Raw genomic sequence first — 59097 nt, 5'->3', positions numbered from 1 at the left:
AAGTTGCATGACCATGCAGAAATGAATAGTCAAAATTTGAATTTTGTATATAAAAACACAAGTACATAATTTTTTCTTAATATTTCAATTTTCTTTTCTGTTTATAATGCTTGTTTAATAAACATATACATTTCATATTGTTAACTTGACCATCGTGGTGGTGTGACCCTCATTTTTTAGTCAACCAGTGTTCAGAAGGTTTGGCAAAATAGAAATCCTGGGTGACATGACTCTCTTAAATGAAGGGTGTGACTATAATCTTAAATGTGGGGCATGACTATCTTAATTGGGGGGCATGACTAACTTAATTGGGGGGTGTGATTGTCTTAACTGGGGGGGCATGACTATCTGGGGGGTATGAGTATTTTAAATGTGGGGTGTAACTATATCTTACTGGGAGCATGGCTATCTTAACTGGGGGGCATGACTATCTTAACTGGAGGGCATGACTATCTTAACTGGGGGGCATGACTATCTTAACTGGGGGGTATGAATATCTTAAATGCACATGGGGTGTGACTATCTTACTGGGAGCATGGCTATCTTACTGGGAGCATGGCTATCTTAACTGGGGGCATGACTATCTTAAACGGGGGGCATGAATATTTAAAATGATTATTTTATTTTATTATCTTAACTGGGGGGGCACGAATATCTTAACAACTGGGGGCATAACTATCTTGGGTATGCCTATCTTAACTGAGGGGGGCTGATTATCTTAACTAGGATAGCATACTATCTTAAAAGCTGGGAGGGTGCAACTACCATGTTTTACAACACATGTATGGCACTTTAAGTACATCTAAAGAAAGCATAATTATATAAACAATGTGAACGGACTGTTTTTACAAAATACAATGCAATAGGAATTTGTAGCTGAAATGCCTCATGTGTTAACTATGCGTTTTAGAAGTGAACATAATTATTGCTTGGACATTACATGCAAAATTTGAGAATAGCTGTTTTTCACTTTAAACGTAAACGATTCATAAACAGACAAAGGAGACGACTTGTCACAAGTTATCACACAAATTCGCACAAGCAAGTTGAGCAAAATTATACTTTTTGCCGACACTTGTGTGATATTACCGTCCGACGTCGCGTTTGACTAAGTACCTTGCCAAAACCTTTAGGGGTGTGGCACCCTTGCCCCACTGCCCCGCTCGCTAGCCCCCATCCTAGCCCCACCGCCCCGCTCGCTAGCCCCCATCCTAGCCCCCACTGCCCCCTCGCTAGCCCCCATCCTAGCCCCCACTGCCCCGCTCGCTAGCCCCAATCCTAGCCCCACCGCCCCGCTCACTAGCTCCCATCCTAGCCCCACCGCCCCGCTCGCTAGCCCCTGAAATTCAGTACTTTGGCTGGAAACCATAATTTCAATCCAAAAGTGTCTCAAGTCCTGCGAGTGAATGTCATTTCATTTTCAATCTCATTTGAAAACTAATTGGCAATTTGCTGGTAAAAAGGCGGGAAGCGAGCTTTTGAGCAAAAATTTGCGATATTGTGCTTTTACCTCAAAATAACCAATCCACGTTTTCTGGATAACTCTAAGACTAACTCGTCTTGCATAATCAACGCAAAAATTTCGGGGACACCAGATTTTTTAGAAATTGTGGTCGAAGTAAACCCATATTGCTCTTAAATTCCCCTTAAAAAAGATTCCTTTGTTTGTGACCGCATTCACTTGACCTTGTTTTTTACTGCAGTTCAATTATTATGGATGTTTATTCCAATCGTTAGTCGCTAATCAATTTTTTGCTGTCATTCCACTCTAAATTTGATCATGATTCATGGCACCATTTATAAATAAATACCATAAATACCTTGTAAAAGATGCTTGAAATATATTTCACCCAAGTGATTATTGTCTGTTGCTTTAGACACACAATTTTTGGAAGGTTTCGAATGGAATTCTAATACAGACCTTGACCACATCGATTATATTATATTTGGTCTAAATATTTCATTATCATGATTCATTTTTCATTGTATAAATATCGTTTTGTTACAACTCATTTCCACATTATGAAATAAAAGATTCCAACCAACATAAACACAACCAATTGCAAGTCAACATTTGAACAAAGAGGTCAATGACCTTTTGGTCACAAGACATGAAAATAGACGCTTTAAACGTACCCTTTCTATGCAAGCGATATTTGTCTGCCTTTTGTAAACAAATCAAAATATTTCAAGCAAATAAACAGACTTACATTGTATATATATACAGTCTATACAGCGAGTACTGTACAGAGCGACAAAAAAATACAGAACTTGCTTTATTATTACGACACAAGAACGACGTGAAATATTGCTTCATATATACAAGGCTACCATGAAGAAAGGTTTGTGGAAAAAATCAATGAAAATTTTCATTGCCAGATTTGCTTCAACGTCTTGAAAGTGCCGGTTATGTGTTCGAGAAACCAGCATTCTTTTTGCCGTTGTTGTATTACGAAACATCTGGAAAACTCTTCAACATGTCCAACGTGTGCTGATCAACTGACCGTGGAGACGTTGATCGAACCACCGCGAATGGTTAAAGATTTTTTGAATGAATCAAAAATTCGTTGCGTTTACATCGACAGAGGCTGCCCCGAAGTTGTACAAGTACAACATCTTGACCGCCATGAAAATACATGTGGATATACACCAGCCGTTTGTACAAACCAAGGCTGTGGTTTAATTGTCAACAAGCGTGATCTTATTCACCATGAAAGTGAAGTCTGTGAATTCCGAAAGTTGAAGTGTCACTCCTGCAGAGAAATGGCGAAAACTTTGGCAGATCTGGAAAGAAAATTAGACAAAAATACCAAAGACATCAAAGGAGATATGAAGAAAAAATTCGAAGCGGTTAACAGCAAAGTTAGGGAATTGAAAAGATCTTTAGTCGAGGCTTTTAATGAAATGAAGGTCGTTCTTATCACGACGAAGGCCAAGGTGGAAGAAAACACAAGGAAAATAACAAATAAACCAAGTGGTGATAAGGAAAATATAATTGTTGCTGGAGGTTATGGAACTTGTCGGAGACTTGCAATTATTAGGATAGAACTACACTAGGAATATATAACCAAACGAATATATAGCATATATATATATTAATATATATATATATATATATATATATATATATATATATATATATATATATATAACAGAAAGTATTTTAGTATAATCATAGAGTTAGTTAAAACCACCGAATACGTGTATGGTATAAACATAAATGCAGCGTAATAATCTAGAGCTTTCAAACCGCCGGCGGATATTCGTCAAACCATTGATTTTTAATCTATTTTTCATCTAAACGTTGAAGTTCTGACGTGAATATACGCCCAGTTTCCTTCGTTTTAATATATCAAGCGTTACTTTCACCGAACTTAGCATATATATTTAATTGTATTGTAGTTGTGAGTTTAGTTCCAGCGCGAATGTGTTTGAGAAACCTGTTCCTCGCTGTTGACTAAGAAAAAAACGATTTAACAGCAGAAAGCTCTTCGCAAAAATCAGCAAAAGCAGAAACTTACGTAAATTAACAACCACAACATTAGGGCGCAGCGATAGCAGAACATGAATTTCATGATGAATTAACATAATTTGCGCGCAGATATTCGTCATGCAACCGCAATGACTTCTCACTAATTTACTATAAATATAGCCAGTGTATGTTAGAGCTGTTAGAACCGTGAACCGAGCATTAGAACCAAGAACCAATGAACCATTAAATGCCATAGCAGAAGAGAGAAGCTAAATCAACTTAAAGTGGAACACGATACGGAGCAACATATCTAATGTCAACGTGACCTGTCAACTTTTTATTAAATCTTTTACAGTCGTGCCAATAGAAGCGTTCCGAAAAATGTTGACCAGTTCATTTCCTAACTTGAAGGAACGCATCTGCACAATTCCTCAACAATTTTAAAAGTTCCTTAAAAAGTTTCTAATTTCCTGTTTCATTGACCAATCAAATTTTATATTTTATTTTTGAGCAATCTGATTGGTCAATGAAACAGGAAGTTAGGAATTAACTTTTTAAGGAACTTTTAAAATTGTTGAGGAATTGTGCAGATGTGTTTCTTCAAGTTAGGAAATGAACTGGTCAACATTTTTCGGAACGCTTCTATTGGCACGACTGTAATTAAACTCAACGTGATTTGTGAGTTGATGGGCGAGATAAAGAGGGAGGCAATTCCCGAACAAACTGACTCTGTAGAGATGTTTAACTGACGTCAATGACGAAAACTTTGGCAGAAATTGAGGAAAGGATTGCAACTATAGAAAAGAATGGGGAAAAGAATGTTGCAGATATTAACAACAAAGTCGATGGATTGAAAACCGCTTTGGTCAAAGCTTTTGATGAAATAAAGGACGTTCTTACCACGATGGACGGCAAGAAAGGAGAAAACACAAGAAAAGTAATAAGTAGACCAAGTGGTGATAAGGAAAATATAATTGTTGCTGATGGCTTTCGAAATAACTCTGTAGAGATGTTTAACTGGCGTCAAGAACATGGTCGCCATTACAATCAATGCCAAAGAATCGTTGGGGAGCGACTTCATTTATTTATTACAATCATATGATATAATTGTTATAAATAAATGAAGTCACTCCCCAATTTATATGACTATGGCTGGAGGTTACTGTACTCGGTCAGGCATTGTTGATGATATGGTTAGAATGAGGATTGACCAAAAGCCTGATCTTTCAACGCACTGGAGTGACTGTCCTTTTAAAGTACCCGACAAGTTGCTATCCTGCAGCAGTGTGCTGTATAACGATCAGTTTATAACTTCAGGAAGTAGTAATAGCGGTGTAACCTCGGATTCCAGCAAAGCAGTCCAGCTTGTTTCTTCTTATACTGTGAAGACCTTATCAAGAATGCCAGAACCAAGACAAGGTCACAGCATGGAAATATTTGATGATAATTTGTTGATAGTTGGTGAAGAACAACTGGTAATTGTAAAGACAACCTCAGCAGTGTTGTACTGTACGATATAAAAGAGAATGAGCTGAAACAGTTGTCACCACTGCCGTATGAAGCGAGTCACATGGCAACTGTGAGATGGGGAGACAACATTGTTGTTATTGGTGGTGTTGACAAACATGGCAAGCCATTAGATACAGTTATCATTTACAACGTCAAGACAGAACAAAGCCACATGCTGCCATCAATGAGATGTAAGAGGAGGGGATGTACTGCAGTTGTTATTGAAAACGACATTGTAGTCCTGGGAGGATCTGATGAGAAAGGAAACCTGGAGTCTGTTGAATGTTTCAATTTTGAAAGGTGTTCTTGGGAAGAACTTCCAGAAATGTCTGACGCAAGATGCTGGCACACTGCTGTTGTTGTGTGAACGATGTAAGAATGTTGAATTCATTTGCTGATCAATTAATTTTTAATTGTGTCATAAACTGTGAAATTCTCGTACATTACTACTACAAATACTGTACGATTGCAAGAATATTAGTAAATACAACTCTTGTCGTTTGCAAACATTGAATTTTTTTTCATCCATTTTTTATCAAAACGTTGAAGTTCTGAATATACGCCCAGTTTCATATATTCAATACATCAAATTTTGTCCTAACCAGATAATGAAAATAGCTTCTGAGCCATGTGTGGCGGTTGTTGACAGTGTAGACTTCCATACAAATTTAATTCTGCCCGTGGGGTACATATTTTCATATTTTTTTTAATCAATGTAATTATCGTTTGCGAACATTTAATTATTTTATTCATTGATTATGTAATTATCGTTTGCAAACATTTAATTATTTCATTCATTGATTTTTAATCTATTCTTCATCTAAACGTTGAAGTTCTGACGTGAATATACGCCCAGTTGCCTTCGTTTTAATATATCAAGCGTTACTTTCACAGAACTAAGCATATATTTAATTGTATTGTAGTTGGGAGTCTAGTTCCAGCGTGAATGTGTTTGAAAAACCTGCTCCTCGCTGTTAACTAATAAATAAAACGATTTAACAGCGGAAAGCTCTTCACAAAAATCAATAAAAAAGGTCCACAGCAAGGTCATCGCAAGGTCTGTGCCAAACTCAATTTACTACCTTAATTGACGTTTAAGAATTCCTGTTTAGAATTTCAGAAGGTTTCAAGAAAATAGCTACAGAGTTTAATCGGGGTGTTTTGTATATTCACTCATTTTAATGGACTTTTGAACAACACCCGCAAAATGGCCACCAGTCGTGGCGACCATAGCAACGCTAGTTCCTCTTTGCAAACGACGCTTTAAACACTTTATGTGGAAGAAACATCCGTCTGCTGTTATTAACCAATTATTTCTCAAAGATTTTAAATAAATATTCGCAAATATTGAAAAGAACGAACAGTGTATCTATAATCAGTCTATGCAGCGAGGTTTATACCACAGAGCGACAAACAACACAGAACTTACTTTATTATTACGACACAAGAACGACGTAAAATATGGCTTCATATATACAAGGCTACGATGAAGAACGCTTCGAGACCAAAGTCAGTCCAAATTTCTTTTGTCAGATTTGCTTCAATGTCTTGAAAGAGCCTGTCCTGTGTCCGAAGAACCAACATTGTTTTTGCCGTTGTTGCATTACGAAACATCTGGAAAATTCTCAAACATGCCCAACGTGTGCTGATGAACTGACCGTAGAGACTTTGGCTGAACCACAAAGAATGGTGAAAAGTTTTTTAAATGAATCAAAAATTCGTTGCGTTTACATCGACAGAGGTTGTCAAGAAGTTGTAGAATTACAGCATCTTGACCGCCATGAAGATGCATGTGGATATACACCAGCCGTTTGTACAAACCAAGGCTGTGGTTTAACTGTCAACAAGCGTGATCTTATTCACCATGAATGTGAAGTCTGTGAATTCCGAAAGTTGAAGTGTCACTCGTGCGGAGAAATGTCGAAAACTTTGGCAGAAATGGAGGAAAAGATTGCAACTATAGAAAAGAATGGGGAAAAGAACGTTGCAGATATGAAAGCAAAACTAGAAGTGGTGAACAACAAAGTCGATGGATTGAAAACGGCTTTGGTCAGAGCTTTTGATGAAATGAAGGACGTTCTTATTACAATGGAGGGCAAGAAAGGAGAAAACACGAGAAAAGTAAGAAATAGACCAAGTGGTGATAAGGAAAATATAATTGTTGCTGGTGGCTTTCGAAATAACTCTGTAGAGATGTTTAACTGGCGTCAAAGAACATGGTCACCATTATCATCAATTCCAGATAATCGTTGGGGAGCGACTTCCTTTGTTTATAACAATCATATGACTATAGCTGGGGGTTGGTGTTCCGGCCCAGGCAATGTTGATGATATCATTAGAATGAATATTGACCCAAACCCTGATCTCTCAACACACTGGAGTGACTGTCCTGTTAAACTCCCTGATAAGTTGTCATACCACAGCAGTGTGCTGTATAATGATCACTTGATAGTCTCTGGAGGTGGTAATATTAATGTCCCATTTGCCTTCATCAGAGCAGTCGAGCTTGTTCCTCCCTATACTGTGAAGACCTTATCAAGAATGCCAGAAGCAAGACAAGGTCACAGCATGGAAATATTTGATGATGATTTGTTGATAGTTGGTGGAAGAACAGTTAAACATTGCAAAGACAACATCAGCAGTGTCGTACTGTACGATATAAAGAAGAATGAGCTGAAACAGTTGTCACCACTGCCGTATGAAGTGAGTCAGATGGCAACTGTGAGATGGGGAGACAACATTGTTGTTCTTGGTGGCAAAGACAAACATGGCAAGTCATTAGATACGGTTATCATTTACAATGTCAAGACAGAACAAAGTCATATGCTGCCATCAATGAGATGTAAGAGGAAGGGATGTACTGCAGTTGTTGTTGAAAACAACATTGTAGTCGTGGGAGGGTGGAATGAGGAGGGACCTCTGAAGTCAGTTGAATGTTTCAACTTTGAAAGGTATTCTTGGGAAGAACTTCCAGAAATGTGTGAAGCAAGATACTTGCACACTGCTGTTGTTGTGTGAACAATGTAAGAATATTGAATTAATTTGCTTGGTTTTATAATTGACAATATTCATATGAACTGTCCATACCTTGTCCTTGTTCAATATACTAATAATAAAGTATAAATTCAAGTTTTGATGTACTATTTTCCCATTCATTCCGAAGGTGGTTCAGTTAATATATTCTGCAGAAATTTATATATTTACATTGTCTCCGAATTAAACATCGTTTGCTAATTGCCCCGTACAAAAAAACTCTTTAATCTATATAAGTATGAAAGAGAAATATGAGTATAAAGGTTTCTCTCGGAATAAATTTCCGAAATGTCTGAAGCGAAATCCTGGCACACTGCTGGAATTGTGTAAACAATGTAGGAATAAACACTTGTTTATTTGTTATAATAATTAACAATGATCATATTATGAAACAGCATGTTTTTCAGCATTAACAATGATCATATCTAATCTGTAATAATAGATAGTGTATATCTCAGCTTGTGGTATCTTTTGTCCTTAACTATATTCCAAATAATTTAAGAATTTGCATTGATAGTGTTTTCGATGGCATACTGTAAGATGATTTTAATTAAGACATATTTTATGTAGTTTATTTGTTGATATTTTTTACGAAGGATTTTGAACGTCTGGCAACTTAGCAAAACAACAACACAATGAGACGTTTTTGTGCGCTCGAAAAAAGGTCTAGAGGCTCTAATGAAGTTTTTCCCAGAGGAACAGGAGGACCTCTAATTTGCAGAGGATGTGAGCCAGCTCTGTGCATGTTGTTCAGTGAGTTGAGACCTGATGATCTAGAGACTGTCTAGTTTTTCTAGGGGAACAGGTGTAACCCTACAGGGTGTCCCAAAAAAACCGAAAACTATTGAAATTACCCATAACAATGCAATTTTTAGAGTTAGACCCACAGGTGTATAAATGTTTACCATACTCATTTTTATGCATGCATATGATGCAGTAAAATTTGCTTGTTCGCAAAAATGATATTTATTAACAATATTTACAATTTACAAATATGAATAACAATATTTAAATGTGCATCTCAAGGACCATGTCCTTCGACATGTCCCCTTTCTCTAGCAACACAAAGCATTTAGCATTTTATAAGTCGCTTTAAATCCCCACGGGCTAAAATTCGTGAACACGGCATTCAAATTTTAACAATGAGTGATTTCAGTAGTTTTCGTTTTTTGGGACACCCTGTATATTATGACCTGTACAAATGCACTTCACGTGGTGAGGTGTTGCCCAGAAGGTTTATTTTGGTAGTTTTTTGGTTATTATAATTATTTTTAAAAGGCAGATATGTATTGTTGCCTTTCGATAAATGACTTTTAAATATTTGACCGGCATTGTGGACGCATTAGTTGAGGTCTTGCAAATGACCAATGCATGCATGGGGAGCAGGCAAAATCCTTGCAGAAAAAGGGGACCATTGTTCTTGTCCACGTGAAGGGAAAGACTATCAGGGGAGATTCGATTGGCCGTAACACAAGTTTGCATACGTTGTTCACATGCTAAGATGCCAGAGTTTGATCAGATTTTAGACTTAACATGGCTGGTAAAGACTGCCTTGTTTTATTGAGGCATTGACCTTGTCCGAGCTAAAATTATAGTGCATGTATGCAACGACTGAACACCAACTCTTTCACACTTTTTTGTGAAAAAAACCTCTTTGTTATGATAATTTTTTTAACTACAGTGTCCCAAAAAACCCAATAAACTATTGAAATCACCCATCACATAACAATGTGATAGGTACCCACAAGTTTATAAATTTTCGACATAATTTTTAACATGCAGGATGACAGTAGAGTTTGTTTGTACCCATGCACACAAATTATTTTTTTACAAATAATTACAATTTGCAGATATGGATAGCAATATTTAAATTTACAACTCAAGGACCATTCAGCCACCGAGCCATTTACAATTCAAGGACCACTCTGTCTGCATGCTATTTCAGGGCTCTGAACGTGGAAACCACCCTTATGAATCTTGTCGTTTGTAAACAAAGCGAAGAGCACGTCTTAAGGCTAATTTTCACTCCGGAAAACGAGCAGCGGATCAGATCGGATCGGAACGAAAGATAATCCGCGCGTGCGCCGTCTGTTGAAATTTTTGGCTTATATTGATCCGAAAGCGTTCTAGATCGGATAAAAAAAGTTCCGAAATCACTTCATGGATCGGACCAGCTCGGAAAAAAATCCGATTCGATCCGCTGCTCGTTTTCCGGAGTGGAAATTAGCCTTAAGGGCTGATTACATAGAGTGTTTTCAGCCCAGGGTTGTTATGAAATCCTTACAAAATCACACACGGGATTACATGACAAGAATTTCAGCCCGCGGGCTGAAACTTATTGTTGTTGTCATGTAATCGTAAATAGACTTCAACCCGGACAAAAAATTCGCCTTGACAATGCTTTTTCGTTTGTTTATTTCACTTTTATGTTCAGTCATAATAGTCTCTTAAAGGTCAAGTTATTGACATTCGGGATTTTAAAGAATCGAAGAATCGAAATAGGTCTACTACCAGCCTTTACAAACTCAGCCCGGGCTGAAATTTCAGCCTGGTCTTAAAATAATTCTGACGTGTCATAACACAGCCTGGGCTGAAACTTGCCATGTAATTGAAAAATATTTTGCCCCCGGTTTGCCGGGCTGAAAAGACACTATGTAATCAGCCCCTAAAACTGTCATAAGAACCTTATTAATCTATTTTTATTGTTTTTTAACATAAAAATCATCTCCTATACATACAGGGTGCATTAAAAAAAAAGGTAATCCAACTTTGGCGCGCTATTGTACGTTAACTACTCATTCTATTAACGAATTTTTTTCACATTCGGAAATTTTAGGCTTTTAACTATCGAATGATATGTTTTAATACCAAATGGTGAAAAAATGGGAGGAATAAGAGGCTGATAAAAAGTGTTAGTCAAAATCACATATTTTCATCTCTGAGAGTTGGGACTAAAACCATTGAAAATTAATTCCCTTTGGGACTTAATTGAAGAATTTTGCTTTTGAATAAACTACCCGCATATGCATATTAAGTACGAATAAATCACATCCGGAGAACATTCTAAGCAATGCGGCATGAAACCAGTGGCAGTGCAAGCTGTGACATGTTCGTGATTAATTGTGTTTTTTAGGCTCAAAGGTGAAAATATCCGATTGCGACTAACATTTTTTATCAGCCTCGTATGTGCTCACTTTTTCACCATTTAGTATTAAAAACATGTCATCCGATAGTTAAAAGCCCGATCTTTCCAAACGTGAAAAAAATTCGTTCATAGACTGAGTAGTTCACGTACAATAACGTGTTGAAGTTGGATTACCTTTTTTTTGATACATCCTGTAGTCTACAGAACACAACTTTCGCTCTGATAAGAGCTTAATTTATCATTAAGTGTCATTGTTTTTCAATATTGAAGGCTGAACCCGGTCCATTTATCTCATAAACAATAGCAATCAAACTTTAAATACAAAACCCTTTTGTTCAATATGCAAATTGTCGTCTCCTGTAGCATGGCTCGTGAAGCGGTCACTGAACTCTTCCATAAACCTCAAAATCCGAGCGGCTCCATGACCATTTTCAAGTATTTTCAAAATAAATAATAATGAATTGGCGACGAATGGACGGAAGGCTTTCAATTTGCAATGCAGCGAGGGGACTATATAAAGAAGAGACTATGATTCGCGATAATATAAACAAGGTATGTAAATAACAGAATATATTTTTGCTTCCGTCTTTGGGATTTGCCTTTGCCTAGCGAATATCTTTGCTAAGGTTGGTTCTGTCCCTCGCTATATATTTCAGTATTTCGTTTCAATTCAATTCAAGCAAGGGTTGAAATGCCTGCAATTTGCGAAGAGACTCTTTCAAGGCTCGCAAACGTTTGCTATATGAGTTCTCACTTTTGAAATCAGCAGACAGATGCTTCCTAGACTTCAATATTTTGAAATGACCTAAATGTAAAGCTGATAGCTGATGTTTCAAATTTTTCGGAAACAAACACAGTATAAAAAGGTGAAGTGAAATCACCCGTTTCCTGCTGCATTACGTTGCACATACGTTGCGTGAAGTTATATATAGACTCTCACAGTTTAAGTGAGAGTTAATACTTTACTACAGCTAAACCTTCAAAACATCAAAACAGCACAAATAATATAAATAACCAAGCAGTAAACGTCGAATGTTTTTATTCGATTACTGAATTTCGACTCTATAGGTCTTCCTAGCCTAGGATGTAATGATTGTTGAGCTATTTCACGCTAACAAGTTTTTTTACGAGTGATTTAAACAGCTAAGTCGAAGCATTGCTCAATCGCTTGTGTTTATTGAGAAAAGAAATTACACAGTATATTATAAGGTGAATTTTTTTCCTCGTCAACAAGTCATTTTCAAAGATGTGAAATAGTCCGGACATACATTTGTCTTTATTTCCGCCCCATTTACACCGGTCATTGTTGACTGCACACCCGTAGCAATATTCAATCACATCAACCACATTGACATATTCTGTTAAGCTCTGGGGGGGTGCAGGGCAATCACGCTCCTAGTAGTCGCTGATCTCTATATTCTAAATGAACTATGACATAGATACGACAATAACTTAGAGCCAGTTTTCCAATAACGATAATCATCGCGCGAAGCGACATTTTACTTTTATTTCGGGGCTGCCAAGTACAACCATTTGAAACAAATTGCTCAAATATAAAAGTATAAATTCGCTTCCAGCGAGAAATATCGCTAGTGGAAACCTGCTTCAATGGACGACTTGCGCTTTAGACTAATTTCTTACCTTGGCAATAAAAATGACATTATCTGAAAGAGCTTACTAAAATTAGTTATACTGCCAAGTTTGACAGCCAAATTTTGTAAAATACGGGAAATATAGCCATGCGAAGTTGTCGATTTTTGTATACTTTTGTATTACGACCGGAAGTTTGTAACTAATTTAGTTACACATTTCCGGCCGTAATACAAAAGTATACAAAATTTGCTAACTTCGCATGGCTATATTTTCCGTATTTTAAAAGATTTCGCAGCCAAACTTGGCAGTTTTACTAATTTAAGTAAGATCTTTCTAGCTGGGGTGATTTATTTTCCTCTAGTTACTTCCATCAAAAGTTAGTCTAAAGCGCAAGTCGTCCATTCATAGGGAACGCGTTCGAATTCTGAAATCCATCTCGTTAATCAATTTCACATTATTATGTCGAAATACTACCTGACTCAGACTGGGTTATATTGTTCCGTAAATTACCTTCATTTTTGTGTTTGCACTTTTGCCGACTTTACCAGTCGGTAAAAAATTCCAAACTATAGCTTTCCGGGGGGGGGAACCGTAAAATTAAACACGCAAACTTCTCAGTAGAAAGTCCTTTATCCTAGCCCACAACGCTTTATCCTCCTAGCCCACAACGCGTTCGAATTCTGAAATCCATCTCGTTAATCAATTTCACATTATTATGTCGAAATACTACATGACTCAGACTGGGTTATATTGTTATAATTACCTTCACTTTTGTGTTTGCACTTTTGCCGACTTCATCAGTCGGTAAAAGATCCCAAAGTATAGCTTTCTGGGGGGGGGGAACTCGTATGATTAAACACGCAATTAAACTGCTCAGTAGAAAGTCCTTTATTCTAGCCCACACCCACCGGACGGGATTTGTGAACGAGACCCAAACTGATTAAAGTAAACTAAATAAATTCTGGAAGGAATTTTTGAGAGCTAGAGCCATTGGCCCCAAACATGTCAAGATATGGTACCCTTGAGTAATTATCAAGAATATAACGACATCATCAAACTTTGTTTTGCTTTTGAAAAATAAAAAATCCTAAAAATCGCGTCGCGTTGTGTGTTCGCTTTCATGATAACGTTTACCTGACGAGTGAATTGGAACCTGAATACAATCAACTTTCTTTGATATCGCAATTGTAAACAATCTGTTTCCGACTTATCTAAGATTCGAATATTACCATGGCAGCCTTTGAATGTATAAATTACGATATCTATGAGGGGTTTTGGACAATATCTTATCGATCGACTTAACATTTCTAGAACTTTTTAATAAACAGTTATATTGAATGAAATACTCAGAATTATGCAATCAGATTACATCCAGCTAGAAAATTCGACGTACAATGTAAATAATGAAAATTATAAACATTATAACGAACTCGAAGACGTAACTCACATGCACAGACGGACTAGCAGACGAACTATCTTTCGCTTCCCAAGTTCGTCCGGACAGATGCTCCGTCTTTAAGTGTAAATCGAGCCAATCTATCCAGGCTTTGCTAAGAGTGAATGTCACCCTGACAGCCTCGAGATAATATAAGTCACGATATTAACTGTTGTTAGACATAGACTTTTATAAATAAACAGTTAGATATTGAATGAAATACTTACTTAAAGAGTCTGGCTAAGAGTTAAGATATAATTCACGATATTAACTGTTGTTCGACATAGACTTTTATAAATAAACAGTTAGATATTGAATGAAATACTTAAAGAGTCTGGCTAAGAGTTAAGATATAAGTCACGATATTAACTGTTGTTGACATAGACTTTTATAAATAAACAGTTAGATATTGAATGAAATACTTAAAGAGTCTGGCTAAGAGTTAAGATAGCTGAGATATTTGTAGAATGTGTAATAACAATGATTGGCGTAATTATATCCTTGAAATGATAGCTAATAAGATAACAACCTAGAAAGTTCGACGTTCGATCTATACCATAATAATAAAGTATATATAGAACATACTGCATGCTTTCGAAACTGCAAATACCGTACTGATTTGTATCGGCTGTACAACTAATCACGCTTTTGGGGGTTGAAAATACATTTCCACATGCGGTATACTATCAAAATAACCACACCAAGTGAATTTATGTTTGCTCGTATACGTTTAAAACAAGAATTCCTCTTTGTTCTGTTTTTAACTGAGCCATTCGTAATGGAACTCATAAGTTTAATCCATTTTCGTGTGCTTTTCTTCACAACTCTGGGAAACGTATGTGCATTGCTGTATCGCTATCAAAGAAAAAACTATTGAACAAGTTTAAAAACTTCGGTTTTTCTTCCAAATACGCACTCTGCAATCTTTTGACAGCTCATCATACACATCTGACAGCTGTGAAATGGCCGTTTTGAGGCTTGAAGTACACACAAGGTTATTAATTCAGACGATTCGTTTTTTGCCGTGTGCAAGCTTCAAATCTTTTGTGCAAGACATATTTTGTGTAGTATCTATGAATCTTTTTTCACCAAGTTTGAAGCCTTAGTATCGAGAATTCGGCGATGTCAGTTGCACAGCAATGGAAATTTTGATGTCTCATAACGTGCAGTCAAAAATTATAGTATTTGCAGTTTTTTATACACCTTGTGTACTATATAGGTCGTATATACAAACGACTACACTTAATACTCATACATATGTTCGCTTCTATTCAATAACAAAAGCTTGTAGGCCCCTGGGAATTATTATAAATTTGTTCTTTTTTTAATATACCTTGTATATAGGTTGTATAAAAAAACGGCTACTCTTAATAATACTCATACATATGTTCGCTTCTATTCAATAACAAAAGCTTGTAGGCCCCTGGGAATTATTATAAAGTTTTTCTTTTTTTAATACACCTTGTATATATAGGTTGTATAAAAAAACGGCTACACTTAATAATACTCATACATATGTTCGCTTCTACTCAATAACAAAAGCTTGTAGGCCCCTGGGAATTATTATAAAGTTTTTCTTTTTTTGATGCACCCTGTGCAAATGTAAGTGTAAAAATGATAGTTATTTCATTGAAACTATATATTTAGAAGCGAGTTCATCGCATTTCAAAAGAAAAGGTAAACACAATATCAACAAATCACCTCTTTAACCTGCCGTAATGCATTCAATATTGAGGCTAAGAATACCTTTTTATGTCATCACAACTGGGGAAACTTTCCGTCGAAAACGACATTCTTTCACCGTTTGAAATTGACAATCTTATTTGCGCTTACACGCATCAAAGGTCAAATATATTCAAATTAGCTTTCTTTGGGCAAATTTGAATCGCTAATTTTCATTTGAAAAATATTTGATCATTTCTCGTTGTAATGAACTGAGGAAAGGTATCATTGGAAAGCTAAACAACTGCTCTATCTTGCAGCGTAGAAATTAAATCATAAAATCTAATATATCCTGCTGTAAATTTCGTGTCAAGACAACTTGTGCAACTGTATCCACCGGTTCAAACAAAAAGCTTTATGTACACAATGACTTCGACACAGCAATTGATTTTGAAGGACCAACATAAAGCCATTTTGTCTTAAAAGACGTGAGCCAAGTTCGCATCGAATTTAATGTGAGAAAATTCGATTTACACCGTCAACTTGAGAATTGTTAAGGAATCTTGCTAGAAGACACCACCACTAAATATTTACAATAACTAAATATTTGTTCATTATTTACATTATCATTAATCATTTAAAACGGCTGGCTGGCCACCAGTCGGACAAACTAGACCACCAAAAAAAATTCAATAAGTTAAATTCATGTTGATCAAGGCCGCTGAGTTTAAAAAAATCGCCAGCAAACTATGGTTTGGATAGTGTTGGCTTGTTTCCCAATTTTATTTAATGTTTTTACCTAAGTTTTATTATTTTTTTATCAAGGACAAGTGTTAATTGCCGTCGTCGGAGTATAAAGATTTCTTTTAAATTCTGTTTGGCAATCACGATGTCTCGCTGTGTCACTCTTAAAACATTGAATTCCCGATTGGTGTTAATTGAATGAAAGAATTCAACCCGACTGCAATTATTGCATGTTCGAAATCAGTTCCAATTGTCTTAGCTTTTAAAATATCTTGTGTCGTATATATATATATCCGTGTGTTTTAACGATTTAAACACATTTTTCCCAAGTAAACAAGCTAAGCTTTAGTCAATAGCATTGTAGCAAATAGTTCCCCACTTTTGGGCTATTAAATTGAATACATGCATCTTGCGTAGGCGAATTCTGCGGAAGCAATTATCACGATTTACATCTGTAAATGGCATTAGATTAAACAAGCATTTTATATGATCCTATTAAGGATGTATTGAAAAATCAGTTGGTTTTTATACAGAGGCATTTATCACGATGTCTTTTGGGCAATGTTATAATTAAGGTTCATAAAGTTATATTTTTAGCAAACGCTTCCAAGCCTGAATTGCCCACAAAAGCTTCGAAATCGATCATCGCCATTTTGAATGTTTAAAATTTTTAACATGCATTCATTTGAAGGCGTGATTTTGCTAAAATCTCGTAAGTTCGTTTGTTTTTTCAAAGCAGTCATCACCAGTGAATCAGACTAAATGAATATATTAGAAATAATAAATATTTTCGACTCTCCGACTGAAATATGTGCCCAAATGTATCAATATTGAAGATTGATAACAATGTATCATTTTGTTGTGAATAACTAATTACCTTTCGTGAATTCCACTCGTATCGTATACTACTCCGTAGAAATACACAGCAAGAACACATATATAGACTTGCTTTGACAGATATTGGCAAAACAATTGCATTTCCCACCAGCGCGTTCGCTGCCGGAAATCAAATGGGTTAAAATACTTTTGTGACCTACTTCCTTGTTCAAACTGTGCTCGAATACCATTTCGTTTTATCGTTTCGCTTCTTCTTTTTAATTTACATTTGCATCTGCATTAAGCGTTCGAAAATCCGATGACTTTCAATATTACAGTAAAAAAACTGTGATTTATTGCAATATAGTTGCAACATTTGAGAACAATGTTAAAGGCGGAATATAGCGCTATTCGTGTTTGAAATTCATTGTTAAAATTACGATATTTTTTTAATATTTACAAACACAAACTAGGTTACCACGAACTCAAGCTGCCCTGCTCTTTTGTTCGCTGAGCGTAATGATACGGCTTTCTAAACATTAATTTCTGCAAAAACATTTCGATTTCAAAAGACTGATTGTACTAGCAATTCCTATGGAGTGTCGATATTATCTGTATTTAAATTATTAACACTACTTCAGAATAATTGCGCATTCGCTTATTGAATGTTGGTTGGACTGGGTTTGCCTAATAATCGGAGCACAAGAAAGTTGCCTAATACAAGTACCTCTTTATGAAAAGCTTTTCGTTTTTTTGAAATCAAATCATGGACATGTTGTTAGACTTGTTAACTCTGCTGGTTTTTACATTTTCCGGCTCAGCTTTGGCAGGTGAGACTCAACTGTGGGTTATATACAACTTAAATTTCCATTAACTATTGTGGTAGTAATTATTTCAAATCATTTTGTGTTTTTATTTTGTGACATATTTTATGTTTATTAACCTCGATTCAAATGTAGCTTTTGTATATGCATGAAATGATGCCCTATACACTTACCGTTTGCCAAATATCATAAAATCGGCGGTGATCAATTAATCTGTAGCATACGTATGCATGAGCCTTTATATTCCATTTAGCGCTATAAAGACTCTGAATTTCAAACAGAGTTCAAAACATTATCATCAAATGCTCGTTAATTTCTAAGATTTGGCATATTTATTCAGGTTTCGGATATGAAAGATCTCCTCTGCTTTTATTATTTTAACAATTTGACCTACTCCGAGGACAATCCTGCACCGTGTGAAAGGAATTTTAATGCATGTGTGGGAGTTCCTTGCATATTTGTCTAAATATCTAAAATTTGATCCGAAACATAATCAAATTGGAATTCAAATGTTATGTTTATTTATTTCACACTGTTTAGGGGTTATTTTATTTTGAGAACCTGCCTTACTGGCTTTTTACGCCATCGCTGCTTCAACTACACAATTTGGCATACATTTAAATTTCTTGGTAAATAGTTCGTTTATGAGAAACTGTAAATTCAAGACCGCCATCTTGGATCTTGTTTAAGTAGATTTATGTGTTTATATGAGTCTTCGATGCACGAAATGAAAACGAAAGTGCTACCACAGTTTGTATATGATATTGAAAATAATACAATCACTTTCATTATATTTTATTCTTCTGACAGGCGAGAGCTGTGAATAAAATCAATATTGCAGCCAGAGACCATCTATTCCAATGCATTATTCAATAAATTAGAGTAAAGGCCCTATTACACTGTGCAATTTCTCTTGCAATTTGCAATGCAATTCAACTTTAAAGATATGTAAATTAGTGAAGAGTCCTTAAACTGGATTCTCTACATTCTCTAAAATTCATTCTCCAAAAGAATTTAAGCTGATAGTTAAAGAAAGCTTTCTTGAAAAATATTAAGTTTCCTTACATCATAAAGTTATGCAATTTTCATGATATTTTTGTTGCATGCTTATATTGTACGTATTGCAAATTTAATAAATCTTAAACAGAAATTGATATATGATGATGTTGGGTTTCTAGTTCCTAAGGCTATCTTCAAGGCACCTATGCTATGCATTGTATAGATACTACGTATATTTATATAGACGCTTTAGATGCATTACTTTCCCTTTCAATATTTTTAAATATGTTCTGTTTTCATGCATCGTTTTTTAGAAGCACCAACAGGTCAATACGAAGGAAGCGCTATTTCAGGGCTTGGAGACGGTAAGAACTATTAAATTTTGCAAACTAAATTGCTACTAAGTCGTTTTTTCTCTCTAAAAGTCAAACGTCTGGGGCCTGTTGTTCGAAAGGCGTTTAGCTTAAACGGTGGATAAGCCAATGTTTAAAAATACTCTCATAGATCTTGTGAATGACTGAACCTGCATCTTATGCGTTTAATATTATAACTATTTACATCGAAATATTTCAGCTCAGTTATTCAATAAATAGATAATTCTGTTTTCTATTTTTAACTAATATCTTTTGAACAACCGGCCCCAGAACTTTCTCTGCGCTACCCTATACTTCTCATTACAACACTCATATTAGCTAATTTTGAGCCCCCGTTTACATCGTCAAAGTTTCTGTGATCAAAATTCTAGCTACGTTATATAATATAAACAGGCAAATGACGGTTAAATGAACATTTAGCGCTTTCTTTATACGGCAAAAACTGCCAGACTGCTCCTGTTGAATTTCAGTACAGACACATTACTGGTATTTTAGAGCGTTATAAGAACTGTGCATTGAAGTATATCAGTCGTTATTTACAACTGTCTAGTGCAGGAAATACAGTTTCACCTCTTTATTTTTAACGAAATACTCCATTTAAACTTAAAATATGACCAGTTTGACCATTTTGCCGCTTAAAGGGCAACATGAAAATGGTTGAATAATATCTGAACTGATGTTTGTGAAGTTTTCAAAATGCTCGTTGATGTTTGGCGAAGTTTTCATAGACTCGGCTGAGTCCAGTGAACTGAAATAAGACTGGAACGCTCACTCTCTGACTTTCCCTCATTAATGAGTGAAGCCAAGATCCACGAAGCCTTTCTTGTAGGTATGACCATGCAGGCCTCTGGCGCGGAAATTTCAAAGGAAAATCATAATTGCCGTCATTTTACCTGCCAAATTTTCGCGCTGGAGGCCTGGATCATACCTACAAGGAAGGCTTCAGTGTCCGCCATCTTGGCTTCAAACTTCCGACAGAGTGAGCGCTCCAGTATTTGAGTTCACTGGCTGAGTCAGACTAAAACGACATTTTTATCATTCGTTACCGAGTGATGAAGACCACATTTTTCTCGTCCAAACACCTTGCATCCTCAAGGACATCCTTTACGATCCCCGTACATCCTTCTTACACAACCAGTACCCCTAGCCATTTGTTCACTTTGACCGTTTAATATGACAGAGTGCTGTTTCTTTTTAATATAAATTTTCGCCGAAAATTTTGGTCGTTCTCTATGAAGTATCAGATTATGAAATTGACTACACTAGTTAGCTATTTTACGTACTAAATTCTTTTATTTTTCAGACCGATTGATAAGTTATCAGAACAAAGAGAAAAGAATCGAATTCGAATTTGTCATAAATCGAAGACGTACCAAAGCGAAGTGTAAAAAGATAGATCTCCCACAACATGGAATTGAGTTTAAAGGGAAAACTCATAAATTTGTCTTTGTGAGTCGGTTTAACAAGAAGGAATTTCGTTTTAAACTAATATGGCGATATTTGTTTACATTTTTCACGCAAAGCCAATCAGAATGCCTAAATTTTAAATACTTCATGTAAAATGGTACATATTGTGTTTTTTATCAAAATTTATGCATTCTGATTGGCTTACTGAAATATGTAAACAAACTTTCTGATTGGTCTAAAACAAAATTCCCACATGTTAGTTAATTTATTATTACGGGAACCACTGGGTATTTTGTTAAAATTAAAAAAAATCAGGAGAAGCTAAGAATGATAATGAAATAACATAGCGAAGTTTTTTGTTTCATGGTTAAGATTAGAATATACTTCATTCTATTTATTCTAACGGGCTCTTGGAGAAGTATCAGCGTTATGCAAAAAAAGTTCATTACAATAAAAATAAAACCTATTCTTAGCCATGGCACAAAAACTACAAAAGATTCATTAATATTAAACAAAATCATATCTTATTACTTGACAAAATATACTGGTTCATATGTTATTTCATTATCATGAAACTCATCCTTTTTACTTATTCATTATGCATGCATTGAGGTGCATAAGACCTCGTTTACAATAGAGCGAAATTTTCTGGATTTGTAAAGTTATCCGGATTCATTGTTACACACATGTATTGGATTCGTCAGGTGTTTACACTACACTTTAGTTGTCTCTGTATGCGGATTTGTCCGTTTACACTCACATTACTTGTTCTTGGAGAATTGTTTGGTCGTCATATTGAATTTCTTCGGATTCGTCGTGCAAAGCGTTTACACGAGAAAATTTTCCGGATTCAAATGTTTCTGGATACGAAGTTTCCACAAACTCTTTTACAGATTCAAAGTGAAAAGATACGGCTTAAAAACCGAGTACATTTTCTATAGGATTCGTTGCTGCGTGTGTAAACAGCAACATAAATCCGGTACTAAAACATTCCACTTTCGTGATGAATCCGGAGACTTTCGTTCTAGTGTAAACGGGGTCTGAGTTTAAAAGCCTTTCTGTTAAGGTTTCTGGTAAGCCACTAGTTAAGTTAGCATATGAAAAAAAACTATTGTATTCGAATTTTCAGGTTTGCCCCAATGGGTTGATGAGATTCAAAAATAGGGGGAAGAGGTATCAATCAAACCCGCGAAATTTTGGCACTTTTGGGCGACAAGATAACGAGAATTGCTTAGCCCCATATTGGTCAGTCGTCGACTTAGATTTTTTTTTGGACAAAACGTCTAACGTTACCTATGATGTGTTTGAAGACAAGGATAAGTTCAGTGGATTGTTTAATGAGGTTTCAGACTATGGCGAGAAAATTTTGGGAAAAAGTAAATATAGAACCCTGTGGGCGATGGTTTTCACTTGGCGTGATCTCAGTCCTCCGCAACCTGGTACCTTTTGCGGGGTTGGTAATCAATTTATAAAATAACATGTATATAACGCGTGCTCTGATTGGTCGAAGCGCGTGTTTGGATCAGGCCATCCAAACACGGAAATTTGAAGTTTTAAAGAATTTAAATTTAGGCCTTGTCGTTGTTTTTTGTGGGTAACCCGTTCGCGGGCTAACCACTATGCTACACGCAAAAAACGATGAGCGATGATGCATATCTGTCCGCCGAGTTTGTTTATCTACGAAAGAGACTGGGCAGAGCCGAAATTTTGTCAGCCTGATCGGTGTAAACTGGCCTAAACTTTCACTATAAATTAATCGCAGGAATGGTATTTCATTAGTATTTCAATGATTATTCTTATGCCTACTTTGTTATAACTGTATCCAACTAGCAAACTAGCTCATTTTTGCCTTTGCGAATGGCATTAGAACACGTAAAACTAAGCATCATGCAGTTGATTTCCCCGCCATTATTGCGGCCTGTCATATGACATTGAACAAAAACTTGAAAATCTTTGCCAATGCTTTGGAGGCTACCCACATGTATGCATTGCATACCTATTTTTATAACTTGGAAATGTTGCTCGAGTTAAGAAAAGCTTGAAAAACGCTCACCTTCGGCTCGTGTTTCCCGCGCTTTTTTTAACTCTCGCAACATTCCCGCGTGTTTAGATCAGGCCATCCAAACACGGAAACCATTCAGTAATTGTATAGTATCGTCTTCCTTCTTAAATAGGAGACTAGGGTGTAAAATTTAACTTGATTCAATTCGGGCCATTAAAACAGGGGCGCCCAGTAGCAATTTTTATGTCACGTCCGCGTCGTAGATTTAATTTGCTGCATCTGAAACTCGCTATGAGCACAATAAGCACAATAATGAATTTTATAAAATAACATGTATATAACGCGTGTTCTGATTGGTTGAAGCCCGTGTTTGGATCAGGCCATCCAAACACGGAAATTTCGCGGGAATTTAAAAACAAATTTATTATGGTCTGTTATTTTATTCGCGCGCTTTTCTTAACTCTCGCAACATTCCCGCGTGTTTGGATCAGGCCATCGAAACACGGAAACCATTAAGTAATTGTATAGTAAACAATGATTGTTTAGAAAAACACATTTCAAGTGCTCCTCGCAAACAGCATAGACAACGAAGCGATTGCAGTTTTCATCTATAAGGATATTGATTGGTCAGTGAAAGCTAACAAGTAAGTTCAAGTAATTAAGCCGTAGGGGGCGCAACTCCCCCCCCCCCCGATCATTTTCCAGGAATAGTACTTCCGTCAAATAGGGCGTCAAATTTCTATTTCCGTCAAATTCTATAATTTTAAATGTATTTCTGATAAATGAGTTGTTCATGGTATATTTTATGTATTGGCTATTGTTATATATTCGATATTTCAATCGTCTTTGTAGAACAGATTATCCGAATTTCCAAGGAACAGGGTCAGATGGCAGCGATTTACCTGTGGTTGGATGGAATTCCCGCAAAAGAGAAGCGAATGTCGTAGGCTTTGAGAACTTTGCCAGGTAAACCAATCTCAATACTTCTCATTCTAAACAATCTGTAAAGAAAATACCTACTGAACAATGAGCTGATTGCAAGCGCTTTCGATTTCTTTGTTCAAACGCGAGACAACAACAACAATTCAACAGCGGTTTACTCTGAAAAGACTCGAAATCCATCTTCAAACCAAATTGAATTGCGCCGTGCACGCCACGGGTGGCAATTGATATAGAATAAAGTGTAGAAAGTTTCAACGTTACTTATTTACTTACTTACAACCTTAATTACCTCTTTGTTAAATTGAATTGATAGAAACGAGATTCACTGCCTTGTTGTTGGAAAAAAATGCGACGTTTAAATTAGTATTTAAACGTCAGACGCCCCGATAAAACTTATATATAAATTACTAATTCCTAGTTAGGGCCATTTTGTTTTACGCCCTGTTATACAGTGCAATTTTTCATGCGACTTGCAATATAAATATACGATTCTACTTTTGAAAGATGAAAGATCAAAACAACTACGTTGTTTTGTGTTTATTATACTCCATGGGCGTTTCTTACACTAACATTTTGAAGACTCTACGCTAATTTACATCTCTTAAAAGTAGAATTACGATGCAAGTTGCAAGAAAAATTTCACGGTGTAACAGGGCCTTTATGAATTTTGCGCATAGTTCTTCTCATAACATTGGGAAACTCCATGATTTACAAATTTACTTAAAATAGCGCAACCTTTAACTTTTCATTTTTTTACTTTTTTTTACTTTTTTCTTATTCATTTAGAAATATAGCCAACTAAAATGGTGATAAATTTGCTAATAGGACAGGGTATTTTGAGAGATATAACGATTAAATATGTAAACATTGTTTACATTACCGACTGTAAATCACCTTTAAAAGTATAGCACAACGTCTAAACGTGCACTTACACTATGCAATTTTCCTTACCTCTTGCAATGGCAACTTTGGGGGATGTAATGTTAATTTGTAAAGGGTGTTCGAAATGCTAAGAAAACGTTATCAGACCGTAAAAAATGTTCCTATTTGACAACTTTAGATGCCTCAGGAGTAGAATTCCATTGCAAGTTGCGAGGAAAGTTGCATATTGTAACACAACCTTAAAAAAAGTTTTGTTGGAAACTCTCTGATGGAATGTTTTCGCAACAAATAACGAGGTTTCTTCTCTGTTTCTGATGTATAATGCTTCTCATCGAATTTACAACGATCATGCCCTTTTCAAAACGTCCAAAGCACGTTGTTTACATAAATTACATAAATTGACATATATTAACGAGATAATCATAATTTTGCACAGTTTTTATACATATTTAAAATATTCAGAAAGAATTCCTATTTTAGCAAATCAAATCAATTCATGTCAGAAAATCATTCCTTAATATTTAGGTCAGGAACAGTCAACGTTGAAGAAGTTGACGACTTTGAGCATGAACGTTTGAAAGAACGGGGGAAAATTGGAATGAGTCTTTTTGAGTCAAAACCATTGACAAAGGCTTACTACTGCGAACAATGGGTGAATGAACAACTACACTCTGGCCGGGGGCGAGTTGATTGCACCGCAAGCATACCTTGTGCGCCTACCTACAAAAAGGCAAAAGATGCAATAAAAAACGGAATTTGCAGAGAATACACGTTTTCCTCTAATACATGTATCACTGGTGGTTGTGGGCTACCTATAGGCACGGATTTAGTTGACTGCTGTTACAAGAATTCAGGCAGAAGACGTTTAATCAAAAACGCAAGGAGAGGTGCAGGTCGATCTATTTCCTATACAGCATGGGTGGCTTGGAACACACCTGATAATGAAACGAACGCGTTCAAGAATTGTTGCTCCACAGAGAATTATGATAAAAAATCCTGTAATTTGTTTCACAGTGTGCGTCCAATTTGTGGGAGCGACGGTTGGAAGGATATCCGTGATTGGGGTAAGTCTCACTTTCCATGTTTCCATGTTTGCATGTTTGCATGTTTGCGTGTTTGCGTGTTTGCGTGTTTGCATGTTTGCGTGTTTGCATGTTTGCATGTTTACATGTTTACATGTTCACACGTTCACATGTTTACATGTTTACATGTTTACATGTTTACATGTTTACATGTTTACATGTTTACATGTTTACATGTTTACATGTTTACATGTTTACATGTTTACATGTTTACATGTTTACATGTTTACATGTTTACATGTTTACATGTTTACATGTTTACATGTTTACATGTTTACATGTTTACATGTTTACATGTTTACATGTTTACATGTTTACATGTTTACATGTTTACATGTTTACATGTTTACATGTTTACATGTTTACATGTTTACATGTTTACATGTTTACATGTTTACATGTTTACATGTTTACATGTTTACATGTTTACATGTTTACATGTTTACATGTTTACATGTTTACATGTTTACATGTTTACATGTTTACATGTTTACATGTTTACATGTTTACATGTTTACATGTTTTCATGTTTACATGTTTACATGTTTACATGTTTACATGTTTACATGTTTACATGTTTACATGTTTACATGTTTACATGTTTACATGTTTACATGTTTACATGTTTACATGTTTACATGTTTACATGTTTACATGTTTACATGTTTACATGTTTACATGTTTACATGTTTACATGTTTACATGTTTACATGTTTACATGTTTACATGTTTACATGTTTACATGTTTACATGTTTACATGTTTACATGTTTACATGTTTACATGTTTACATGTTTACATGTTTACATGTTTACATGTTTACATGTTTACATGTTTACATGTTTACATGTTTACATGTTTACATGTTTACATGTTTACATGCAGTAAGAATAAAATTTCAATAAAAGCTTTTTGAATAAAGTAGTTATAGAGATCTAAATGAAGAGCTAAAACGAATGACAAATTGGATTATGACAAAATTACACCGGTGATGGGGAGTCATTGCACTTCGTGTTGTGCAAAGGCTTTAACTAATGATGCTCAAGCATTCATATTTTCTACTATTCTATGCTAAATCGTTTCAGTTCATCAGGCCTTTGTAAGCTAACAGCCTTTTAGAGCTGAGCAAATTCTCCCAGAATAAATCTAAGTATTAACAATAATTCGAATTCACAGTACTACCCCACCATGTATAGGGCTGTGCTCTCCCGGGGGTTTGAGGTGTATCACCCCCAAACAAATGCCTAAGAAAGCCGAGTTTAAAAAAAGGAACTCGATTTGAGTAATAAAGTTATGAATAACTACTTTTGTAAAGAAAGCAACAAAATTGTCGATATATGGTTTGCTTGCTGGATATTTTTTTGAACAAGTTCTTGCTTTTTTGGATTTTTCTATGTTGAAAGTTGCTCATAACATTAATGTGACGGGAAAAAAAACGTGGTTTCACTCTTCGATCAAGTCATCTTAACGTGTGAATCATGTACATTGTGTTATTTGTATGAGATTTGGCAAACTATTTTAAACTTAAGATTGTTTCCAATCGTTTGCATATAGCGTACATGTTTGGTGACCCTCATTTTGTTACCCTGGATGGTAAAAACTACACATTCAATGGTTGTGGATGGTACACGTACTTTACGGGAGCAATCCCAGGTAAGCTGTATTACGATAAGGTCAGAAAATACAATGAGCAACATAACAACGTGAGGGGGAGTAATTTCACTTCAGAGTTGCAAAAAGAGTTCAACCTTCCTCCGGTGGATTTCAAGTTTTGGAATGGAAAAAATGGAAAAAACTTAATTTAAACAGGGTAACCCCTTCAGCACGAAGGCTGGTATCCATAGGGGACCTGCAAAAACCTTCTTCAAAATGACGTTACGTCTATGAGCCAAGTGGCAACCAGCATAAAGAAATATTTGGTTTTTGGTACATGCATAATGTGCACATGTTTTATACATGCATGATGTGCACATGTTTGGTACATGCATAATGTGCACATGTTTTATACATGCATGATGTGCACATGTTTGGTACATGCATGATGTGCACATGTTTGGTACATGCATGATGTGCACATGTTTGGTACATGCATGTGATCAATTAGAGTGTTAAACTTTGAACCTTCCTCGCAAACCTCATTCAAAGCAAACCTTCCTCATGCATGGGTGGTACCCCCCTACCCGCAGTTTTTTTCGTATCGTGCGAAATCAAACTTGTGGTCACAAATCGCACTTTCACTTTGATTTGCAATGGACCATTCCCCTGCTCAACAAAATTCCGAACTAGGAAAATTCGTCGGTTTTGAGGTAAACAGCTAGCAAGGGCATCCCAGAATTAGTAAAAGGGGATGTTCGGTTGCGAAATTTTGAAAAATACGAAATATATCGCCAGGGAAATTTTGTAAAAATTGTAATGCGTTCGAAAAAGCGTTACCATTTTTTGTCTTTTCGAGTGTAATATTAAGTAAGACTTACTATATAGGTGCTGTGCATTTTAAATGTGAGAAGCATAGTCTCTAACTATAGGAAAAAAAGACCGTTTGTAGTGTTTCGTGTTGTAGCGTGATGTAGTTTTGGGAAGTAATTGTTTTCTTTTTGACGCTCTTTTTTCCACAACTATATATTATCATCTCTGAGAAGATATGTTAATTTATGAACCGCTGTGGATGAAATATAAGCGCGAATTCCAAATTGTAAGACGTCATCTGTAAACATATTCACATCATGCGGTTTATTTACATTTTTGAACTTCTATACTTTTCAAAGTACGATGTGCTTCTGAGTTTCGCCTTTTAAACGCACTTAAAGTAGTTGATAGCTTTGCATCTGTAGAGAGCGAATTCCATGTTACAGCCCCGCTATACTTAAAGGTTTTTTTAGGATATTCGCTCTTAGGTTTAGGGATAATCAAATCAGTTTCCCTATTTCGTAATTCATAGTTATTTTGCATATCATTCATTGTAATAAAGGACGCCCTTAGGTTGGGAGCAGTACGCCGCTATTTAATACTTTAAACATTAGACTTAGTTCTGTTATGTCTTTCTACGAGTACGAGATTCGTCATTCTCGCGCGTTGTTTGCTTACGCCATCAGCCAAAACTTGTAGTCGCTGGGCTTTTGAGTACGAGTTTTTTGATAAATTTCGTACTCAAAAGCCCAACGACTACGAGTTTTGACTGATGGCGTAAGCAAACAACGCGCGAGAATGACGAATCTCGTACTCGTAGTTGTACTCGTAGTCACTGCTAAAGCCCACTAATATTTTTCCAAGACAGAGCCTGGAGGATATATACCATACCTGGAGGATATATACCACTATAACTATTACTATAATTTTACTCATTCGAGATGCTCTCTTCGGCTGTACTGATGAAATTAAGTTTAATAAGGGAATGACCATCACCAATACAAATTAAATTTTTTTATATATTTATATATTTATTTTAGGTACAAGCGGCAGTTCTCTTGTTGTCCAAGTTAGAACAACGAGAGTTGAAGACATCAACGCCACTGTTTTTACGGGAGTTGCAATAAAAGAGGGAAATTCAGAGGTCGTTCAAGTTAACTTAGTGAAAACAGGTATAACGGCTATTGTTATACAGGTATCTGTGTATTTTAAATGTGATTGGTTCATTCGTAGTCACATGACTTTAAATAAATGCAATGTTTCCCGCCAGGGAAACAAGTGAAAAATTGTTGCCCGCTTCTTGTCATAACAAAGTAAAGTGGGTTTTTTTTAATGTTTTTGTTCCTATATAACAAAACACTTAATGTTCGCTACACCTCGGGAAATAGTGAGTTTTGTTTTCCCTCGAGTCTCAATGTTTACCTCGACTTCGTCTTGGGAAACATTCAGACTCTTGGGAAAACAAAACTCACTATTTTCCTCGGGAGCATACATTAAGTGTATATTATATATCGCAGTAAACCTAGAATCGACTTAAACGAAATTGTCGTGAGCATGTCAATTTACATTAATTACATCTGTGGCCGGTTGTTCGAAAGGCGTTTAGCTTAAACGGTGCATGGGTAAGTTCAAAATGGAAAACAGAATGATCTATTTATTGAACAACTGAGCCGAAATATTTCGATGTAAATAGTTTAATTGTCAATGAAAGTACATATTAATTGCATAAGATGCAGGTTCAGTAATTCACAAGATCTATGAGAGTATTTTCAAACTTTGGCTTATCCACCGTTTAAGCTAAACGCCTTTCGAACAACCGGCCCTGAACAATTTCGAATGATTTTTCAATTAAGGCCAAACAAATTTACTTCAGACAAAAGGTTCTCAGGCACAAATGTCGATGAATGATCGCGACTGTTTGTTCAACTGTCAAAAAGTCAAAGGACTCAAAACTATAGATCGAAGTATAATCAAACGGCAAAAAGTTGTGCAAAACTCAGGCGGATATTTGATTTTTTTCAAAATTCTACAACTACACGAAGTCACGAATATTTAACAGCAATTTCTTCTTTTTAAGGTGCCCTCCATGTCAGAGTGAATCGCGAGCGAGTTTATTTGCAAGAAAATTCCACAGGATTTGTCAGTGGCGTGTTCCTATCTCATTCGAATAAAACGTTGTCAATCAGTACGCCCTTGGGGTCAGGTTTACGAATTAGGAAGGCGGCCAATAACACTCTTTTGACGATTGTAGCGGCATTTTTACCCTCCTACAAGAATTCGTCACTTGGATTGATTGGGAAATGGAATGACATTCTCGAGGACGACTTCACGCTACCCAATGGAACCGTTCTGCCCATCGACATGAGTGAATCTGAAATATTTCATAAATTTGGTGAAAAATGTGAGTTTCTTATAACGCTTGCCTTCTAAAGCCGGTTTTCCGCTAGCGATATTTTTCGCGCGAAGCGACTTTATTCCTTTGTATTTGAGCAATTTGTTCCAAATGGTTGCAGTTGAGAGCTCTGGGACAAAAGTAAAATGTCGCTTCGCGCGAAAAATTTCGCTAGTGGAAAACAGGCTTAAAGGCGGATTTCCATTCAGTGCAAAATGCCGCGCGATCGACTTTTTGCGATCCCTTTCATTTGAAATATAGACAATCAGGCGCAACTAATCCCATCAGATGAGCTTGAATTAACACATTTGAAAAGAAAGTGATCCGCAACATTTTGCACTGAGTGGAAATCCGCTTCTCATTGCCTTTAAAGGCGATTCTCCATTACGTCCGCTTCACCCGCGCGGGCGAAGCGCGCTTTGTTTTTCAGACCCGTCATGGTCCCATGAGCCGATTTTCAAAACACGCTTCGCCCGCGCGGGTGAAGCGGACGGTAATGGAGAATCGCCTTAAGTTGTTCCGTTTCGTATCGCGCGCATAGAAATGGACATCTGTTGAAAGTTCATAAAAATATTATGTTGATTTTCGTAGTGGATGTGGAATTGCCCTGTTTTCACTTATTTTCTTTTTTTTTAAATCGAAATTTTGTGCATCAAGATTGAATTAAAGTTATACCCAACAACGGCGATTTTGAGGGGTTTGAAAATACCACTATCCGGTGGATAGCGCTATCCGGCTTTTATAAAACCGGCCCTTGTTATATTTTAGAGTGTCTCAAAACTCCGTATTCGACTATATATCGTTATTTACATCTGTGCAGCACGGAAAATGCAATTTCACCGCTATATTCTTTAGGAAGTACTCTATTTCAATTCAAAATATGACCGGTTTGAACGTATTGGTCGTTTAAAAGAAAGCGCCCCATGTGGCAGATGAAATAAACGTCCTATTTACACTACACTCGATTTATCGACACGGCACGGCTAAAATGGGTACCTGTTTCCAATTTCACTAGTGCTCAGGCTACCAAAACAAAGGCCGGACACGGATGAAATGGGCACGGGTACCCATTTTAGCCGTTTCGTGCCAATAAACGGTAGCATAGCCAGCCTGACAATTTGTCCCGCTATGCATGCTAATATTTAGTGTTCACTGACTGTGAAAACAATAAATTTCTAAAGACATGAATAATTATAATAACTCGAAATTTACATAGCGGGACAAAATCGTCAGGCTGGCTACGCTGGTACCAATAAATCGAGTGTAGTGTAAATTGGGCTTCAAAATGCACATTTGTAGGGAGGGTACCGCAGAACGAGACAATATACCAAGTCATAGACGACAATGACGAGAACTACGTGTGTCCAGACAATTTTGTCGCAATTTTCTCCGAAGAAGCCCTGGCATCGATTGATGAAGATTTAAAAAGAGAAGCCGAGAGCGTCTGTGGTAATGACGTCACCTGTCTCTTTGATATCGCTGCGACTAAGCAAGTTGCCCTCGGGGTATCGACGCTGACCGAAAGCGACGGCGCTAGAAATGAAATCAAAATTGCGGGTGAGTTTTTGTTCTTTTTGAAACACGTTGATTGAAGCTGAAACTTTGAGGAATTTTGCTCAAACTTTAAGGAAATAAAACGAGTAAAGCGCCGCGTGTTCTAGCTTTTTCAAACCGGTTAACTTAATATGCTCGTAAAATTTGTTGTTGCCAAACATCACTTTTTATTAGTTTAAAAACTTTAGTCAATAGAATTTATTGTAATGTATATAACATTGATAGTACGCGCGTGCTGATTGGTCGAGAAGCGTGATTCTATAACTGTATTAAAACACGGGAAATTTCCCGCCGAACTTGACAAGCGAAGCGATGTAATGAGAATTTGTAATTGAATCGAATTATAATATTTGTACAAAATCTTTGAGTTATATTATTAAAAGAAATAGAAATTAATTTTTTCTGAGTTTCTATACAATTGTAGAAACACTTGTGGAAGTTTGGAAGAACTCCTAATAACGTGGGAAAACTCCTCCTACGGGATCGTTTTCCCACTGATTATTTCTCGTTCTCCGAAATTCCGACTATAATTGTATAGAAACACGAAAAATGTTTTATGGTTCTGAAAGAGAGAATACTGAAATTAGTACAATATTTCACTGAATCCATTTCCTACAAAATAATTGTTCTGTTGTTGATAATAAGGCTGATATTTTTTTTGTTAAGTAAACAACGCTCCAGTGTTTACACAAAATATCACGGAGATCATAGTGACGCTCAACGCGACTTTTCAGCTGGATTTAAACGCCACAGACCCAGACGGCGACAATTTGACATTCGACGTTCCCGATATACCAGAAGGAGCGAGTTTCATTCAATCCGGAAACAGGCTTTTTTTTACTTGGCATGTTATGTCCCCTGACGAGGTACTACTTTTATATTCTTCCTAAAAAATGAATGCCTAACTGATTGTATTTAAAAAACCGGTTGTATCAAGCCCGTTTAGCTTAAACGATGGTTAAGTTCAGCATTGAAAGTACGTTTGCCGTTTTATTCAACAAGCAAACTAAATGTTTTTAACCTTAATACAAAGATACTGTTTACAACTACATATTCAGTGCATTATAATATTCAAGTTGACTCATTCAAGAAAGATGTAAGAGTGTTGTTAATTTTGAACTTAACCACCGTTTAAACAAACGAGCTTGATAAAACCAGCCCCAGAACAAGAAGGAGGAATTTCGTTTTAAACTAATATGGCGATATTTATTTACATTTTTCAGGCAAAGCCAATCAGAATGCCTAAATTTTAAATACTTCATGTAAAATGATATATATTGTACTTTTTTACAAATTTTATGCATTCTGATTGGCTTACTGAAAATGTAAACGAACTTGCTGACTGGTCAAAAACGGAATTCTCCCTTGTTAGTCAAAACACTTTAAGAGTATTATTGTGCGAAGCTGGATAGTGCTTTCCACCGGATAGTGATTTTTTGAGCTATTTTAAATACGCTTTAAGAGCAATGAAATTACAGATTTGAGGCTATGGGTTATGAAAGAGAATTCCCCAATTTAGAAATAACAAATTTACTTTAGATTATACCGAATAACAGGGAATCTTAGTTAGACCGATTGGAAAACCACTATCCGACACTTCACGCGGTATCTAGTCCCTGCCTAACATTCTTGCTCTAAAAAGATAGACTGAACTAAAGTTCTAGCTCGCCTTACGAATTTTTCATACCAGCGAAATATGAAGACATATGTTAAGCCGGTTTTCCTCTAGCGATATTTTTCGCGCGAAGCGACATTTTATTTTTGTTTCAGAGCTCTCAACTGCAACCATCTGGAACAAATTGCTCAAATACAAAGGAATAAAGTCATTTCGCGCGAAAAATATCGCTTAGTGGAAAACCGGCTTTATATAAGTTATTTTCATACTAGTAGTTACCACCTCGAATAGAGAAAGATCTAGCTGATCTGGGTGTAAAAATCAACCAATCAGAAGCCAGATCTTCGACAAAACTGAATTATCATTTCCTTCATTGCATATGATTTCAACACTCGAAAATATCAAGTATTTTTTTTATGTTTATGTGAAAGCACGTTTATTTTTTCTCAAATATAAATTAGAATTAATTAATTAGTTTTTCATCCATTGTATTATTAGTTAGAAAAATAACACCAGGTGCATGATAACTCAATTTTGTCGAGACGCTTTATGACGTCATGATCTCAGATAATCTGGATGTGCGGGGGGGGATATTAACATATTCATGTTAGCACTTTGGGGGAACACCCCACCCCGACTTAACGATTTTCCGCGGCCTCTGATATTTTATACGTTATACAATTTTCAGCACATGATGCGTTTTATGAATACTTTTCAGGTAATCGTAACGTTCCTGGTGACCGATTCGAATGGCGCCGCCGTGAGTCTTTCGCCCAACATTCGACTCTGTCGCTGTGTCGCTGGGGGACTGTGCACCATTCCCGAGGCCACGTCACAAGAGACCGCTGATATCGATGTCGCATTTCTCGTCATGACCTGCGAATGCCCCGATGGGCGGACGGGCGAATTTTGTGAAGTAGAGCTGGATTATTGTGCTGGTGAACTGACCCCACCCTGTCACCCCTTGGTCTCGTGTTTCAACCATCCAACAAACTTCACCTGTGGGGACTGCCCCACGGGTTATGTTGGAGACGGAAGCCTTTGTCTTGGTAAGTGACTCCATTCATGTCAATTTCCAATTCGTAAATAAATTAAGAATATTCATAATTTTCGTTCATGAGTTTTCCAATCTAGTTTTACATTGATCCTCATCAGGCTTGCGAGGCCAGGGGGGGAGGCAGACGCGGGCTTCCCCCCCTTTCCTTCTCCGGATTTGTAAGAATCGATAATAAGTCTAGTATGCGATTGCCAGAAATTATAATTGAAATCATTCGGGTACCACCAAAAATATTTTGGTCAATCTATTTATTAATCTCAGATTTCTTGTTTAATATTTTGGACTTCAAAGATATGGCGGGATTTGTGCAGCTCAGTTGTGATTAAACGAATCGTGAAATTACTTACTACTCGCTGTATTGAAATGAGTATATAAAATGATCATTGCAGTGCTTTAATCATTCTAACAATAGCAAGTGCTTTCATGATGACTAATTTCAATACCTCAAAATTATCTTTCGTTTCGTTGAATCGCATTGAACAAGGCTTTGCAAGTGATAATTGATTTGTACAGATTACGGAAATCAAGGCCGTTTTCCACTTCAAAAGTATCGTAGCGAAACGTAGCGTATCTCATTGCTTTAGAGTCATTAGTTCTGGTCGAACACTTCGGAAACAAAGAAATACGCTACGCTACGCTACGATACGATACGATACGATACGATACGATACGATACGATACGATACGATACGATACGATACGACACGACACGATACGACACGACACGATACGACACGATACGATATGATACGGTTAGGGTGGAAAACAGGCCTTAGATAGTAAAATTCATATTATAAACTCTTCAAATCGTAATCTGACACTATAGGTATGCTTGCAAAAAACTTCACTTTTACAACATCACGCTAATTCTACTTTTGTAGATATTGATGAGTGCGGAAGTAATACTGATGGCTGTGATCAAACTTGTGGAAACACTGTCGGATCTTATTTTTGCGAGTGTGGTCCTGGATACAGTTTAAATCAGGATAAAAGAAGCTGCGATGGTAATTTCACAATTCATCTTCCCTAAATCCCATTAAGAGGAGATATTTTTGTATGTTGCGTAATATATGCTCAAAACCTCAGTTATATCTTCATGCAACAGCACTAAAATTCTCAGCATTGAAAATGTTTTGCAAACCTGAAAAGCATCCACCAAGTATGTTTACTGCATAATCTCAAAATATTGTGAAAATGAAAAGATTTCTCGGGATACGCCAAAAAGAAAATGACACTTGAATCGAAGCTTCTTTTGTATTCATTTCAGTTATAATGGCGTTGACATTATAACATTGTTGATAGCGGCCGCATTATATTTTGTAATAACTCCTTTGTTTGGTGTTTTGCATTCACCAAATACAGTTCAAAACTTTAATAGCTCGCAAAATACACCGTGATGCCCGCCGAAGTTAATAGGGACCTTAAGCATGTAAGACGGGAACACGACGAGGCAGCTATCAATACAATGCTTCATCGAAAAGAAATGAATTATTAAATACCTATGGGAATTTTAGACGCGTGATCTACGTTCTGTTTACAACGGCAAAACGTCGTTTATTACGTCCTATGTAGAACGTCTGCGTTCCAGGTGGTTGCAGTTGAGAGCTCTGGAACAAAAGCAAAAGGTCGATTCGCGCGAAAAATATCGCTAGTGGAAAACTGGCTTTAAGCCGGTTTTCCACTAGCGATATTTTTCGCGCGAAGCGACATTTTACTTTTGTTTCAGAGCTATCAACTGCAACTATCTGGAACAAATTGCTCAAATACAAAAGAATAAAGTCGCTTCGCGCGAAAAATATCGCTAGTGGAAAACCGGCTTAAGGCTCTATACAGGGTGTCCCAAAAAAAACGAAAACTATTGAAATCACCCATAACAATGTAATTGTTAGAGTTTGAATGCCTAAGCACTCTGTTGGGACCCACAAATGTGTAAATGTTTGCCATAAGTATTTTTATGCATGCATATGATGCAGTAAAATTTGCTCGTACGCGAAAATGATATTTATTAACAATATTAATGTGCATCTCAATCACCATGACCTTCGACATGTGCCCTTTCTGTAGCAACACAAAGCATTTAGCATTTTACTGAGTTGCATTAAATCCCCACGGGCTAAAATTCGTGCACACGGCATTCAAATTTTAACAATGAGTGATTTCAATAGTTTTCGGTTTTTTTGGGACACCCTGTAGAATTGTCCTTAAACGTAAACACAATGTTTTCAACGTTTTATATCTGATTAAATTGGTACAGTTGATAATATACAACAACGCTTTACCATAGGAGTATTCCAACCACGTCGTCGTCGTGTTGCCGTCCTACATGCTTAATGTCCCTATTATAATTGTACTCTACACCGGAGCAATATTCGAAGACAACAATAGCGAAATGATCTATTTTCGAAAACTGTTTCCATTTATTTAGAAGCATTATTTTCGAGATATTTCTCGATTTAAATTATGTATTTACTAATTACTTTTGACTTGTAAAAGCCCTTTGTAGATAAAATGTAAAACAACAAACAAAACACATTCTCTAGCCTAATTTAGACTAGCTGGCTTTTGTTTGTCTCAAAGAACTCTGCTTGCTAGCCTTGATCTGTTCAATGTTTCTTTTCATTCAGATATCGACGAGTGTTCTCAGCCGAATGACTGCAGTCAGCTGTGCGGCAACACCCTGGGCTCATACAATTGCTCTTGCAAGATTGGTTTTAAAATCGATCCAGATAACCCAACGGAATGCGAAGGTGGGTGTTACCAGTAAACTCAAATAAAACTGGAACGCTCACTCTGTCGGAAGTTTGAAGCCAAGATGGCGGACACTAAGGCCTTTCCCTAAATTTTTAGCACTTCATGTAAAATGGGACATATATTGTACTTATCGTCAAAATTTATGCATTCTGATTGGGTTACAGAAAATGTAAACAAACTTGCTGATTGGTCTAAAAGGAAATCCCACCTAGTTACTGATAGAACCGCCTTAAGCTGCAATTGTTTTAAATATTGTTTTAGCCCAAACAGAATGCTCGTCTGGTCATGGTTGCAATCAGATCTGCTACATTGATGTTCTTCAACCGGGGGTGCAAAAATGTGCCTGTCGAGCAGGTTTTTCGCTTGGGGGGGATCCGCAAACTTGCAATGGTGAGTAAAGGCGGTGTTACACTATGCAACTTTTCTTGCAACTTGCAATGCAATTCTACTCCTGAAGCATCTAAAGTTGACAAATACGAACATTTCTTACGATCTGCTGACGTTTTCTTAGCATTTCGAACACTCTTTACAAATTAACATCCCTCAAAATTATAATTGCATTGCAAGTTGCAAGGAAAATTGCATAGTGTAACACCGCCTTAAAACGCCTATGACTTAATGCTTCGCAAAATTATAAATAGAAGATTCCCGGCGAAGTTAAATGGTCATAGCAATAATTAAGATCATCCTGATTGAAAAATATTGTTTTTTGCACTTTTCCTCGTTACAGTAGTGCCCTTTTACAGAACTCCGTCCTCTTTTGCATCGTTCCGACCTCCCTGATCTTTGTCAAATTAATTTTGTCTTTCTTGTTTGACCATTTTTCAGACATAAATGAGTGTGTAACGACAGAAACCAATCTTTGCGATCAACTTTGTTTTAACACTGAAGGCAGTTATACCTGTTCTTGCATACCCGGGTATAGGAAAGCTGGTCAATCGTGTACAGGTATGGAAAAACAATGCTGGGTGATAGCGTTGCTTTCTTTGAAATATTCATCAGATTGTCCCAAGGGAATAAACAAAATGAAGCACGCCGTAATACATGCATTATATATTTCGTATGGCGATTTCATTTTTCAAAGGCATGAAACGGGAACTATTTAGCTTTCTAGCAAGATCTTTTTCATGTCGTAACGGCAAGAAATAACCAAATCATCTTTTGTTAAAAATTGCTGTTCAAAAACCACATTCATTCACAGTGCAAAGCATGTTGATTATAACGCAAATGGCACAGCTCTTTGTCGAATGCAGCTGTGGCGTAGCTAATTAAGATCGCCAAATGCTTAATTGGGATTGCTAGTCTTGGGTGCCCATAAAAATGGTCACTTGAACAAACAGCATGCTTTTGATTTTATATTTCATAATATATTCCCGGTAAAGCCTAGTTTCCACTCAGGAAAAGTCTCCTTTGGATCGGACATGCAGGAAAGGAAAGTTTCCTTTGTATAAACGCTGCCTGAGAACTCACCGACAAAGGAAATTTTCCTGTCCGTTTCGATCCAAAGGAGTTTTTTCCTGAGTGGAAACTAGCCTTAACACAGCTTCAAGAGGTTTTCTTTGCTATGTTTCGGGCAATTGATTCACAAAAGATTCGACTAGATGTTGACACATTGCAGCAAAGTTTGTTGATACAACTACCACAGAAAACCCTATTGACCGTTATAATTTTTCTTCACTTCAGATATTGACGAGTGCTTTGAAGGGACCTTCAATTGCACAGGTTTCGAGGAATGTGAAAATCTTCCGGGAAGCTACAGATGCCTGTGTCCTAAACGGTTAAACATGATACGAGTAAATGGAACGTGCGAATGTATGTATATTATACACTTAATGTATGCTCCCGAGGGAAATATTAAGTTTTGTTTTCCCAAGAGTCTGAATGTTTTCCGAGACGAAGTCGAGGGAAACATTGAGACTCGAGGGAAAACAAAACTCACTATTTCCCGAGGTGTAGCGAACATTAAGTGTTTTGTTATATAGGAACAAAAACATACATGTTAAACGACAATTTCATTTCGAAAAACTTTGTTGTGACAATATGCGGGCAACAATTTTTCACTTGTTTCCCTGGCGAGAAACATTGCATTTATTTAAAGTCATGTGACTACGAATGAACCAATCACTGACAATATGCGGGCAACAATTTTTCACTTGTTTCCCTGGCGGGAAACATTTCATTTATTTAAAGTCATGTGATTACGAATGATCCAATCACATTTAAAATACACAACACTTATATAACAAAAAAGCTTGCTTACGTGATCCTATTTGGCAGATATTTTACAAAGCTTGAGGTGACTTTTGATAATCCTAGCAGTGGTGTGGTCATTCCAACCAAAGCGTGTCTTTGTTTGGTCACATAAAGACTAAGTTTCAATACCTGTCGCCTTCTTCCAGGGGGGGGGTTTGCAAAATTTTTCAGGATGTACGAAATTTTTCCGGGGGGTGTGCAATTTAACAGTGTGGCTGTGGGATTTTTTTCGGGGAGGGATGCCCAATTCTCCAGGGCAGTGGGAAATTTTCCAAAGAGTTGTAAACCGCCAGAAAATCCGTCGTATTTATGTTGTCAAATATGTTCTTTGCGTTTTTAGTTCGAGAAGAGGACACAAAAGTGGACATTGCCCCGGAACCGCCAAGCGCATCATCGAACCAGACAAATAACGCCATTGAAATAACTGTGGCGAAGCTTCGGCGCGAACATGTAAGTTCAGGCTTGTTTACATGAAGTTCAAAACCCTATGAGAAATGAGTGAGAAAAAACAAAACAAGTGAGAAATTGTTTTTGACACGAGAACATGAAATCCTTATCTTCGAGCAAACCGTGTAATGTTCTGTTTATTACATGAACTAAAATCAGAGTGAAATACACACAAAAATGACAAGTAAATAAGCTACGGAAGACCATTATAAAAGCGAATATTTCTTAAATTATAGCCTAAACATTAAAGTAGAATACATTTAACTTATCTAAGGATGTCTTTTAAGTGTTTTCGTTTGTATTTCCAACGTTAATTTCGTTTTATATACGAACCAAAGGCCATTTGTATTTTCACAACAACAACAATGAAAATGGCGGGAAAATTTCGAAATCCGTTATTTCACCCCTAAACGTGACATATGTACGGAAAATATCTGCACTCTACCCCGGATTTCGTGGCGTATGAGTTATACAAGTTATCTATCTATCAAAATACCCCACATCCATATAATAATAGGGAGCTTTAGCAGTGACTACGAGAACGACTACGAGTACGAGATTCGTCATTCTCGCGCGTTGTTTGCTTAGGCCATCAGTCAAAACTCGTAGTCGTTGGGCTTTTGAGTGCGAGTTTTTTTGGCAAATTTCGTGCTCGAAAGCCCAACGACTACGAGTTTTGGCTGATGGCGTAAGCAAACAACGCACGAGAATGACGAATCTCGTACTCGTAGTCGTACTCGTAGTCACTGCTAAAGCTCCCTAATATGAAATATGAAACGGTCATCAATTTCATATTTTAATATCATCTATTTAGTATACTGTGGATGTAAACACACTCTTCAAAGATTCCGTTGTCACATTAGTGAACGATTTTTGTAATGAAAACCGTCTCAGACCTCAGGATTGCGGAGTGGAACAGTATGTATCAAGTATTTCGAGAATTCTTTTTTATTATTGTTGTCCACGATGGAAATTTCGATTCCGTAGAAAGTCGAAATCATCATTGATGGACGTTCTCATCATTTAGCTCGGTCCCAGGTTGCTAGAGCACGCGCTCACACTCTTATTAACGACAAATATACGCAGAAAATAAACCATACCCTCAAATAAACTAAAGAACAAACCAAAAGAGTATTGTCACTGGTTCCATTTGGGAGTCATTTGCAAATATCGAAAAATAGTGTTACCATGCATTATTATATGGCACGCGGTCTCGTGACTAAAATGGCGTGCGCTGATTGGTTCTTTGCCGGTCCCAGTAATAGACCGTTGCCGTAGTAACTGTCCAACTCTCATATTTTTGAATAAAAACAAGCTTGCACTTTTATTTTTGATACGAAAAATCGGTCCGTACTGTCAAGACCTCGGTCTGATATTTTTCTAGTACGGACCTCAAATTCGGTTAATAAGTAGTATTTATTATATGGCAAGCGCTTGTTTTGGTTAATTCTGCAATTTGATTGGCTGCTGACAGGTCCGGATTTCCCCGTATTGCCCACGGGCAATACGCAATTCTTATTGCCCTGTGAAAACAAGGCAAAACTCACGGCAAAAACTAACTAATCATTACAATGTCTGCTTGAAATATGCCATATAATAAAAAACTTACTAACTTCGACTGTTCGGTCTGTACGGTAAAATATCAAACCTCGGTCTTGGCGTATTGACCTCGCTATCGCTCGGTCAATACGGCACGACCTCGGTTTGATATTTTACCGTACAGACCTCATTCTCAGTCAGTAAGTTCTTAGTATTCAAACACAGTATCCAGCACAAGAAAAAACCCCTTGACCCCTAGATAGCCCACCAGTTTAACGTTATGTATATTGGTCGTTTAAATCGGCAGTATTGTAGCAACCTGGGCAACCTTAAATGATAAGAAAGGCCATCAATCATCGACTGTCTACGGAATGAAAATCAGTGTCGCTGACGGTCGTTTCCTAACAACGTTGTGTCGTTTTTGCTTTTCAGGAACAAGGTATTTTTCAGCAGTCTCAACGTGGAACGACTCCCGGGATATCCACAAAATGTTGGAGAATTTAACACAACTATCAAGTTCTATGTTGACTACCCGACTACGATAAAATCTGGTTCACTGCCGAAGGCGATACTGGCCTCGATTGTTTTTTCGGAATTGGCGAAATTTGAAAAACTTTTTAATTATAGCATCACCCTGGATACTCCGGTTACCCCAGAAGCACCACGTGACCCAAGTGACGAACAGAGAAATAATGCTGTGACTTTGGAAATACTCGATTTCACCACAGTCAAGGTAGTGAAGTGTAATCTTATACAAGGTGTCTCAGATAAAGCGAAAGTTAACTGATTTTTGGCGCGATGTAATGGAATAGATATTTTGCATTGTAGATTACTTTTTGATCTATGCAAGGTAATGCAATCGAATCAGTAGCGTAGCCAGCCTGTCGATTTGTCCCGCTATGCTAATATTTAGTGTTCACTGACTGTGAAAACAATAGATTTCTAAAGACATGAATAATTATAATAGCTCGAAATTTACATAGTGGGACAAAATCGTCAGGCTGGCTACGCCACTGAATCGAATCACCACAGCTGAAATGAGCGTACTGAAATTAGTAGCAACGCAAAGTTTGGGCGAAATGTTGTAAAATACGAAAAATATAGCATTGCAAAGTTTCCAAAATTGTTACCACGTTCAGGCGAGAAATGGTAACAATTTTCGTGCGTTCAACAAAAGTATACAAATTTGCAAACTTTGCAAGGCTGTATTTCCCGAATTTTACAACATTTTGCAACCAAACTTTGCATTTTTGCTAATTTTCGTATGCTCTTTTCAGCTGTGGTGATTTGATTATATTTCCTTACATAGATAAAAAGTAGTCTTTACATAGATAAAAAGTGGTCTATTGATGGTTCAATCTTGTCGTTGTATAAAATAAAAGAACAGTTCTTTAGTCTTCCAATGATCATTTTCTTAGGTTAGGAACTGTTCATGTGAACTCGGTTACCTGAGATTCAGCGAAGCGAGAGATGATTTTGAGGTATTGAAATAAGTCTTTCTGAAGCCAAACAAGCACATGCTATTGTGAGGATGACTACCCGACTACCAGGATCATGTTATTCACTCATTTCCATACCTCGAAATCATTTTACGCTTCGTAAAATCTTGGCTAAGCTGGCTCATTTGAAAAACCTTTATTTCAAAGCAGCTAGCTATGGAAACTGATCGAATAGTCTTAAAAGACTGACTTTTTTGCAAAGTACGTTGAAATTTAACAATTTCTTCCGCATATAATAATTTTGGAAACTTCAATTTCCTGTGATTTCACGTGTTTAGGCTAAAAATATTAAACTTTTTTACTTTACTATTCTTTCTAGTGGACAACTTTCTATGATACGGTTTTCCGTCGATCTGTTGCCATCATTCTGAGCAGATACTGTAGAGATGATTCTTATTCTCGTGAGAAGGATTGTGAATTTACTGGGTGAGTTGTCAATCCGTTAGCTTGCAATGCACCCAGATGTGACCTACTTTAGTATTTTACTCTGTCTAATGTCAGATGATTTTACTCATCAGTGGAAGAGTATTGTCAGATAATAAGTTAGCAAACTATCTGTCAGTGTCTCTTGTTAACCCATTAGCTTGCAATGCACCCAGATGTGACCTACTTTAGTATTTTACTCTGTCTAATGCCAGATAATTTTACTCGTTAGTGAAAGAATATCTTTTTTTCCAGGTCAGACGAAAGCTTCGAATCTTCCCACGTCGGTCGAATTCCTGGTTTCCCTCGAGATGATGGTGGGAAAGTACTTGTTTCATTTTACGTGACCAACCCAAGTAAATCTGCCCCGGTTCCGAAGCAAACTCTTGCATCTATGTTGGTTACCCAAGGCGGAGAACTCGAGAACGCTCTCAGCCAGAAAATACAGCTCACGACAACAGCTTTCCCGGAAGATCCACCACCAGCTTCTGATGCTCAAAGGGATAACAGCGTCGTCATTCGAATATCTTCAATTTCCAAAGCTCAGGTGAGTTCAATTTGGAAGATAGCAAGCGTGTAGTTTTCCCAGAACCACGTCTTAGATATGGAATTTAGTCTGTTATTGATAGGCCAAAACTGCATTTGCATTAAGCTGGTTTTTCACTAGCGATATTTTTCGCGCGAAGCGACATTTTACTTTTGTTCCAAGGCTCTCAACTGCAACCATCTGGAACAAATTGCTCAAATACAAAGGAATAAAGTCGCTTCGCGCGAAAAATATCGCTAGTGGAAAACCGGCTTTACTTGATTTGCTTTCAATACTTGATTTACTTGATTTTCTATACAATGCCAGTGAAGTATAATATAACCTGGAACGCTAACTCCTATATACAGTTCAGCGTTATATTTGGTTTAAGCAAAAAATTGAAGATAAGTTTTTGACTCAGTTTTTCGATAAATTTTTATAAATATTGGCAAATGATTGTATTTTACATGGTTCTAGATATTCCTAGTTAATTACATTCTACATCCGTCTCAAACGTTCAAAAACTCTGAAAGAAAATCTGCTTTTAAATTGGCCTTCAAAGATGGCGGCCAAGTTAGCGTTCAATGCAGGGCCGTAGCTAGCCTGTTATAGTTGGGGGGGGGTGTGAAACGAAAATTTCCGAATTGCGCAATTTTTTTCCGAATGCAAGAAATGAATAATTACCTAGACTGTAATATTTTTTACAGCTTTTCGCACACAGTAAGCACCAGAAGGAAATGCTTGTACTTAAGCATAACATCATCCCCGAGCCGGTGCGAAGCACCGGGCGAGGGTACTAATTCCGCCCGGAGATTTTGATTACGCCCGGGAATGCAAATGCGAAATGAAAGTTGTCCTGGACGTTGGGCGTTTTTGTAAGTTATGCGCATGCGTGAGTTTAAGACGAATTAAAACTGGTAACCAGCAAACGTTTGCAAGCGTGGGATTGGCTAAATGTACAATATTCAATATACAATGCAAGTCAGCAGACTATAATTCATCCATCAAAAGTGAATTGGATGGGACAAATTTGGATCGTCCGAAAGACATCCTTTAAAAGAATATCATGTATGGTATTCAACATCAACTGACTCCTTGATTTTTTTTTGCAGTGGACCTATCTTATCGACCGACGTTTGAGAAGGTCAATTGCAAATCGCACTGCCGTTTACTGTGGGAAAACACCGCAAGATTGCGAAATAACAGGGTATTTAAATTTTTTTTTTAAATCACCATTTATATATAAAATTTCTATTTTTATAGTGCATATCAGCGAGGTCCACTGAATTAAAAAGAACTGGAATTGCTGTCTTTGACTGGAAATGTGACGTAAAATCCTGAAAGTCATGTCCAGTCTTTTTTATAAAATATTCGACAATTCAGTGTTTTCAATTCGGTCCCCCCCCCTGATTTTCATAATTACCAAATTCATACCAGGAGGGGGCAGTCTAACTAGACATGAGTAGCTTTGATTAAAAAATTTAAAGTGGAAATCAAGTAGGTTCTGCGCATCGCTTCTGCTCATAACAATGCGAGGTGTTCAGTCTTCTCAGATGTAAATTTTTGCCCAAATTTCGATGTTTCGAATCTCTCCTATCAAAAACACTAGTTCATATTCATTTAAGGGAATAACAAACCTAAATGTTGTTCGATATTCCGACAACACAAAGTATTTCAAAGAGTAAAGAAGTTCAAAATGTTAACAAACCGTTTGTTTCCATACGCAGTTGGCTTCCATTTTAAATGTATTATAACACTGGTCGACATACAAGCACAATAATATCTTTGAGTTGATCTAGTGTGCATTTGCAAAGACATTTCTACGATATAGAAAATCTTCGACAAAAGTTTAAAGTATTTTAAATGAAACATATTCTTCTTTTTTACGACATAGCGGAAGTAGCGATGCGGCCTTCAATGAAACTAATGTCCAGCGAACCTCGTCATCTACTCCTTCTGATGTTGCCAGTGTTGACTACAGTTTCTACGTCAATTACCCAAGTAAAACCGGTGTACCATTAGCTCAACATATCTTAGCCTCTGTTGTCAAAAACGAGTTGGACCCGATGCAGGCGGAATCTGCACTCTTTTTCTCTCTTCAAACACCGTTTGGTCCACCAAATCCGCCTCTGGCTTCCCCTGAACAATCCGCTAATGCTGTCACAATTAAAATGCTTAATCAAAGGGCTGCTGAGGTTAGTAGATTGCTTTTAGTGGAAGGCTTCCTAGAGGGCCGGTGGGGGTGTTTTAAAACCCTTCAAATCAATACAATCAAATTCAACAGTTGAAGATGAACATTCTTTCTAAGAATTGGTATAAAAACCCAGTAATCCTGAAATATGAAAATTACTGGTGGGGATTGCGAAGGCTTATAATAATTGGAATATATTTGATGGGACATAAAGGCTCAAGCCACAATGCTTCAGGTTTTACACTCCCTGCGGAAATGTATGACCAGGGGCATAGCCATGGGGGGGCGCCGTTCCGCTGTTAGGGGGGCGCCACTGTCCCGCTGTTGAGAGGGGGACCCGTCCCGCTGTTGGGGGGGGAGGGTGCCGTCCTGCCGTTGGGGGGGAGGGTGCCGTCCCGCCGTTGGGGGGGCCTGTCCCGCTGTTGGGGGGGTTCCTGTCCCGCTGTTGGGGGGGGAGGGCGCGGTCCCACTTTTTTGGGGGGGCGTCCCGCTGTTGGGGGGGGGGCATCCCGCTGTTGGGGGGGCGCCTGCTTTTGGGGGGGCCTTGTGTTGGGGGGGTTACCTTATGGTAAAAAAACTAGTTAGAAACCTTCAATCTTGCCCAAATATCTTGAATTTGATGTGTGTATAATACCACTCGAAATTAAGACCCTTTAAACCTCTAAAATATTCCTGCATCGAGTGAAGTGCGAAAAATCATAATTGATTTACCCTCTCCTATTCTATATGTACTTTGCAGTGGAGCTCAATCGATGACACCAGATTCAGAATTTCAATCGCAAAGCACGTTGCAGATTACTGCTCGAAAAATCCCGTCGTATGTGGTTTGACAAGGTATGAATTGACGAAAATTATGAACTTTCAAAGTTGAATTGTAAACGCATTGTCAGGTTAGAATTATGGAAATTTAGCAAACACAACGTGATATCCAAGACAGAGTAAATAATGGGTTTACATAGGCACAATCGACGACTACGAGTTTTGGCTGATGGCGTAAGCAATGAACGCTCGAGAATGACGAATCTCGTACTCGTAGTTACGCCGTAGCACAGAATAGACATTACACCAGAAGTCTCACTCTTTGCATTTGGCGTCTGGATTTTTTTGAGAGTCGGTGACATCACCTAATGCAAGCGAAAATGCGAGCACACGCAAGCATAATGGCGCTTAGTATCCAGTTTGTATCTTGCTCATGCAATCCTGGTGTGTGCAGGAACTTTCTCATGGGGGGTACAAAGTTCCTACAGACACCAGGATCGCGTAGAATTGCGTAGAATGACGCGTGCGCTTCTGAAAAATTTACGAAAACATTAGCAAAATGCAAAGAGTGAGACTTTTGGTGTAATGTCTATTCTGTGATGGCAGTTAGAACGAAATTAAAGGCACCTCTGCATCTTCTGTTTTCCAGCGGTTCAGTGTCGTTTAACTTTTCCCATGTGACTCGAAATGCAAGTTCACCTGAACCAGATGGCGATAACTCCACTTACACTTTATTCGTCAACTATCCGTCTGGTAATGGGCCAATCCAACTCAACTTTCTTGCGGGAATCCTGACCGAGGAACTTCGAAACATCGAATCAGAAACCAGCCTTAAATTACAAGTTGAGACCTCGACTCTGGCGCCATCACCCCCGTCAGCATCCCAAGAACAACTTTCCAACGCTGTGACAATGAACGTGTCAAACACCAAAGCTGACGAGGTAATTTAATTTAGGGAGGACCTCCATAAAATCCACTGCGCGCTCACTCAGCTTAGCCACTGATCTGTGTAAAAGCCTGTAACGTGCCTATATTTATAGTTATTTAAAGCGTTTATTAATATATCATAAATTTATTATTATATACCATCTTACATGAAGTACTGAAAATTTCGTGTGTAGCAAACTCGTTGGAAAAAAATTGCGAACAGTTTGATGCCTCGAGAAGCTTTTTACAACAGTCAAGTTTTCACACGCGTCGTTTTATTCTGGTGTTCAATATTATTAGTTTTTTGTCCTTTTGTTGATGGTTTAGTGGTCAGCCATTCAAGACAACAGATTCCGAGGATACATTGCTAAGGCGATTGCCGACTTCTGTACAGAAAGCGAAGCGAAAACTCAAGAATGCACACTTCCTGGGTACGTCTGTTTATTGTTGTGTTAATATTTGTAAAAAATTTCCAGAGATACACTTTCCACAGAAGTAAACACGTGCGAAACACGAGTGAAACATGAGTTAAAGACGAGTAAAACACCAGTGAAACACGAGTGAAACATGAGTGAAACACGAGTGAAACATGAGTGAAACACGAGTGAAACATGAGTGAAACACGAGTGAAACATGAGTGAAACATGAGTGAAACACGAGTTAAACACGAGTGATACACGAGTGAAACACCAGTGAAACATGAATGAAACATGAGTGAAACAGCAGTGAAACACGAGTTAAACACGAGTGAAACACCAGTGAAACATGAGTGAAACATAAGTGAAACACGAGTGAAACAGCAGTGAAACACGAGTTAAACACGAGTGAAACACCAGTGAAACATGAGTGAAACATGAGTGAAACATGAGTGAAACACGAGCGAAAAAAGTAAACACAATATTTAATCTATTTTTGCTTGTGTGCTCTCGTGATCACTCGTGTTTCATTCGTGTGCTCTCGTGATCACTCGTATTTCATTCGTGTTCGCTCGTTTTTGCTCGTGTGGGGTTTTAGATCAGAACTACCCAGAGTGTAGAATGATGTATATTTCATCTAATTAGATTGCGAAAATCTCTATGCAAACCCAACAATCTACCTTACATTTATTTTAGCGGTGATGCATCTTTTACACTTCCAAACGTACAACGTGCGCCAGGATACCCAACGCAAAACGGAACCAGCGCCGAAATCAAATTTTATGTCAATTATCCTGGTGGAGGCGTGATGTCTGAGGAGATTTTGCGTATAATTGTTGGAGACAAACTCGATTTCATCAAAACTAATTCTAAATTAGACATCACATTAATTAAAAAGCCGATTATTGAAGAGGGAACTTTAACACCTCCTACTCGAGAAAATGAAGATAATGCAGTTTCTGTTGTTTTGAAGAATTTCACAGTCGAAAAGGTACGATAACTATGATTTTACCTACCACAATTATTTTACCTCGGGTTGAAAGGATTCGAACGACTGTCTCTTCACTGCGAGTTCAGATCAATGGAATCTATCAGAAACATCTGGGTAAGATTACCACTGAAATTGGTTGTAATTCATTTACATTCTACACCAATTTTAAGTGGTCAATGTTGAGAGAAGACCACCAAATATTTTGCTTAAGAATAACCTAATTGTGTTAAGGCCCTGTTACACGGTGCAATTTTTCCTGCAAATTGCAATTTAATTCTTCTTTTGAGAGATGTAAATTTGGCAAATACCAAACGTTTGTCTTTATTACACTTCATGGCGTTTCTTACACTTTCATTTTGAAGACTCTTCACTCATTTACATCTCTTAATAGTAGATTGCATTGCAAGTTGCAAGAAAAATTGCACCGTGTGAAATGACCTTTAGCTTTATTATTAAAATGATAAAATGATTGATGAAAAAAAATGCCGGTGAGACAACCAAATTTAAACTTTGAAAATTTCTTTTAGTGGCCGGACCGGGATGTCAGGTTCCTTCGTAAAATGGCCGAAGGGATTCAAGAATTCTGTAACACCTCTTCCTATCATCTGAAACTCTGCAACATCTCACAGTGAGTCGCTAATTCCCATCGCATTCTTCGTAAATTTTTTCGTAATTTTGCTAATTTTTGGTTTTGTTGCTAACGTCCTCATAAATATTCTCCTTAGAGATGATTTGAAAAACTTCACTTCAAAGAACATTCGAAGGCTACCAGGCTCACCAGAGCAGGATGGACCCAATTCAATTCTAAAATTTTACGCAACTCTACCAGGCGGGAAAGGCACTGTACCCAAATCCGTCTTAGCTACCGTCTTTGTGGAGCAACAAAATAATATATTCTCAGTGGATAGTGAACTTCAAAATCAGGAACAGAGTATAGGAGCTGAACAACGCGTCCTGTCGCCTGCGCAAAAACGTAACAATGTAACGCTATCTTTGAAGATCCAATTTAAGAAGGTCAGCTGAAAGATATACACTGCATTGAATAATTTACAGAATATTTTACCGAAAGTAGTTAATATTTGTGCATTCTGATTGGTTTACTGAAAATGTAAACTGTACCAAGTCTGCTGATTGGTCCAAAACGAATTTCACCTTGTTTTATGGGAGAATTCAACCCATTTCTGTCCATATCGTTTATAAAGGCCAGTCCCGGTTATGTAAAACCTATGAAGTGACTCTAGGCTATATTAACAACGGGGAATTTCGTTTTAGACCAATCAGCACGTTTGTTTACATTTTTATTAACCCAATCAGAATGCATAAATTTTGATAAAAATACAATATATACCATTTTACATGAAGTATTAAAAATTTAGGCATTCTGATTGGCTTTGCATAAAAAATGTAAACAAAGATGGCGATTAGTTTAAAACGAGATTCCTCCTTGTTGGTTTTATTGGAAAGCCCAAAGGTTCTGCTATATCATTCTGATATCGTTTTGACATTGACTTCGCTACTAACTTCTCTTTTATCTCTTGCAAATAGTTTACGTCTTTGGCAGTAATGGACCTTAAAGTGACTGTTGCAGAAAGAATGACGGTATACTGTTTCAGCACGGCTGAGAATACCTGCAATATTACCATTTCAGAATCTTTGTAAGTTCGAATTTTAATATTTATACAATTAACAATTAATGAAACTTTCATCAATGTCTCATAAAGCGACCAGACATAATTATTTAATTTTTTTTGTTTACTCTTGTCAAGGTCAAGAAAGAAACGCGATGTCAGGTTAGTACCCCAGTGATAATGTATATGAATCAGGTGACTTAATATTGTGACGTTGCTACTCTGAGTTAAAAACCGGATAAAGTGGTTACAAATCGGTTTGCTAGTCCTACAAATCGGTTTGCTAGTCCTACAAATCGGTTTGCTAGTCCTACAAATCGGTTTGCTAGTCCTACAAATCGGTTTGCTAGTCCTACAAATCGGTCTGCTAGTCCTACAAATCGGTTTGCTAATCCTACAAATCGGTTTGTTAGTCCTACAAATCGGTTTGCTAGTCTTACAAATCGGTTTGCTAGTCCTACAAATCGGTTTGCTAGTCCTACAAATCGGTTTTCTAATCCTACAAATCGGTTTGCTAGTCCTACAAGTCGGTTTGCTAGTCCTACAAATCGGTTTGCTAGTCCTACAAATTGGTTTGCTAGTCTTACAAATCGGTTTGCTAGTCCTACAAATCGGTTTGCTAGTCTTACAAATCGGTTTGCTAGTCCTACAAATCGGTTTGCTAGTCTTACAAATCGGTTTGCTAGTCCTACAAATTGGTTTGCTAGTCTTACAAATCGGTTTGCTAGTCCTACAAATCTGTTTCCTAGTCCTACAAATTGGTTTGCTAGTCCTACAAATCGGTTTGCTAGTCCTACAAATCGGTTTGCTAGTCCAATGCTTTCCAACTGAGCTATTATTACGTGATATTTCGGAACTGATATATTCTTTCTTGCTTTCAGAAGTAGCTGTAATTTTCTAAACTAATTTTCCTTTTAAATTATTTAAAATAAATCGTTAAACGCAAAACGTTCCTGTCTTCTTTAGGAATAATAAATTTACCGAGGACGATGTTGATGTGATAACAAATTCGGTTGCTGCCGATGGAACTGATACTAAAGTCAGCATCGTGGTCAACGAACCAGGTACAACTACACCAATCTCCTCTGCTGTCGTAGAAGATGGACTTCATCGGTCATTCTCACTGGATGATACATCAACCATCTCCAGTTTAACCTTGCAATTGGCGTCTGATAATGTACCAGTAGTTTCGCCAGAGCAGAAAAACCAGGCTATCACTGTGCGCCTGTTGAACACTCAAGTTGATAAGGTACGTGTTTTTACTGAAATTAAGTACCAAAACTTGCCTAAAGACCAATGTTCCATTCTACAACCAATTTGACCAAAAAAGGCAGCTACATTTCCAGAAAGAAGGGTATACTAAAATTGGAAACATGTGATTTTTTCTAAAGCTTTAGCCTATGTTCATTGTTAATTACCTAATAATTCAATATATTTTAATAATAATTTATAAATTATATTTCTTCATCCCAGTGAAATGCCACAAAATCGTAAACATTACATGGTGGTACCCTTACAAGACGAACATTTAATTCATGGCTTTATAAATAGAAAGATTTCAACCTTTCCTGTATTTAAATAGTAATTTGATTTTAATTTTAATCCAAGATATTAAAATGTGTTTTAGTGGCAGGATTATGAAACATCGTTTCGGGAAAACATGTCAAGTGCGATATCTCAGTTTTGTGGGAAGGATAATTTACGTTTGGATTTGTGCCAACTGAAAAGGTGGGTAGCTTGTGTTGCAAATCTCTTTAAAATCTCTGTCAGATAAACGATGAATATTGAAGACAGCCGTTAAAATTAGCATGAAAAACTACATCTTTTTCATAGAACACTTTGGTCCATTTGTTTCGTTTGCAAATGCAAAATAGTTTTTATGTTTTGTGTTAATGTTAACACTTGGTTTGGTCTTGAGACATTGCAAAATTGATAGAAAACACTTAGGTCCATTTGCTTCGTTGGCAAATGCAAAGTAATTTTTTATGTTTTGTGTTAATGATAACATTTGGTTTGGTCTTAAGACGTTGCAAAATCGATGCATCATTTTTTTAAAGCAATTTGGTATTTTTCCAAATGGAGACCACGATTTTCCAGGATAGAACACGATAGAGTTTTTTGTATAGGAATAATGCCAAGAAAGTTTAAAAGATTTTGAAATTTTATATCATGCAGAGACTTTTCTGCATTCTGGTTTGGAAAAATCTTAAAACCCCATTCAATTGGCAGAGGGCAGATTTTTCATAAGTAAATTTTCGAAAACACTTTGTTGAAAATGTTACCTAAAACTAACGCTATTGAGTGGGATTAAAAGCTCAGCAGCCCCAAGAAAACATTTTTTTGAAAAATAATCGAGAACTGTTCTTTCTATAGTTCAATTTTCTTTCTTCTAGTGATGAAATTGCTGGTATAAAATTAGATATCGTGAAGATTCTGCCTGATTCTCCCGTTCAGAATGGAACTGATTTAATACTCTCATTCTTTGTGGAATTGCCATCGGGAACGATGCCATTGGATCTTTTAACAACAATATTTAGTTGTCCTTCTAAAAATATTTTATCGCGAGCAAATATGATTGTCCAAAAAATGATCAGCAATCCGACTTTGAGTGAAGAAGAAAGAAAAAATCTGATTCCTTTATCAATAGGCTCAAACACAACCCAGGTAATTTCAAACTCGTCTTGTCTTTGCAGTTCAAATTTGTTCTTTTTAATACCACAAATGTCCCATTGTAAATAGAGATTACTTCATGGTTGGCGAGTGCGTACGATTTTTATGCACGAGTTGTGAAGGGTCGCAAAACGAAGGAGTGAGCGTAGCGAACGAGTGAGTTTGCGATCCTTCGCAACTCGTTCATAATAAAAATCGTACAAACGAGCCAACCATGAGGTAATTTGTTTATTAAATGTGTATAGAGATCAATTTGACAACGACACGCTTTTAATATACAAAAATTTAAACACAGCGAGCAACAAAAATCGAAATTTTATGCATCAAAACATATTTATTAGCGTTAAGTTTCACAGTAATTTTGTTCAATAGAAGTTAGCTCTTCTTTCCAAAAGATTTGAGAATGTGCTGAATGTAAAAATATCTTGAATATGAGAATTATGTTTTGAATCTCACTCCTATATTTCGACGCCATCTTGAAAGAAAATGTAAACAAATTGCGGCCAAAATGACATACGACAATTTTTCACGTATGAAGAATATCGTACGTCCAATCAAAAGCCGTGTATGGCATTTTTTCACACGTGAAAAACATCGTACGTCCAATCAAACTACATAAAATTAATTCACACAGTGAAATACGATTTTTTTTATTTCATCATTCTGCTGTGCATAAATCTCTATACACATATAATAATGGTTAATTGTTGATGGTTGAAATTTCTTCTTTTAGAATGTGAGGCTGGACGTGAAGGTTTCAATTGCCCACGAATTAAGAGAATACTGTAGCAACGATTCTGAGGCCAAACTTTGTCCAAAATCTCGGTAAGATTGATTCGATTTTGTTAGCATAATAACAAAGGTGGTTGTTGAAAATTCTGGCATGTGATTCGTCGAATGCCTTCGGATTATGACGCGATAGTCACCGAAGGGGATTTTTCAAAATGGCGGCACGTTGTTTTTGTCAAGGTGATAGATGAAGATTTTTTAAGTTACCTTAAACAAAAAGTCGTACCTAAAAGCACAAATGAGACAAAAAATGGCGAAAGAAACCTCGACTTCGTCTCGATTTTTATTCAGCGATATTTAGCTCGAATAATTGTTAATATTTGCAATTCACAAGAAGATCACATGTCGATCTTAAAGACAATGTGGAAATTGGTTCTTCCAATTTTTTTTTGCGTTTTGGGTTTTTTTTCCTTTAAAATGGTTCAGTCAAAGTTTCCGGTGTTTTTTTTTTGTTTTTAAAACTTTCAGTCTTGTTTTTTTAATGCACCACATTTTTCGCAAGATACATCAAGGTAATGGATCAACAACTTCCAATCTATTTTGACTTTTTTCGCTTCAGTTATCTTAAATACTCCAGAAACAAACTTTGCTCAACAAATTTTGTGCAATAAACGTGTTTCTCTTTATAAGAGTAATCTTGTGCAACGAAGTTGTGCATTTTTCGTTTTCGGCCCTACAAAAGAAGCGATAGATATTATAATATAAGTATGATATAACGAGCAATTTGATTGGCTACCGCGCGTGCATTGTGAGGCCATAATGCACGCTTCTGGCTTTTGTTGCTAAGCAACATCTTAAATAACATGTAAGGAGAATTTCATTATTGATCAAATAAATAAATTTTGTTGTTGCCCTATAACTTCTTCTTATATTATAAAAGAATTAAAAAAGGCCTTTATGGTGTAATAATGCACTCGGGGAAATGTTGGAAGAATACTCGAGAAGCTTTTAAAACACTCGGCTACGCCTCGTGCTTTACAAGCTTCTCTCGTATTCTCCCAACATTCCCCCATCGTGCATTATTACACCATAAAGGCACGCGACTCGTTTTTTAATTCTTAAATAAAAGAGTTTTTAACCTATGCTTCACTAATATTCATATTTTTCCCAAAAATCGCAGGAACTTCACAAAGGAAGACATTCGAGTTTTCATCCACATTAATAACAGCACCGTAAATTTCGTTGCGATCAACAATGACACGGGGTCAGCGGTTCAATCTCGTCTTATACGTGGTGCAATCGGCGGTAAATTTGAATCTCAGCTTTGCAAGATACCACTTTCAATTGATCCTATCGTGATCAGCCCAGACGATGAAGAAGAAGAAGAAGGTGAAAAGTGGCCGATTATTTTAGGCGGTTCACTTGGTGGTGTCTTGCTGATAATATTTGTGGTATTTTCGATCATACTGTAAGTCATCAATAATTTTTTTCTATTATATCGACTGCATATCTGAAATTAGCCAGCCAACTGATCTGTGTACGTTGAAAATTCAGCCAATCAGAGGTCAGACCCTTGTTTAAAATGAACTACATTTCCTTAATCTTCCTTGACTGCTGACCTCTAAATTTAACTGGAACGAGAAATTAGTCGTCATCTTCAAATCCAAGTCCTTAAACACCAGCTCCTTTTCGTTTTTCTTATTCGCGCAGTTTGGAAGAGGAGGGGTGCCTTTTCCTTAAAGAACTAACAAAATTTCGCCTGACTTCTATTTTTCGGAGCATGAAACCTAGCAAAAAAATAGTCGTTTTTAAATATATTTACGTATTTAAGTTTTTTTAGTAGTTTGACAGTGGCGTAGCCAGCATCGATAATTGGGGGGACCCATATTCATATATTCATGTTAACAGACTGTAAAGACAATTGATTTGAAAAGAAATTAAACCTGCGTATCACGAATATGTGAACATCTCCCCCCCCCCCCAATTATCGTTCTGGCTACGCCACGGGTTTGACAGTGCGAGGTAATGTTTGGAAATTTTTTTAACTTTTATTTTTTAAACGATCGATCGGTGATCGTTTCTCGTGTTCTGATTGAAATTAAACGAAAAAATACTACAAAGCTCTATGATTACTCCGACTGTCATGTCGCTGGACTTGGAGTGTTGCCTATTTTTTTGCGAAGCCAAGCTTACGCAGAATAGATTTTACATTATCTTTATATACAATTTAAAATATTAGTTTTTACAAAAGCTAAATGTGCTATTCTTTTATGTTACAAATTCATGGAATGCCAGCGGCTGATTACGAGTGAGTCATAATAAATAACACGGCTAAATTGTTCACAATCTACCAATAATATTGCAAGTCATCATTAAGTTTGTTTACATTTTCAGTAACCCAATCAGAATGCATCAATTTTGACTACTTCCGGTTAAAAGGTACATTATTTACCATTTTACATGAAGTATTCAAAATTGAGGCATTCTGATTGGCTTTGCCTGAAAGATGTAAACAAATATGCCGATTGGTTTAAAACGAAATTCTTCCTTGTTTTTGCAAACTGGAGTCGCGTGGTAATCTATTCTGACCTATCTAGATCATTGAACAGTAAACAAACTGGAACGATAACTCAGGGGGGGGGAATTGAAGCCAGTTTTTTTTACTTTTTCTGAGTTTTGAGCCGAAATACTTAACGCCAAATGTTGAGCCGTATATGAAATTAAAGCTATTAAAAAGTTCTATTTCGTGTAGAAATTTCGAGAGTTTAGCTTAAAGGGAAATATGTAAAAAATATTTGCAAATTTCCCGGTTTTTGCCGATTGGTTATTGTTTTTGTTTTTTTTTAAATATTTCCTTTGTAGTTTAAGTCTTGAGATTTCTACACCAAATATAACTCTTCAAAAGCTTTAATTTGACACACAGCCCAACGTCTAGTGTAAGGTATTTCGTCTCAAAACTCAGAAAAACTATTTTGGCTTCAAGCTCAATAGGGATGTCTGTCATGAGTTATAGAGTTCACTGATCTGGATCCACAACTGAAAAATGAAATTGAACGAAGTTGATGTTTCTTTCAAACGTTTTAGTTGTGTCACGAACTGGAAAAATAACCAAGCAAAATACAAAACCGGCGGAGGCGAAAGGTGGGAATCCACGCTTTCCCGGTATTCATCAGGGGGGTGGCAGTTCGATAGAGATTCACCCTATCACGGATCGTCATATCCTTCTGTTGAAGCAATACCAGGATTTGATGAAGATGGCTTACCCGTGGATGTAATGGACACAGAAAACCAACAAACGACACTTTAATCAGCTGCTGACGTCATCTGTATAATGCGCAACGCGTACCACTGATCTGTTAATGCACTGGATGTAGGCAATTACACACCTACAGAAATCGAAACCAAAATTAATAGATTTTTAGCGACCCAGTCAGAGGAAAACTTTACCCTATGGGCGTCGCTATCAGCACACGGCTGAAACTGATTAACTGAACACGCTGGTCCAAATAAGTAAATTTCTCCGACTTGTGCAGGGTCATATTGTCAGCGGACAACTTATTTAAAATTGAGAGCGGTGCATAAAAGCTTTTAATTTTTTATGCGAAGACCGCTGGAAAACTGAGCCCTCTGTACTTGGAGAAAATTTGCAGAATATGAGCAACGTGGAAGCCCTAACCGTTGAAGACTCTTCCTAAGATTCCCGTGATGTTTTAATACTTTTCATTTGGTACTGAGGCCAATAATTCTGGCTTTATCTTCGATAGGTATAGTTGCTTAATCCTGTGTAATATGAGATCAGTGACCAGCACCTTATCAGGTCACCGCTGACCTCTATATATTTATATAACAAATTTGGCGGCAGTGGTTGCTGAGAAATTTTCGAGTCGTGACTCGCATTTGCAAAGAAGCTCTTGTGCTAAAGATATAATATTTAACATAACCAAACTTTAGTCCTATAAAAGTCCTTTAACCTAACCTCAAATCTAAACTAATCTCAAAGATTTACAGTTATTTGCGAGCCAGTGTTAACTGTGAAGTTTTTCCATCGTAATTATCGCTACTCTGGTTTTAATGAATGAAAGTAATCACCACACAAATATTAACTTTCACGACCCAAGTTAATCTTTGTGTGCTGATTACTTTCATTTATTAAAACCAGAGTAGCGATAATTACGATGGATTATACAGGGTGAGTCAAAAAAAACGGACACCTTTGAAATTCAAATTAGCTGCGAACTTATGGCTGGAATATGACAATTCCCATGTACAATCAGCAAAAACGATTTGATAATACTGTTCTTTTGTATTCACAGAGCTTAGAATGCATTTTAACTCCCAATGGGAACAAACTTTATGTCTTAGGTTAATTAATATGATATGCTTTGTATATCTATGAAATATTTT

General features: G+C 36.9%; 1 protein-coding gene across 1 annotated transcript; it reads left to right on the top strand.

Annotated features, from left to right (window-relative positions):
• The first annotated feature begins 18092 nt into the window (after nucleotides 1-18092).
• On the top strand, nucleotides 18093-58740 carry LOC114539806. Its single transcript, XM_028560381.1, has 39 exons — nucleotides 18093-18239; nucleotides 19547-19597; nucleotides 20910-21055; nucleotides 22143-22466; nucleotides 23562-23659; nucleotides 23868-23981; nucleotides 25365-25903; nucleotides 27475-27573; nucleotides 29367-29498; nucleotides 30404-30727; nucleotides 32018-32275; nucleotides 32939-33138; nucleotides 34606-34936; nucleotides 35826-35948; nucleotides 37569-37691; nucleotides 37957-38085; nucleotides 38524-38643; nucleotides 39379-39507; nucleotides 40289-40398; nucleotides 41210-41313; nucleotides 42367-42667; nucleotides 43753-43859; nucleotides 44112-44403; nucleotides 45495-45589; nucleotides 46277-46577; nucleotides 47313-47407; nucleotides 47982-48273; nucleotides 48587-48690; nucleotides 49372-49666; nucleotides 50194-50294; nucleotides 50392-50680; nucleotides 51212-51321; nucleotides 51433-51456; nucleotides 52261-52543; nucleotides 52922-53022; nucleotides 53688-53958; nucleotides 54698-54789; nucleotides 55874-56161; nucleotides 57778-58740. The coding sequence occupies exons 1-39, from the start codon at nucleotides 18176-18178 to the stop codon at nucleotides 57998-58000; spliced, it is 7182 nt and encodes a 2393-aa protein (XP_028416182.1). The 5' UTR covers nucleotides 18093-18175; the 3' UTR covers nucleotides 58001-58740.
• Nucleotides 58741-59097: the final 357 nt, after the last annotated feature.

Source organism: Dendronephthya gigantea, unplaced genomic scaffold (assembly GCF_004324835.1).
Source record: "Dendronephthya gigantea isolate DGI-Jeju-01 unplaced genomic scaffold, DenGig_1.0 000218F, whole genome shotgun sequence".
NCBI classification, from domain to species: domain Eukaryota; kingdom Metazoa; phylum Cnidaria; class Anthozoa; order Malacalcyonacea; family Nephtheidae; genus Dendronephthya; species Dendronephthya gigantea.
Note: the sequence above shows the minus strand (reverse complement) of the source record. Positions and strands in the feature narration are given on the sequence as shown.

What these genes read in the sequence shown, in the direction of transcription:
- LOC114539806 (XM_028560381.1), top strand. Translation starts at nt 18,176, where the DNA reads ATGGACATGTTGTTAGACTTGTTAACTCTGCTGGTTTTTACATTTTCC. An exon ending in AGACGGAAGCCTTTGTCTTG is followed by an intron (nt 34,937 to 35,825) that starts GTAAGTGACTCC and finishes CTACTTTTGTAG; the next exon opens with ATATTGATGAGTGCGGAAGT. An exon ending in TAGGCTCAAACACAACCCAG is followed by an intron (nt 53,959 to 54,697) that starts GTAATTTCAAAC and finishes TTCTTCTTTTAG; the next exon opens with AATGTGAGGCTGGACGTGAA.